At 40.4% G+C, this 70,293-nt stretch overlaps 6 protein-coding genes and 1 non-coding gene across 11 annotated transcripts; 4 read left to right on the top strand and 3 right to left on the bottom strand.

Annotated features, from left to right (window-relative positions):
• The first annotated feature begins 6,769 nt into the window (after positions 1-6,769).
• zgc:66313 (AmyAc_bac_euk_AmyA and Aamy_C domain-containing protein) lies at positions 6,770-12,357 on the top strand. 3 transcript variants are annotated; one of them, XM_037541770.1, is made up of 10 exons: positions 6,770-6,983; positions 8,032-8,178; positions 8,387-8,491; positions 8,626-8,856; positions 8,944-9,077; positions 9,183-9,305; positions 9,707-9,806; positions 11,244-11,365; positions 11,450-11,572; positions 11,942-12,357. In XM_037541770.1, exons 1-10 carry the CDS (start codon positions 6,810-6,812, stop codon positions 12,129-12,131), a joined length of 1,449 nt encoding a protein of 482 aa, XP_037397667.1. In that variant the 5' UTR covers positions 6,770-6,809; the 3' UTR covers positions 12,132-12,357. The 3 variants fall into 3 exon arrangements, with proteins under 3 accessions (XP_037397667.1, XP_017550029.1, XP_017550028.1); XM_017694540.1 differs by having other exon boundaries at positions 8,341-8,538; XM_017694539.1 differs by lacking the exon at positions 8,387-8,491.
• Positions 12,358-12,537: 180 nt separating this feature from the next.
• Positions 12,538-19,480, top strand: gpr132a (G protein-coupled receptor 132a). The gene is made up of 2 exons (XM_017694538.1): positions 12,538-12,589; positions 17,815-19,480. The coding sequence occupies exon 2, from the start codon at positions 17,820-17,822 to the stop codon at positions 18,828-18,830; it is 1,011 nt and encodes a 336-aa protein (XP_017550027.1). The 5' UTR covers positions 12,538-12,589; positions 17,815-17,819; the 3' UTR covers positions 18,831-19,480.
• A 12,743-nt stretch (positions 19,481-32,223) lies between these two features.
• On the top strand, positions 32,224-36,296 carry LOC108425673 (SERTA domain-containing protein 2-like). The gene is made up of 2 exons (XM_017694535.2): positions 32,224-32,504; positions 34,147-36,296. Exon 2 carries the CDS (start codon positions 34,151-34,153, stop codon positions 34,898-34,900), a length of 750 nt encoding a protein of 249 aa, XP_017550024.1. The 5' UTR covers positions 32,224-32,504; positions 34,147-34,150; the 3' UTR covers positions 34,901-36,296.
• On the bottom strand, positions 36,294-42,406 carry si:dkey-229e3.2. 2 transcript variants are annotated; one of them, XM_017694536.2, is made up of 6 exons: positions 42,010-42,406; positions 40,910-41,444; positions 40,269-40,426; positions 39,069-39,207; positions 38,710-38,778; positions 36,294-37,843 (listed from the first exon to the last, which is right to left on the bottom strand). In XM_017694536.2, exons 2-6 carry the CDS (start codon positions 41,126-41,128, stop codon positions 37,721-37,723), a joined length of 708 nt encoding a protein of 235 aa, XP_017550025.1. In that variant the 5' UTR covers positions 41,129-41,444; positions 42,010-42,406; the 3' UTR covers positions 36,294-37,720. The 2 variants fall into 2 exon arrangements, with proteins under 2 accessions (XP_017550025.1, XP_017550026.1); XM_017694537.2 differs by lacking the exon at positions 42,010-42,406 and adding an exon at positions 41,709-41,789.
• Positions 42,407-44,249: 1,843 nt separating this feature from the next.
• On the bottom strand, positions 44,250-63,855 carry eprs1 (glutamyl-prolyl-tRNA synthetase 1). 2 transcript variants are annotated; one of them, XM_017694532.2, is made up of 35 exons: positions 63,710-63,752; positions 61,857-61,941; positions 61,601-61,700; positions 61,333-61,489; positions 60,673-60,815; positions 60,382-60,482; positions 60,149-60,275; positions 59,808-60,000; positions 59,447-59,618; positions 58,260-58,493; positions 58,077-58,161; positions 57,930-57,989; positions 54,883-54,903; positions 53,945-54,055; positions 53,590-53,726; positions 53,006-53,213; positions 52,755-52,867; positions 52,156-52,273; positions 51,656-52,039; positions 51,342-51,554; positions 50,715-50,960; positions 50,383-50,613; positions 49,685-49,956; positions 49,260-49,311; positions 48,301-48,510; positions 48,142-48,214; positions 47,952-48,031; positions 47,763-47,864; positions 46,836-46,991; positions 45,949-46,146; positions 45,650-45,823; positions 45,378-45,538; positions 45,164-45,242; positions 44,980-45,044; positions 44,250-44,824 (listed from the first exon to the last, which is right to left on the bottom strand). In XM_017694532.2, exons 1-35 carry the CDS (start codon positions 63,750-63,752, stop codon positions 44,674-44,676), a joined length of 5,055 nt encoding a protein of 1,684 aa, XP_017550021.1. In that variant the 3' UTR covers positions 44,250-44,673. The 2 variants fall into 2 exon arrangements, with proteins under 2 accessions (XP_017550021.1, XP_017550023.1); XM_017694534.2 differs by lacking the exon at positions 54,883-54,903 and having other exon boundaries at positions 44,674-44,824; positions 63,710-63,855.
• On the bottom strand, positions 49,449-49,577 carry LOC119264228. The gene has a single exon (XR_005130889.1). It is a non-coding gene; the product is annotated as a small nucleolar RNA SNORA47 (small nucleolar RNA).
• LOC108425609 (GTPase IMAP family member 9-like) lies at positions 63,834-69,622 on the top strand. The gene is made up of 4 exons (XM_017694373.2): positions 63,834-63,977; positions 64,101-64,201; positions 64,522-64,555; positions 66,474-69,622. Exons 1-4 carry the CDS (start codon positions 63,971-63,973, stop codon positions 67,460-67,462), a joined length of 1,131 nt encoding a protein of 376 aa, XP_017549862.1. The 5' UTR covers positions 63,834-63,970; the 3' UTR covers positions 67,463-69,622.
• Positions 69,623-70,293: the final 671 nt, after the last annotated feature.

Below are 70,293 nucleotides of genomic sequence, written 5' to 3'. Positions count from 1 at the left end.
GTGCTACCCAAGAGCCTCTACACATGGCCAGTACCTATATAACAACTACACAGGAACTATCCACTTATTTTGAAGTGTAACTTTAACACTACACTGCTGGACACTTCCTGTGTAGTTGTTATATAGGTACAGTGTAATTACAGAATGGTATTAATCAATGCTATGTTTTTAGATTACCTTGTTACAACACAGTTATGTACATAAATGTATACTGTTATGTAAAAGAAACCTCCTTTTATTGCTGGAAAAGACTGCTGATGTGTATTGTATCAAAAAGATACATTTGTGTAATTACATGAGGCAAAACTGAAGATAATACACATGGGTAATAACATAGGCTGTACGTCTGTGCTCCATCTTAACATTGACTTTATCTTCAGTAGTTACGGCGTTGTTGCATATGTTATTCTTGTGCAACTACAGTTATTAGATACACTTAATATACATTGGGCACACTGCAGGTTTTCAACAGTATTCTGTACCAAGGTCATAGTTTTAGTTTCAGTAGTGAAGAGACAATGAAGTTATAGTCCAACTGACACACATAAAATAAACAAACTCTCCTTCTTCTTTCGGCTGCTCCCTTTAGGGGTCGCCACAGCGGATCATCTGCCTCCATCTTGCCCTATCCACTCTACTTTTACACCAACCATCTCCATGTCCACCTTCACTACATCCATAAACCTTCTCTGAGGTCTACATCTTCTCCTTCTACCCGGCAGCTCCATCTCCAACATTCTTTGCCCAATATATCGACTATTCCTCCTCAACACATGTCCAAACCATCTCAACCTGGCCTCTCTGGCTTTATCTCCAAACTGCTCCACCTTCACTGTCCCTCTGATTTGCTCATTTCTAATCTTGTCCATCCTTGTCACTCCCAACGAAAATCTCAGCATCTTCATCTCCGCCACCTCCAGCTCAGCCTCCTGTCTTTTAGACAGAGCCACAGTCTCCAAACCATACATCATAGCAGGACGCACAACTGTCTTGTAAACCCTCCCTTTCACTCTTGCTGCTATCCTTCTGTCACACATCAGCCCTGACACCCGTCTCCACCCACTCCATCCTGCCTGCACCCTCTTCTTCACCTCTTTTCTACACTGTCCATTGCTCTGGATGGTTGCCCCAAGATATTTGAAGTCATCCACCTTTACGACCTCTACTCCTTGCATCTTTACGTTTCCACCTGCTTCGCTCTCATTCACATAACAAACAAATACACACAAAAAAAAACTTGAAAACTGTTCATGCATTTGAACATGCACTTATTGCAAGCACCTTGAATTTAACACATTACACTGAAATACATCATCAACATTTGCCTACTTGTCCAACCAAAATAATGACTATAAAAAATAGAAAAGCACTAACCCTCCTAAACACAACGTTTAGTGCTGTTAATAATACAGACCTAAGACTGATAAAATAGCACATCTTCTATCACAACAATTACAGCATATAAAATACATCACTGACATTTTAGCAGTTATGCACTGTCAGTATAAAAAGCACTGTTTATTAATTTGTCTGTTTTTATGTTTGATTCTATTGCGCTCTTTAGGTGTTTTACATGTTGTCATCTGCAAACTATGGTGCATTTTTAAAGGACATTATGAATTACAATAGCATAAAAAGAAAAATATCCATCCATCCATCCATCCATCCATCCATCCATCCATCCATCCATCCATCCATCCATCCATTATCTTCCGCTTCTCCGGGGTTTGGGTCGCGGGGGCAGCATCCTAAGCAATGAGGCCCAGACCTCCCTTTCCCCAGCCACTTCCGCTAACTCTCCAAGGGGGATTCCGAGGCGCTCCCAGGCCAGCTGGGCGATATAGTCACGCCAACGTGTCCTGGGTCTTCCCCGGGGTCTCCTCCCAGGCGGACCCGAGGGAGGCGTCCAGGAGGCATCCTAACTAGATGCCCGAACCACCTCAGCTGACTCCTCTCGATGTGAAGAAGCAGCGGCTCTACTCCGAGTGCCTCCCGGATGGCCAAACTTCTCACCCTATCTCTAAGGGAGAGTCCAGACACCATGCGGAGGAAACTCATTTCGGCCGCTTGTATTCGCGATCTTATTCTTTCGGTCATTACCCAAAGCTCATGACCATAGGTGAGGGTGGGAACGTAGATCGACCAGTAAATCGACAGCCTTGCCTTATGGCTCAGCTCTTTCTTTACCACAACAGACCGGTAAAATCACTGCTGACCCAGCACCAATCCGCCTGTCAATCTCCCGCTCCCTTGTACCATCACTCGTGAACAAGACCCAGAGATACTTGAACTCCTCCACTTGAGGCAAGAGGCTATCGCCGACCCAGAGAGGGCTCTCCACCCTTTTCTGCCTGAGAACCATGGTCTCGGATTTGGAGGTACTGATTCTCATCCCGGCCGCTTCACACTCGGCTGCAAACCGATCCAGCGAAAGCTGAAGTTCGCGGCCTGATGTCCCCAATAGGACCACATCATCTGCAAACACCAGCGATGTGACCCTGAGGTCACCAAACCGGACACCCTCCATCCCCTGACTGTGCCTAGAAATTCTATCCATAAAAATTATGAATAGAATCGGTGACAAAGGGCAGCCCTGACGGAGTCCAACTCTCACTGGGAACGAGTCTGACTTACTGCCGGCCATGCGAACCAAACTCCTGCTTTGTTTGTACAGGGCCTGAATGGCTCGTAGCAAAGAGCCATGTACCCCGTACTCCCAAAGCACCTCCCACAGAATACCCTGGGGAACACAGTCGAATGCCTTCTCCAGATCCACAAAGCACATGTGGACTGGTTGGGCAAACTCCCATGAACCCTCCAGAATCCAGAGGCACCACCACCCCAGTCTGCCAATCCAGTGGCACCACCCCCGATGTCCATGCAATGTTGAAAAGGCGTGTCAGCCAAGACAGCCCCACAACATCCAGAGCCTTGAGGAACTCAGGGCGGATCTCATCCAACCTGGAGCCTTGCCACCAAGGAGCTTCTTAACTGCCGTAGCGACTTCGGCCTCAGTAATGGACAAGCCTATTCCCATGTCCCCAGACTCTGCCTCCTCACTGGAGAACGTGTCGGTGGGATTGAGAAGGTCCTCAAAATATTCCTTCCACCGCCCAATGACGTCTTCAGTCGAAGTCAGCAGCACACCATCTCCACTATATACAGTGCTAGTGGCATATTGCTTTCCCCTTCTGAGTCACCTGACGGTTTGCCAGAATCTTTTCGGAGCCGACTTAAAGTCACTTTCCAAGGTCTCACCAAACTCCTCCCATACACAGGTTTTTGCCTTGGCGACGACTGAAGCCGCAGATCACTTGGCCTGTGGATACCTGCCAGCTGCCTCTGGTGTCCCACAGGCCAACCATGCCCGGTAGGACTCCTTCTTCAGCTTGACGCCATCTCTCACCTGGGGTGTCCACCACCGGGTTCGAGGATTACTGCCCCGACAAGCACCAACTACCTTACGGCCACAGCTACAGTCAGCCGCTTCAACAATGGAGGAACGGAACATGGCCCATTCTGAGTCAATGTCCCCCACCTCCCCGATATCTGGTCAAAGTTCTGACGGAGGTGTGAGTTGAAGATCAATCTGACAGGTTCTTCTGCCAGATGTTCCCAGCAAACGCTCACTATACGTTTGGGCTTGCCTGGTCTGACCGGCATCTTCCCCCACCACCTGATCCAACTCACCACCAGGTGGTGATCAGTTGATAGCTCAGCTCCTCTCTTTACCCGAGTGTCCAAAACACATGGCCACAAGTCCGATGACACGACTACAAAGTCAATCATTGAACTGCGGCCTAGGGTGTCCTGGTGCCATGTGCACTTATGGACATCCTTGTGTTCAAACATGGTGTTCATGATGGACAAACTGTGGTTTGCACAGAAGTCCAAAAACTGAACACCACTCGGGTTCAGATCAGGGAGGCCATTCCTCCCAATCACACCCCTCCAGGTCTCACTGTCATTGCCCACGTGAGCGTTAAAGTCCCCCAGAAGGACAATAGAGTCTCCAGGAGGAGCACTTTCAAGCACCCTTTCCAAGGACTCTAAGAAGGCTGGGTACTCTGAACTGCTGTTCGGTGCATAAGCACAGACTGCAGTCAGGACCCGTTCCCCAACCCGAAGGCATAGGGAAGCTACCCTCTCGTCCACCGGAGAAAACCCCAACATACAGGCACAGAGTCGAGGGGCTATGAGAAAGCCCCCACCTGCCCGCCGCCTCTCACCATGGGCAACTCCAGAAAAGAATAAAGTCCAGCCCCTCTCAAGGAGATTGGACCCAGAGCCCAAGCTGTGTGTTGAGTTGAGCCCAACTATATCTAGCCGGTATCTCTCAACCTCGCGCACCAACTCAGGCTCCTTACCCGCCAGTGAGGTAACGTTTCAAGTTTCAAAAGCCAGTTTCAGTAACCGAGGATCAGAACGCCAAGGCCCACGCCTTCGGACACTGCCCGATCCACAAAGCACCGAACCCCTACTACTGCCCCTCCCATTGGTGGTGGGTCGATGGGAGGGGGGACTCATGTAACTCCTTCGGGCTGGGCCCGGCCGGGCACCATGAGTAAATGCCTGGCCACCAGACGCTCGCTGGCGAGCCCCTCCCCCAGGCCTGGCTCTAGGAAATCCTGTTCTTGTCTTTTCATAGGGGTTATTATGGATCACACTTTGTCTGACCTGTCACCTAGGACCAGTTTGCCATGGGAGACCCTACCAGGAGCTTTTGCTCCAGACAACATAGCTCCAAAGCTCCATAGCTTCAAGCACGCAAACCCCTCCACCATGATAAGGTGGTGATCCATGGAGAGGATAAAGAAAAATATAAAATATATAAATAATTTATAATATAAATAATTGCTCAAATTTAATACAGCCAATTCTCATATTATCATTTACACTGAATCAACTTAAAGGTTGATCTCTAAAAAAATGTAAAAACTAAAATCTGCCCATTGCTTAGATTCCTCTGGATACTTTTGACATGATATAAATGGAAATTGTCATTATTGGTGTGCTCCAACCAGTGATCCTTCACTAGTCTGCTAACATCATTATATAACAAAGGGTAATTTGCACAAATTGTTACTATTAAATACTTTTAAATGATTGTATTTGCACCACCCTGTATGAAAACACCCAGATAAATGTGAGCCATGTGTGGCAAACATATTGCACTGTTGGTCAACTATCTGCGCTGGCAAACTGCACATGAGCCAAACGTGGCCCATAATAAAACATGCTTATTTGGCCCGTTTGTCTGAAAACCGATCTATGCATCTTCTGTCAGAGATATGGCAGTATATTAGCTTTTATTAATGAAAAAAATCTGACACAATCTGCCTTCTTAAAAGGAACACTGCTTATTTGTATCATAGTTTGTAATTTTATTCATATTTAACTTAACATTGTAGAAAGCTATTAGACAACAAGGTGACAGATATACTGCTTGATGTCTGAGTCATTATATTATGATAGTTTGAGAAGGTTTTGGTTTAAAACATATTTTTTATATTCATGGGGCAGAGGTTGAATGGTGCTATGTTGTAAAATAGTCATATAATGATAAAATATATGAATTGCATTTTTTTTTCAAATTTATTGCTATTAAGCTATTAACAACATTAAATATAATAAACGTTACATATCACTGCTGTCGGGACAAAATCTCGTATCTCCATTTTTGGAATTTTTCAGTTTTTGACATAATATGGACGTGCCTGTGGCCCTTTACATTATATATAACTTTAATGATGAATGGACCAAAAGAAATGGCCAGAAATGACTTGGAGAAAATTCTGGTTCCATTTACTTACATTGAAAGTAAAGTAGGTTTTTTCCTTTTCCTGTAAAGTTACTATTTTGGACATACAAGGTTTTGTTCCGATAGCAGTGAAAAAAATGTGGAGACTCACTGGGGGTTTTGGTTAGCGAATAAAATGGCTATATTTGTGTTGTAGACATCACCGTAAAGATATCTGTCTTTCTACAGTGAACCCAGAGGTGGAAAATTCAGGTTCAGAAAGTAAAAATCCTTCCCAGGATTTCGCAACAGCCTGGACAGCTCTGCTGGTGGTTTGATTTAACTAGAGAAGCCAGGCCCTTGGAACAAAATCCTGTGAAGGCTTCTTTACTTTCTGGACCTAAATTTTCCACCTCTGAATGAACCATGTCACATAAAAATATTTGTAATGACTTTGTTTACATTTGATCTAGGCAACAACATTGAAAAAATGATGGATTTCCCCTTAAAAAACATGGCCAAAATATCTGTATGTAACATGTAGATTTTACATTGCATATTTGAACAGCTTTGGACAGTGACAACTTGTTTTTGGATCTTCACACCATCACATTGGATCTGGCATGAAACAGTGACTATAAACTTAAAGTGCAGAGTACTGTGAGAGTACACTTTTAAACAAGGTGCCATAGAAAATACATTTTCGGTACCCTACAACACTTCAAAATGAAATTAGCATATAACCTTTCCATTATGTAAGGGTTCGTTTGACCTTTAAAAGGTTCTTAATGTTCACAATTTTCTTTTTCAAACATGCAATTATGGTTCTTCTGCGGCATCACTCAAAAAGGCTTTGTGGCACCTTTCATCAGTGATTCATGATTTACAGACTGTCCTTTATACTTTGGGATTTTGGGAATTCAGTGGCCCTGAAAGAGTTACCACATCATGCATCTGTGCTGCACTTTGGACTGGAGATAACTATTTATTTTTCAGCATTTACTGTCAGCGGATTGTATTGCAGGTCAATCCGCAGCGCACGTATTAGGAGTGAGACCATTGGGAAGGGATGGAAATGAAGCTCCTGGTCTTGGCAGGACTGTTTGGACTCAGCTTGGGTCAGCATGATCCTCACATGAAACATGGAAGAACCTCCATTGTTCATCTTTTCGAGTGGCGCTGGGCAGATATTGCTACAGAGTGTGAGAGATACCTGGCACCAAAAGGATTTGGAGGAGTTCAGGTAAGTATATGTGCATAAGTTTTACTGTATCCATACATATTAGTGAGGCTTACTCATGTAAACACAAATTCCTACTCAAGTGGAAGTGTGAGTACTTACCTGAAACAATATTCTGGTAAAAAGATGATTTACAATTTCCAAATTCTCTTTTGGAATTAAAATACAGAAATACAAACTCTCAAAACTCCTAAAAGGTCATTTCTAATGTATGTGAAAGAATCTCAAATGAGAAAGAAGTGAGGCCATAGATTATGACATGATACAGTGGCACCTTCAGCATTCAATAACACTGGTTTACTTACTACTGGTTAAATTATTACATATATTTTGGGGTCATTGACAACACAGAAATACAGGGGAATTCCACTGAGTTTGTTTTTTTTTTTTCAAAATTGTAGCAAAATGAAACTGCAAAGAGGTAAAGAAGTCATTCTAAGTGATTTTATGTGAAATGATTATAGAGTAACTTACAGACTTACAGATTTCTTGACAGTGGTGGTGACAGGAACCAGGAGTTGTTTTATATATATATATATATATATATATATATATATATATATATATATATATATATATATATATATATATGAGCAGGTTGTTTTTGTATCTACGTTTCCTGGGGAGTAAATAGTGTGTTTTCATTGAAACTTTTAACAGTAAGCCTCATTCACCAACCATCCTTAAGAAATTTCTTTTTAAAACCCACTTACACAGTTTTCTTACACAAATTCTGACATTCACCAATTTAGGATTTACCGTTAGGAAAGAATAGAATCTACACACACTCAATTTGTTGTGAACAATTCTGCACTTTTAACAACACATCATGACTCTGACATATACTTTTTATTGGGACCTTTCTCAAGAACATTTTTAAGAAACAAATTTGGTTTTCCATGATGTGGGCCCTTTAAACTGTGGAGGAAAGTTGCTGCATGTCTTGCTGAATTGATGGTAAACCAAGACATTATAGCATCATAACATGCAAAGCTATGATAATAGGAAATGATGTTTGCTTAAGCTAATGGTTAGTTTAATTATCTTGTAGATCTCTCCTCCCAGCGAGAGCATTGTGGTAACCAATCCTTGGCATCCATGGTGGCAGAGATACCAACCCATCAGCTACAACCTCTGCTCCAGATCAGGCACTGAGGAGGAGTTGAGGGATATGATCACCCGCTGCAACAATGTTGGAGTAAAGTCACCTAACTGTTATTATATAGCCTCCAAAATGATACCTAAACCCATGAAGACTCTGTTCAGATATTGTTAGGCATTCCCACTTGTGAGTATGCAACTATAAATAATTTCCTTGTGCTTGTTTTCACATGAGACGTACAGGCTTGTGTGCTGTTAGGTGAACATCTACGTGGATGCAATCATCAATCATATGTGTGGAACAGGTGCTGGAGAAGGCCATCACTCTAGCTGTGGCACGTATTTTGATGCCAACAAGAAGAATTTCCCCTCTGTTCCCTTCTCATCATTGGACTTCAATGATGGCAAATGTAAAACAGCTAATGGTGGAATTGAGAACTACCACAATATTTTTCAGGTGTAATTTCTGACTAGGACCACAACTTTTATTGGTTTTTTGTTTAAAATGACAAATTTTAGGCATATTTTCTCTTCAATTCCAAAGGTGAGGGACTGTCAGCTGGTGGGTCTTCTGGACCTTGCCATGGAGAAAGACTCTGTGAGGGGAAAAGTGGCTGAATATATGAACAAACTGATTGACATGGGTGTGGCTGGATTCAGAATGGATGCTTGCAAGCACATGTGGCCTGGTGACCTTAGTGCAGTTTATGATAGACTGCACAACCTCAGCACCAAATGGTTCTCATCTGGTCTCAAGCCCTTCATTTACCAAGAGGTATGCTTTATTGAATTAAGCTTAATTCCTTAAGCTTAAGCTTGAATTAAGGTCTCAATAGGTCTGAGCTGAAAGATTTTCTTTTAGGTTATTGACTTGGGTGGGGAACCCATCAAAGCCAGTGAGTACTTTGGTCTTGGAAGAGTGACAGAGTTCAAATACAGCGCCAAACTGGGCACCGTTGTACGAAAATGGGAGAACGAGAAGCTGTGCTATCTTAAGTATGTTGTGACCACGCTTAAAAGGTCTACTGAAATTTTTATTTATTTTCATTGTTACAAACGAATAGTCATGTTTTAAATATTATCAGTGATATTTGCTTTCAGAAGCTGGGGAGAGGGCTGGGCTTTCATGCCTTCTGATAAGGCTGTGGTCTTTGTTGACAACCATGACAACCAAAGAGGCCATGGAGCTGGAGGAGCTTCCATCCTCACATTCTGGGATGCCAGGTGCAATTTCTCTGTCATTAGTTCAGTCTTCAAACAGAGATCCTCTTAGCTTTTATTTGGTATTTAGCTTATTAAATTGTAAATACTGTTTGACCAGAGGAGGATGGGTCTCCCCCTTCTGAGTCTTGGTTCCTCCCAAGGTTTCTTCCTCCAGACCAAGGGAGTTTTTCCTTGCCACCGTCTCCTCTGGCTTGCTCACTGGGGGATATGTTATAAATGTATGTTTTCAAACTTCTGTAAAGCTGCTTTGTGATAACATTGTTGTAAAAAGCGCTATACAAATAAACTTGAATTTGAATTCTTTTAATCCAGACAGTTTCAAATGTCTTTGTGGGTTTACGCACTTTTCTATAGCTAACAGCTCCAGCTTTTGTTATTGGGATGCTATTTGTTCTCCACAGGCTTTATAAAATGGCTATGGGTATCATGCTGGCTCATCCTTATGGTGTGACCAGAGTGATGTCCAGCTACCGCTGGGACCGCAATTTTGAGAATGGAAAGGTAAGTACACTTACAACAGCACACAAAAAACACAGTGCCCCACACTTAAATGATTTAGTCATTTTTATTTCACTTTTACTTTATTTTACTTTCAGTTTTATTTCATTTTACTAGTTTAGTAGTTAATTTTGTTCATTAAAGATTATTTTTTCAATCGTCATAAATGCAAGACGACAAAGCAATTCAAGCTCTGGCCAGTAGGAGGCGCAGTGCGTTTCCTTGTCGACCCCAAACTTTGCCTTTCAGGACAATCACTAGTTAAGGTTTCTGTGAGGTAGATCAAGAGGCATTAAAGGCTTTGGAATTCACATCAAAACTTTTTGAACGACTTTGTTTCCATCTTAACGGTTGAATTTCGCAGAAATGTTAAATGGTGGAATTAACCTTTAAATAGTAATGAGACAAAAAAGGACATTTTATTATTTTCACATCATTTGATAATTCTTATGTTTATGCCCTGTTTCCCACTATACTCCATTGGCTCACAAGCCTTCTGAATGCTGTCTCTTTATTGGCTTACTTTGGCAATATTTGCATGGATTAGGACAGGGATGTCAAACTCAATTAAAATGAGAAAAATCTCAACAAATCCGAGGGCCAGCTGTGTTTTTATGTCATTTTTACATGGGATTTTGTCAGGTTTTGCCAAAATACATCAGAATACACATTAAATACTAATTCAGGAATATTTCTAAATAAAAATAAATTGACTTAGGTAGTTAAAAAACACTGTCTATTAAAGATCTTCACCTCTTTTTGTTCACTGTATTTTATTACAAACTTTTTTTCAGCAGGTTTAGTGTTGTGTAGACTCTGTGTTGAGTTGTAGGTATTTTTCTACTTGTTGTATTTGTTTTAGGTCTCAATGCATAGATAACTTCCGGTAGCAATTTAGAGCAAAGCTCTTTAAAATTATGTCAACCTTTATTAACATGAGATATTCTGAAGTAATGACAAGCACTTTTGTAAGTCGCTCTGGATAAGAGCGTCTGCTAAATGCCATAAATGTAAATGTAAAAAAAAGCTTTACTTGAACTCCACATCAGGCATCTTTTTTCTGTGTAACCACGGCCCCATATTGTTGGGGAAGGGGTCAGAACGCACATTATGTTGCAGTGCATGCTGGGGGCTGTAGTGCATCAAAGGGTGAAGCGGGCCAATAGAATAGAAAATGAATATTTCGCCAGAACTGGAACTGTCACATATCGATTAGGGCATGTAGTTGAGGGCATATGTGTATGTATATGTAGTGTGGGACATGTCGTCAGCAAACGACATGTTAATGAGGAACTAGTCGCAGGCTGTTTCCACGCAAATGAAGGCCTACATGATCAAAGCTAGACTATATCAACTTATAACGTTTAATATTGTTTATTGCAGTTTGTGTCAGTTCAAACAAGTTAAAGCTTTGGCTAATTTTAGTATTTTACGTTACAGGACAAGAATGACTGGATGGGCCCACCAAGCCACGGCAATGGATCCACCAAGGCAGTGCCCATCAACCCAGACACCACATGCGGGGATGGGTGGGTGTGTGAACACAGATGGCGCCAGATCAGGTTGGTGTATTGTGTGGTTCCTCTGGTAGCCTGCGCTCCAGTGTAAGCTCCAGTATAGGTTGACGTTCTCCTGTCGCTGTGCAGGAATATGGTGAACTTCCGAAATGTTGTCGACGGACAGCCTATTTCCAACTGGTGGGACAACGGACATCAGATCGCCTTTGGCCGCGGCAGCCGGGGCTTCATCGTTATCAACAACGACGACTGGTGCGTTGAACAAAAACCTTTGTAGTAGATAACAAAAAGTCCGCAAAAGTCTGAGCACCCTTCTCAGATGACATGTCTTGCTGATTTTCTGCGTGACTATAGGTTAACACATCCTCCACCTGGAACAAACTTTTTGAGTTTTCAGAAAAAAAACATAACAATATAAATAACATAATATAAAATGTGCCAAAACTTTTTTTTCACGTCACATTTTATGCCCCCTCCCCCAGTATGCTAAATTCAGCAAAAAAAAAAAATCATGCATTAAAATGGGCTGAAATCTGTTCTCTGTAGAAAGTCAATAAAAGAGAAATCAGTGTAAGCCGATTGCGTATCTACTGAGCTTTTCCTAACTGTGCGCTTTAACAGGAACCTGCGCGAGACGCTGAGTACTGGCCTGCCCGGCGGCATCTACTGTGATATAATCTCCGGAGATAAACTCGGCGGTGGGTGCACAGGCAAGCAGATACGGGTGGACAAAGATGGACGAGCCCACTTTAGCATCAGCAACTGGGAAGATGACCCGTTCATCGCCATTCATGTAGAGGCTAAACTGTAGATTTACTTCAACATCTAATAAAGTCCTGAAGCTCAAAGACAGAGGACTGTATCTTTATTCCCAAGAGTGCACCTGACTGAAGAAATCAGAGCCTGTGAACCTGCATTGTTTTTTTTTGGTTTTTTTTCAGAAGCATATGAGGAGGCAACGAAAAGTTCACAGGATCCGATCTGAGCTCCGTTACACCAATGAAGGTTTTCCGTACAAATAAAACTCATTGATTTGCGTTGTTGTTAACCCGTGTGCTTCTTACTGGATATGTTCTGTATGTGCTAGTTTGAGGCGAGAGGGGGTGTTCGTGCTCCGTGCAGCGTGTCTGAGGCAGTGTTTCAGGGTTAGTTAGGGGAAGCCTTGTTTAAACTGACTCATAAACGCGCTCATTTTCCTGTTTTGTCAAATATGAAAAGTCAGCCTCCACTGAGCAACACGCGGCAGGCGAAGGCCACACATCCATCAGGGTGAGTGTTAGCACTTTATTCAACAGGTAGACGATGCTAACTTTTTGTCATTTTCACTCACTCTAGACAACACATAAGGGTTCTGCAAGAATAGCCTAGAGAAAAGAATCCAATCATTAAAATACACCGCTGAGGGTTCTTTAGTCAAGAAAATGGTGCTATATAGAACCATGAGCACTCAAAGGACCCTCTGCATGATTGAAGGTTTTTTGCATCTTAAAACGGTTCTTCAGATTGATGGAAAATGTGCTGTAGGTGGTTCTATATAGAACCTTTAAAAAAAGGCTTCTATACAGCACCCAAGTGGGTTCCTGTAACCATAGAACACTTCTAGGTGCAATATAGAACCCTTTTCAAAAAGGTTCTGTATAGAACGGTCTGTAGCACATTAATGTACATTTTCTGTCAGAACTGAAGAAGCATTTTATGATGCCAAGAACACTTTAATCATGCAAAGGGTTCTTTGAGTGTTCTTGGTTCTATATAGAATCATTTTCTTTACTAAAATCTTGAAGCACCATCTTTTAATTAGTATACTTATGTTGTCATGTTTATTTTAGAATGTGGGTCAATATACAGAACTACTGTTTCTGTTTCCTCAGATATCTTCCTTTTTTTTACAAGTATACATAATGGGCTGAAAGAAGAGCTTTATTTCTGATAAGACTGGCCAAAAAAAAAACAAATAAATAAATGTTAAAATAACTGATATAGGACAAAATACAACACACATTAACCACTAATGAAGAGAAAAACAAAAATGAAATAAATAGATGGTGATGCATCAAAGCATTTAAAGTATTTTTTGCATTGTTATTGAGTTTAAATATTTTAGCTTGAAGTTCAGTCCAACTTGCAACATGTCAAATCTGAAAGTAGATTTGTTCATTTTATGCTTATGTCGGAGGCGTTCTGCTGACCTGATGCTGGAAAATTTGTAGTTAACTTAAGTCATCACATAACCAACATTATGATGAAGTCATGGTTTTCTTAACCTACTTTTATGAGCACTCATAGTGTTACAAGAACCGTTTATTTATATGAATGCGCATTTTCAATATATTTTATATGTGTACCAAACGTAGCTTATGCTGCCTGTTATATGCTGCCAAGGGATGTAACAGAGCATGGAATTCATGGTTGGATTTAAACTCTGTTATTAAGGCCCTTAAAAGATAGCTTATCAACTTTACTCGTTTTGTAAAGGGAATGGTTCTATTTAGAACCATGAGTTCATGCTTACGTGTTACTTTGCACAGTGAAAACGATCTTCAGGTTGATGGGCAGTGTGATGTATAAACACTATATTGCCAAAAGTATTCAGACATTTGCCTTAACACACACATGAACCTAAGTGACATCCCATTCTTAATCTATAGGGTTTAATATGATGTCGGCCCACCCTTTGCAGCTATAACAGCTTCAACTCTTCTGCAAAGGCTTTCCACAAGGTTTAGGAGTGTGTTTATGGGCATGTTTGACCATTCTTCCAGAAGCGCAGAAAGCAGAACTTTAAGATCCATCCATCCATCCATCCATCATCGTTGACCGCTAGTCCAGACCGGGTCATGGTAGCAGTTGGGAGAGCAGAGAATCCCAGATGACCCTGTCCCTGCAACTTCCTCTAGCTCATTCCCGGGAACCCCAAACCGCTCCCATAATCCCTCCAACGGGTCCTAGGACGACCCCGGGGTCTTGTCCCGGGTAGGCCGTGCCTGGAACACCCCCACCGGGAGGCGTCCAGGGGGCATCCGGATCAGATGCCCAAACCACCTCAGCTGGCTCCTCTCAATGCGGAGGAGTAGTGGCTCTACGCTGAGCAGATGACCAAGCTCCTCACTCTATCGCACAGCATGTAGCCTGCCACCCGACGAAAAAAACTCATTTCTGCCACTTGTATTCGTGATCTCGTTCTTTCGGTCATTACCCACAGCTCATGACCATAGGTGAGGGTTGGGATGTAGATCGACCGGTAAACAGAGAGCTTTGCCTTTTGGCTCAACTCCCTCTTCACCACTACAGTCCGGTACAGTGACCGCATTACTGCTGCTGCCTGTCCCAGCCTACGGCCAATCTCACGATCCCTCTTCCCATCACTCAACAAGAGCAAGAACAAGACCCCAAGATACTTAAACTCCTCCACCTGGGGCAGGTCCTTTCCCCTTACCTGGAGTGGGCATGTCATCCTTTTCCGGGCCAAGACCATGGACTCAGACTTGGAGGTGCTGATCCACATACCAACCGCTTCACACTGAGCTGCAAACTGCTCCAGCGAGCGCTGGAGGCATCCATGTGATTCTGCCAAAAGAACAACATCATCTGCAAATAGCAGAGACGTTACCCTCCGGCCTCCACACATAATGCCCTCCTGACCCCGGCTACGCCCGGACTCTCTGTCCATGAATATCATGAACAAGAGTGGAGACAGGGCACAACCCTGGCGGAGTCCAATGCTAACACTGAAAGAGTCTGACTTAATGCAGAGTATACGGACACAGCTCTCACTCTGGGAGTACAGAGACTGGATAGCCCGGAGTAGTAGCCCCAGCACGCCATACTCCCAGAGGGCCTCCCATAAGATACAGCTGTGATCAAATTTATTCAACCCCCACTGAAATAAAGTGTTTTGGCCAGTTTGACATTGATTTTGATCATTTCAGTCATCTTATTTACAATTATATCAAAGAGGCACTTATAAATTAGACAAATATAACATAACATTTATGATGAAATAACCACAAATGTCTTTTCTGTGCTCACATCATTATCAGTTTTATTCAACCCCCTAGTGACATTACTTTTTAGTACTTAGTACAACATCCTTTTCCACTTATGACATCTTTCAAGCGTGAAACATAGCTTGACACAAGTGTCTTGCAGCGACCTATGGGTATCTTAGCCCATTCTTCATGGGCAAAAGCCTCCAGTTCAGTCACATTCTTAAGCTTGCGCGCTGCAACTGCCTTCTTTAGGTCCCACCAGAGGTTCTCAATTGGATTTAAGTCTGGTGACTGCAATGGCCACTCTAGAATGTTCCAGCCTTTCATCTTCAACCATGCTCTAGTGGACTTGGATGTGTGCTTCGGATCATTGTCCTGTTGGAAGGTCCAACGTCTCCCAAGCCGCAGGTTTGTGACTGACTCCATCACATTTTCCTCCAAGATCTCCTGGTACTGAAGGGAATTCATGGTACCCTGCACACGTTGAAGCTTTCCTGGACCATTAGAAGCAAAACAGCCCCAAAGCATAATTGACCCCCCGCCATGCTTCACAGTAGGCAAGGTGTTCTTTTGTTCATAAGCCTGGTTCTTCCTCCTCCAAACATAGCGCTGGTCCATTGGCCCAAACAGTTCTAATTTAGTTTCATCTGACCACAGTACACTATCCCAAAACTTTTGTGGCTTGTCCACATGACTTTTGGCATGCTGCAGTCGACTTATCTTGTTCTTTGGAGTCAGCAAGGGGGTGCGCCTGGGTGTTCTGGCATGGAGGTCTTCGTTATGCAGTGCGCGCCTTATTGTCTGAGCTGAAACTTTGGTGCCCACATCTGACAGGTCTTTTTTCAGTTCCTTAGCAGTCACGCGGGGATTTTTCTCCACATTACGCTTCAGGTAGCACACAGCAGTCGCGGTCAGGATCTTCTTTCTGCCACGACCAGGTGGCGTTTCCACTGTGCCCTTTAACTTGAACTTGCAAATGATACTTCCGATAGTGTCTCTTGGAATATTTAACAACTTTGCAATCTTCTTATATCCATTGCCATTCTTGTGAAGAGAAATAACCTCTTCTCGTGTCTTCTGGGACCATTCTCTTGCCTTCACCATGCTTGTAAACACACCAGTAGATGTCTAGAAGGAGCTGAGTATCACAGTCCTTTTAAATCTGCCTAATTGGTGCTTATTATGCTTGATTGCTGCTCGTTGACATCTACAGGTGGTTTTAATACCTGATTGAAAACACTGGAATGAACCTCTGTTCTTAGGAGTGGTAGTCGTAAAAGGGGTTGAATAATTGTGTCAATGAAGAAATCACAAAAAGGCCATTTAATACTTCATGAAAAAAACAATTGATGCTATTTTAGTTGCATTTATTTCTTTAACAAGTCCTTGTAAGATTTAATTATGAACGCAATTACAAATGTGCACTGAATTCCATAAAACCCTTCACAGCATTCGGGGTTGAATAAATTTGATCACAACTGTATGAAGATATGAAGTTCAGATATGAAGTTGAAGAAATCAACCATGTCATCTGCATCTCATGTAATGTAAACACCAACTTACCACAGGTTCCCACAAGGGACAGCTGTGCTCAGATAATTGTCTCATAGAACAATGACATTCATATCATGAAATCTGATCGTTTGATCACAAAACTTGTCAATGGAAAGGTATCATAACTACAAGCTTAATACAGGTCAAATTCTGGAAGTTTCTTAGAAACAGAAGTCCTTCATGATTTGTGCACTTCTGAATCTATGAGGTGAATCAGTTGAAATGAACATTTCAGGAAGTTTAACATTAAAACCAGTGTGTTTTAAAGGTCGGAATGTGCCGATGAGTTCCTTGCTCCTTACATTTCCTACATTTCTTACACTTCATTGCTACCACAACTACAGCTAACAATGTTGTTGCAACTGTCATGTCATTAAAGCAATGGTTTGCCAAAAATCACAATTTTACTCCCAAATGTTGATCAGCAAAGTTGAATGTTGAATGCACTGAAGCTTTAAAAACAACAGCATCAAAGCATTAGGCTAAATCTCACTGGGCCTTAAGAAAGAGTTGTTTTCTCAAATCTACCAATAGCCTGAAGCCAGAATTGTATCCATACACTGTACAGCTTCATAAAAAGAAGTATATTATAGTGTTAGAAAAAAATAAACAAGTTTATTTGAGACTGTTTAACAACTTAATGCAATTTGAGGCAAATATGCTAAGATTTAGGCATGCAGTTTGAACTATGCTAACCTGGTGTCAACATGCTTCCATTACTTCATAGCTAGATTAGCTTCAAAGGAAGAAATGTTTGTGTAAATCAAATTTTTTTTGCCAGTCAATCACTATGATATTATGTATCTCAGTTGATTCAGATCCTGCAGTTAAATGTTTTTTGGCATGGTACATTAGATATGTTCCTGTTTCTACAGTCATTACCAATAAACACTGTAATTAATTTGCTTGATTTATGACTATATCACAGATTAATTTGTGTTTCGCGTCTAGTGACCATGGCCATGACTAATGGAACCACATCACCAAACTCAACAGATAACTGCATGCTTCCTTACGAAAATGACAGACTTCCTCTCCTGGTTGTGTACAGCATTGTCTTCATTGTGGGTCTACCTGCCAACATGGTCACAGTCTACCTCACGTTCCTTCAGGTCTGTCGGAAGAACGTGTTGGGAATATACTTGTTGAGCTTGTCTGTGTGTGACTTGATGTACCTAGGAACACTACCCTTGTGGACTATTTATATAAGCTGGAATCACACCTGGGAGCTGGGCTCCCTGGCTTGTAAAGTCACAGGCTACATCTTCTTCAACAATATGTACATCAGCATCTTCCTACTGTGCTGTGTCTCCGTGGACCGTTACGTGGCAGTGGTGTATCCGATGGAGTCTCGGGTTCTGAGGAAAATGAAACGGGCTGTAATAGTCACTGCAGTGATTGTGGCAGTGGTGGCTCTGGGCCACATGCCAGTGTTTACCATGACAGAAGGTGACACAGAGGCCAGGCAGGAGAAGCGTTGCTTTGAGCCTGGGCAAAACACACTCACTGTAACAGGTTTCAACTACGCCCGCTTTGTCATTGGATTCTTCATTCCTCTGTGTATTCTACTTGTCACTAACCATGCTGTCCTTATCAAAGTGGAGGAAAGCGAAGGCCTAAGGTCAGAACAGAAGATCAAAGTCCGTTACCTTGCTGTAGCAGTCATCCTGTTCTTCCTGGTCTGCTTCACCCCCTACCATGTCATCCTTTTACTACGGGCCATTAGTTACCACTTCCCAAGCTGGGGTTGTGAATTTGACAGTACAGTCTATACGCCTTACACCATATCTCTTGGCCTCTCCACCATTAATAGTGCCATGAACCCAGTACTGTATGTGCTGGCTAGTGACAATGTCCGGAAAGACATCCGGAGAAGTTTGACCAGCCTACTCAGTGGCAGCTTGTTCCGCACTCATTTGTCAGACAGAAACCACAGCCTCCGAAACTCCTCAGGTGCACGCAGTTAAAAGGTACATGCCTGTACCTAGACAGATGGCAAGCCACAGTGCTAATAGGAAGTGATGAAAACTAACATTTGTTCTCTTTAATGAACAAAGTTGACACCAGAATTAGGGCATTATTTAATTTAATTTAATTATCCTTTTCTTTATTAATTTCATCATCCCATTACCTTTTATGATGGCATCAAACAGGACACAAACAGTACAAAAGATAACTGCCTCCAAAACTCTTTAGTACAAAGAGTTCAAAAACGAGAGCAAATCTCACATGGCTTCAATGATTTGTAATGTATGACAGTTACCTAGCCTTAGTAAAATACTTTTTTAAAAATGTTTTGGCCAGATTCCTATTTGATTTCCCTATTTCCTTACTCAGATACACCTGGTTCAACTCTGTTAATTGGCACGTTTAGTGGGCCTGTTTGAGCAAGGAAATCACCAAACTCTGCTGAAAACCACCCCTCCAGTGCCAGAATTAAAGAAGCTTGTCAGCAAAAGCAACAGAATGCATAGATATGTTGCATGTGACTTGTGCTGCTTGGAAAAAGTGATGTGGTGAACTGGACCTTTGGTTTTCACCACTGTAAAGTGCAGACATTTTGAAGTACTGAATAAAACTATAACTTTGTTCAGATTTTTTTTTAAATAAACATGAAAAAAAATGCCTGTGAAACTGTTTTTCATTTCAAATGCAATAACTGTGATCACTTGAACTAGAACTAGAACTCCAGAATAACTTTAGAAAGCTATATGATTCTTAAGCAATTTTAAAAGCAAGTATTTTTGTCCTTTAACTCAATTAGAAAAACAGGTAGAGAGACTATTTACTGTTATTGGAGTAACATTTTACCAAGGGTACAGAATGTGCGTACTTTGTCCAGAACTGGTTATGTTTGCTTTATTTCAATAACCATACTAAATAATCAACTAATTTTAATAATAGACCTATACAGCCTTCTGTCTGACCAATATAGTGTAAAAGTAAAAAAAAAGACAGCACACACACAAAAACATGTTTTATAGCTTGGTGCAGCATCCCATGGTGAAATCTGGAAAAAATATACAACACCAGTAGGTCATACTGTATCAAACACCTTTTTGTACAGCTAATGTGATATTATTGTAACAATACTGTAATAATACAGAATATATATATATATATATATATATATATATATATATATATATATATATATATAGCAACATCAGCTTTTCTGTAAAACTTTCTGAAGCAGCAACTTCACTAAAATGCATTGACATCTGTGAACCTTAGGTGAAGTTAGGTGACATAAGCCTAGCCAACTAAAACTAGCTATCCATCATGCTAACTTACTTAGCACAAAGAATCTGAATGTTTAAGTGGTCCACTACATGGTTAAATGGTTTTCTATTATGGAAACCGGTTGTATATGGGTTTTGAAAGCCTTTTAAAAATAGTCCCAACTAGCAACCTCAGTATTTTTTCAGTGTATGCTTAGTCTGAAAAAAAAAAAACTGACTTTAGACCACACATTGTCGAAGGAGGAAATGGTTAGAGGTTTTGAAAGGTGCTGATAAGATGAAAAGTAAGAAGTTAGCTTTGCACTTACAGGTGTGCTACACGACACGTACACAGGATGAGCCTGGACTGAGACATGAAAGTACATAGCTTAGGTTGTACACTAAAAATGTCATATGGAATGTTTCTTCTTCTGGATTTTTGACTGGGATTTTTTGCCTGGGATTTACACAGTGGTTATAGCATCTGTGCAACACAATTTTGTAATACCGGTCAAAATGTTAAGTACACCTGCTTAAAAGCAGATTCTTTGCTGATTCTCTATTGTGTGTTTTTTATGCACTACGTGATCCACAAATGTTTTTCAGCACAACAGTCACAAATACAAGTTCTTACATTTTGTCCTAAAGATGTTAGTATTTTTTAAAGTAATTACAGGCTTTAAGAGGCCATGCATATAAAATGGCCTGGAGAAGCTTTGCTACTGATAGAACTGATGATCTTCCTCAAGTCCATAGTTATCTCTTCCACTATGGTTGATATAGCATACTTGCCATTACATCATGTGGTAGTCTCACACATGTCTAAGTTGTAAATGAGAAGGAACATCTCAAATAAATGACTTCTTCTGTTCAGACTCCAGTTCTCAGTCTCATAAAGCATGTACAGCACAAGTCTTTCATGTCTCTGGGTAATGTTACTGAAAAATTAGATAATGCATCATCATCATGATCATTTTAAGCTAAAATGTATTTGTGAAGCTGTTGTGAATGCTGTGGGTGATTATATTAAGGCAATTTTCAACTTCTCATTTCAAATAAAATCTAAAAATGTGCTTTAAAACTGAAAAGTAATCTAACCCAATTAAAGAATTTCAGTCTTTGCAAAGAAAGGTTACTTTGTATTTCAGATTTTCTAAAAAAAATAAAAATAAAAACACACAGGAAACGGTGAAAGCATTGTTGTTCTTTAAGAAATTTCTCACATAATGAAACTGCAAATTAGTCTCTCAGTTCCTCTCTGTCAGTGACATTGTAATCTGTGGTGAGAGTAGAGAGCAGGTGGAAGAGAATCTGGAGAGGTGGAGGTTTGCACTGGAGAGGAGAGGAATGAAGGTCAGAAGAGACAAGACGGAATACATGTGTGTGAATGAGAGGGAGGCTGGTGGAAAGGTGAAGATGCAAGGAGTAGAGGTCATAAAGGTGGATGACTTCAAATATCTTGGGTTAACCATCCAGGGCAATGGACAGTGTAGAAAAGAGGTGAAGAGGAGGGTGCAGGCAGGATGGAGTGGGTGGAGACAGATGTCAGGGCTGATGTGTGACAGAAGGACAGCAGCAAGAGTGAAAGGGAGGTTTACAAGACAGTAGTGCGTCCTGCTATGATGTATGGTTTGGAGACTGTGGCTCTGTCTAAAAGACAGGAGGCTGAGCTGGAGGTGGCGGAGATGAAGATGCTGAGATTGTCGTTGGGAGTGACAAGGCTGGACAAGATTAGAAATGAGCAAATCAGAGGGACAGTGAAGGTGGAGCAGTTTGGAGATAAAGCCAGAGAGGCCAGGTTGAGATGGTTTGGACATGTGTTGAGGAGGAATAGTCGATATATTGGGCAAAGAATGTTGGAGATGGAGCTGCCAGGTAGAAGGAGAAGAGGTAGACCTCAGAGAAGGTTTATGGATGTAGTGAAGGTGGACATGGAGATGGTTGGTGTAAAGTAGAGGAGGCAATGGATAGGGCAAGATGGAGGCAGATGATCCGCTGTGGCGACCCCTAAAGGGAGCAGCCGAAAGAAGAAGAGTTCCTCTGTGTCAGCACAAGACAAAAAGTTCTCACTACAAGCACCCCAGCTCAAAGTTCAAAGTTTACCGCCACTTCCTTTCAGCTTTATACAAGATACAGTCTATCCAAATGACTACAGGCCCAAAAGCCACAAATCTCAACAAAAATATATAGATAAATCTGATAAAATCTGAAGTTTCAGTTACTTATGTCAGTCAGTTTATGCTGATTGGTTGATATCCATGTCAAAGTATGACAGTTACGGCCATTCCAGTAATATGTCTAGCCATTACTAAATATGTGTGTGTGCATGTCTGTGTGAATTACAGTGTATTTGCTGTCTGCTCTCCATCATGCACTTTTGCACTTCCGTTTGCTCACTACCAAAAAAACAGAAAGCACTTCGTTTTCATGTCAGGTGCTGTGGGAACAGGAAGTATGGTTCAGCTATACTGTCTATATTGTCAGTGAGATCTGTGCAATCTTCACAAAAACAATAACATAAAACAATTTTGTCAGACCTGTAGCGCAGCCATTTTCAGCCCTCGGTCTGGTTTTCGGGTAGTAACACGTAAACACTTCTACAGTCATAAAAGTTACAAGTGGTCCATCAAAAAAAGAGGGGTGAATAAGTTTCATGTTTCATTCTGGACAGTTAAATTAAAAAAAAAAAAACTAAGATGTTTTCTTCAGTACAGAAGCATGAAACGGCACCTTGCCAAACCCATGTTTGCCATAACATGTCTCTCTTTCACTGTGTTCTCTTTTCTTTTTCAAGCATTTTCTTGATGATATACAAGCTCTTTGAGATACTGAAAAATGCTAAATACACTACTTTTCTGAATGCAGAAAAAAACAGCTGGTTATGCTTATGTGCATCTGTTCATATCATGAATTTTTAGCTGGCTATATCAATAGGCCTATTTGTTAAGTAGAGAAATAAAATATAGTAAATAATATTGATAGACTATTGTAAGATTGAGAAAATGGAAAAAATGGTGTAAAAAACCCAGCCTGAGTCCAAAAGGAGTTTTGCAAGTTTATTGGATGAAACCGCTGGACAAAAAAATGTTATGATAATGAAGGATATATGAAAAATAGAAATCAAGACAGAAAAATCATGCTAAACATGAAAAGTTTAACAAAAGTGAAATAAAATGAAAAAACAAAGACTTGAGAGCCTTTAGAGCGCCCATCACCCCAGAATCGAGAGAGAACTATCGATCTGTTAATCCTTTCCGTGGCCTTTTCCTCCCAAAAAGCACTGAGTCCTGAGTCTTCTCCAAAGCCACACACACCATCCCCCTCTCCCTCTCTCTCTCTGTAATTTTATAACTCCCACCAGACAGACTCTCATCGTCAATGAGCATTGAAATGTCAATTGAAATGACAGTCGCCACTCTAATCTATTTGTGCGTAGGTTTTGTGCGTCTTATATGAGCATTGAATTAAGTATTGTTTGCAATATATTGTGCTGCACTTATATACAGGGTGGGCCATTTATATGGATACACCCAAATAAAATGGGAATGGTTGGTGATATTAACTTCCTGTTTGTGGCACGGTAGTATATGGGAGGGGTGGTGACCATGGTGGCCATTTTGAAGTCGGCCATTTTGGATCCAACTAAAGTATAGTTTTTTCAATGGGAAGAGGGTCGTGTGACACATCAAACTTATTGAGATTTTCACATGAAAAACAGTGGTGTGCTTGGTTTTAATGTAACTTTATTCTTTCATAAGTTTTTGACCACTTATAAAATGTGTTCTGCCCATTGTGTTGGATTGTCAATGCAACCCTCTTCTCCCGCTCTTCACACACTGATGGCAGCACCGCAGAAGAAATGCTAACACAGGCTTCCAGTATCCATAGTTTCAGGTGCTGCACATCTCTTATCTTCACAGCATTGAACTTCACAGGAAGTTAATATCACCAACCATTCCCATTTTATTTAGGTGTATCCATATAAATGGCCCACCCTGTATTTTATTGTATTGCACTGTGTATTGTAGTTTACTTTACTGTATTGCATTGTATTGTATTGTATTGTACAGCACTCTGTGTTCAACTCTGTTCCTTTTTTCTGGGCATCTACAGTGACTTTTGTTTCTAGCAGTATCTGAGCTCAGGACTGTCTTTCTCTCTAACCTGTTGGTAACTAGCAAAGATACTTTCTCTAGATAGACAAAGCACTTCTTGTAAGTTACTCGGGACAAGAGTGTCTGCTAAATGCTGTAAATGTAAATGTTATATGTGTTTATGTGTGTGTGTATGTGTGTGTGTCCTGATATCTTCTCCTTGAGCCCAACAGCCTTGAACATTGCACAGATAAGCTCTAGGCACAAAAGAACTACTCTAAATCCACACAATGGCACAACCATTTCTGATTCTTTTTAATACTATTAAATAACATATAGCTGGAAAGTCAAGATCCCAGATAGCTTATAATATTAATTAAATATTAATAGACTTGTGCATTGTATCAGTAGTAGTTGATATAGTAAATGTTTCAGTAGAATGGTATTAATAAGAGTAAGGCCTTCTCAGTAAGATCTGATTTACCATAACATTTCTTAGGGCAACATCTCGTACATAGGAACTTACTGCATGTTGCACATGTGGTTTCTGCATCTGCTGTAAAAAAGGCTTTAGAATCTATTGGAGCCTGCTTAACTGAGCACCACTGGAAAGTGAAGGTGTGAAATGCTTAGCCATCATGTAGAACCCAGGTAGGCTAAAGAGCTTAAAACAAAAACTATGCAAGAGAATAGTTATTCATACCAAATGTACAATCTCTGACAATCTAAGGACAAGGCCAGGCTTGAGTGAGCATATTTCACAAACATGGCTGAAAGATCTCGACCCTAGCAGAGAAGATACGGTCTGAATAATAAAATGGCAGGACATGAAAATGATAGGAAAAGCATTTTTACCTCAGAGGTGTGCACGGAAAAGTTGTTGAATGACATACCACCCCACACACCAGCAGTGCACATAATGCCGCCCTCTGTAGAATTATTATTATTACTATTAAGTGATATGAAGTAAATAGCGACTCCTAGCGACCATATAAATAGTGTTTATTCAGAATAGCCTGTCTTCTGTTTAGATCTTTAGGCTTCTTTCTTAATGGCTTATTTATGATTTCTCTTACTGTAACTATCCATCTTTTAGCTGTCTGTCTATTTTGCCTTCAATTGTTATCGACATAACCGTCTTGTCCAATTAATTGGATCTGTGTGTGTGATGTTTTTGTAATATATTTTCCCTCTAAGGCTTCAGTCTAACTGGCAGCTGGCAGCAGGAAACGGCAGCCAATTGGTCAGTGGAGGCTGCTAGTTGATCAATGGCAGTTGCCAATTGGCCAATCACATGTATTCTTCTCGTATGTGAAGAGCACACCAGCAGGAATTAATAACAGCTTATCATTCTAACCACAAATGTTGCCATATGAAACTCAAGTGGCTAGCCAGCTCGCAGTAAGGGCTAACTGCATTGATCTACCTGGTGATAGTTAACAATGGCTGGCTACCATCACCATTTGTTCCTCATGTTCTTCATAATTTAAGGGAAACTGCTTCAGTGTTCTGTTAAAATAATCTAAAAATGCAAAGATATAAATGTAACATATATCAACAATTTAATTTAACTCAACAGGCAAGAATAAGGTTTGCATTTTTAGGTAAAACGTTTAGAGACTACATACCTCTTAATTACCATAAACAAGGATTAGACAAAAAAATCTGGAAGTATTATAGATTTTCTTCATTAACGAAGTTACACAATATGCAAAAAACACAAAAAATGTCCTTGTTCGAATAGTGTAAATATATGAGGTCAGAGACATGTCACTCAGAGAACTTATTTTTATTTCACATTTCAAGGCAAATCAAGTCAAGTCAAGAGGCTTTTATTGTCATTCCATCTATGTACAAGTACACAGTTGTTAGGAAGGGTCTCCCCCCCCTTTCAACAGTGGAGTGAAATTACGTTCCTCCAGGAACAACACGGTGCAACAAGGAACAAAAAGTCTAAAAAAAAAAGTCTAACATAAAGTCTAAGTAAACATCTTATGATCCTTTATTCCCATAGATCTCTACATTTTACTAAATTTATACAGTACTATGAAACAAGGCACCTCAGCACCTTATTTAAAGCTATTTACCTTGGCAGTGTTTTCACTTGTAAAAACGTATCACAGTGACCTCTTCCACTTCTCAGGTCATCACTTTTAGACTTTCACACTCTCCCTCCCTGCTCTTTCTGTCTACCTCACCCCTTTATGTTCTTCCTTCACTCACTGCAACTTGCATTCCATCCCTCCCTTAACCCTTGTTTCAACCATCCTAACTACCTTTCTGCACCCTGTCTCATTTTCTTCTCTCTGCATGGATACAGCTACAGATACTGTCCTTTCTTCACCCTTCACTTCAATTAACTTTCTGTGTCCTCTGTGGCCAGCAAAATCTTCCCAGGAGTACCAGGAGTGACTGAGAGAATGTGAGGAAATTCCACTTGACTCTCATCACTGCTCTTACCAATCTCTCCTTTCAAAGTTCTCATTCAAAGTAGCTGCTGTAAAATAATTTTTCTACAAAGGGAAGCTGGAAGCCTCAGCACCTGACGCCTGCAAGCTCTTCAACATTTTCTCTTCCTTTCTCAGCCATCCCTCTCCTGCACAGCCTACGTCTCTTGCCACAGTGGATTCAATCGCTTTCTTTAAGAAGTTTAATAGAATCCACTAGTCTTTTTCTTATGTCTCCATTCCTCCAATCAATCCTCATCCTCTTGCTCTTAGTTTGCTAATGTTTTTCTTCTCTTTACACAGATGACATTGTATAGCCACTGACATCCAGCAATGCAACCCCCAGCCAAGTCTAACCTCAGATACCTGGCTTGCTCATAGAGGTTCGGACCTGGATTTTTCTGTAAAGCTGTTTTGTGATAACACCTGTTGTAAAAAGCACTATATAAATAAACTTTGACTTGCCCACTGGATTCCATCCACACTGCTCCAGTCAATCTCCCTGGACCTACTTCCCTTCATCACTTCTGTCATAAACAGCTCCTTGTCATCATGTCATGTTCCATCTGTGTTCAAGACTGCCAGGGTGGTACCCATCCTGAAGCAGCCTACGCGTGACAGCTCCCATATCAGCAGCTACCGACTACTACCACTTTCTTCTTGCAGTCTATAAATCGTCTCTTTTTCAAAGGCTTGCCCACAATGTCAAAAATTGACCAGCATCTGCCTTCCGGATGGCATTGGCCAAAAACTGGTCTGTAACCTTGAGCTCTTTGAAATTCAAAAAGGCTTGGCTTGACCTGATATACTTTAAGATGTGTGGAAGACAAACATTAATTCTCTTCACTGTCCTGGTAAAAAAAAGTGGTGCAGAAAACTTGATCAAAAATCTGAACAGCGGAGTCCCTTACTGTCTTCAGACACTGACTGAAGACCCATCTCTTTGTGAAACACTTATCACAAGTATCACCTACCTAGCGCTTATTGAATTGTACTGTTTTGCCTTTATGCTATGTCTTAATTCTGTATTTTCTATCCTTTCTAGGTGTCAGAACTAGCTTTTGTTTCTTAGCACAAAGGCACTCTGAAGTGTAACTTATTTGTAGTTAGCTGAATATATTCCGAGTGGTCAACAAAGCACTTGTGTAAGTCGCTCGGAACAAGAGCATCTGCTAAATGCCTTAAATGTAAATGTAAAAACATCATTAGAACACACAACCATAAATAACGTAAAAATTTTAAAGGAGACATTTTGTGAGCTAGTTTGAAGAATCTTAACTCCAGATTTCTCCTGGATGCCCCAGCCATTGCATAGATTTGTTCAATTTTATCACCAGCACACTTGATTTAACATAATGAAGCACTGATTACCCACCGATTAGATGAACAAAGTACCACCAATTAGATGGAATCGAAAAAGCAGACTTCACAGATTCAGGAAATGCCTGAACCGTATTTCTGCACTGTATTGGACACAAAAACTGAAAATCAAATATAAAAACACTGAATCTAAAGTTCTTGGACCCCAAAGGATTAAATTAAATTTGATCAGGTGCCTAAAACTTTGACCTACTGTATGTTTCAAATACATATAAGTGAAAATTGCACAATTCCTTTGAGTAGTGCGACTTTCCTACATGCACGATTGACTGAAAATCAGCAGAACAAAGATAAAAGTGAAGAAACACTAGAATTCTGTGGGACAATCAGGGTAAATGTTAACGCTAATATTATTCACAAAAAAAGCATTGAATCATCATATAAAAACGATTTCTATGTTTTATTTTAAATATTGTATAAATGAGTGTTACCTTTTTTGGGAATTTTTCTGTGATAAAGTGAGGGTGAAATTTCTGTGCAGTGATTTTTAAACTGCTTACAGCGGTAACATTGGGGCTAAGGGCTGCCTAACAGGACTGTGCAACTCAGCCACCAGTAACGCCAAAAGTAGCTAGCTATGTATGTATGTATGTATATATAAACTAAACTTAGCTACTGCAGCTGTGAGCACTTGCAATTAGTTGTGGACAACTTACAGAAATAACGTTATCATTAAGGGCTAGCGCTAATGTTAACCTAGCTTTTTTATACATAACGTTAGATGTTGCTAAATGTTCTAACAGGACTGTACAATGTAGCCACCAGTAACGCCAAAAGTAATGTTAGTATACATGTAAGCTACTCCACTGTAAGGCTAGCCTTATCTCCCTCAATAACATTCAAACAAGCTACCTAGCAAGCAACCTGTCTAGCTAATAAGACACTTAACGTAACTTGAATGATGTAACGTTAGGTTAGCTAGCGGCTGCACCGTTATAACTCCAGCTAGGTGCTCTCCGCCTGGATAACAGTCACCAAAGGACAGGGCACAACTTGACTCCTATGCGCTGAGAGGGAGAGGGGACACCGGACTCGAAAGCTTGCATAGCACGTAAAAGATCCGCGTTGGGATCATGAGAGACAGAGCGCTGCGAATCCCGACAGGTGACAGGAAACAACTGAGGCTCAGCTGCGATCACACTGCAGTTTTAGAAAGAGTGTGTCTCAGTCCAGACACAGTAAACCGGGAACTTTTAACACTAGAAGTCCCAGAGAGGGGTCATTTAACATTTCTACCTCTGGAACCCAGAGACGGGTCGAGTGACCTGAAGGATTTTAGCTTTTTTAGATTACTGGCGCACCACAGGAGGTTGTTGTTTGCCATTGAGAACAGAAAGCTGTTCATCAATAGTGATGTGTCGACCAGGGTTGTAGGATGCGATGCAGTTGGTGACAAATGATCTCCACACATCAGAGATTGCAGCAAACTTATCGGTCTCCACTCGCTCACTGCGTGTGAACACTCACTGCGTGTGAACATGTCATCAAAGCGTAGGTGTTGCATGATGTCTTGGAAGCGGTTTCGGGCCATAGTTGCAATGATCCTTGGGTTTGCACGGTTTGCTGACCAGCTGTGAGGTAGTGATGGAACCTTGATCACCCCCCTCAAGATAATGACTGAAATAAATGCCATTAGTTCTGGGAGATCCATGAACCAGTCCACCTGCTCCGTGTGACGTGCATGTTGTGTCGTCCATTCTTGAATGCTACGAAGCATGTCAAGAGTGATTAAACAGAGGAAGCTCTGAAGGCGACTCCGGACACTAGCTCTTGGCTCTCCATCTGTAGGGTACGGTTCTATTGGGGTGAAATGGAGACGTTTCCCCACTTGTTCTTCATGCCACACTGTACCATCTTTTGCGGTCTCTGTCGGCTCACTCGCCAACCGAGCTCTCTTTTTTGGTAGAGGAGGAGTCTCCTCATCTGCAAGATAAATAATTAAAAATTAACATTTTGTTTTGGAAATAGAAATAGGTAATGGAAATGGAAATAGGTAATTTGAGAAATCTAACCTGAAGACAGCTCAGAGTCCGAATCCGGTTGAAGGACTATGTCTTCTCCATCTGAGTCACAAGGGTTGGTGTTACTCAGGATCCGTTCCAATGCCTGTTGAGTGGTAAACCTTCTCTGCATTTTGTTTCTTGTGAACAAAATAGGTGAAGCAGTCACCTATTTATCCCCCACAGCACAAAAGGCTGCATGCAAATTTGCTAAGGTGTTAGCAACCTTATGCATGTCCCCTGCATAACAATGCAGCTGGGGGGTGGACAGACACTCAGGAGCAACTTACATTCTTTTGCTTACACCCTTTTGCAAGAGGTTGAGGTGGATCAACACAATTAATTTGTTTTCTTTTTCTAGACTGTCATTTTGAACCCACTTCTTCCACATCTTTTTTAAAAACTTTTGCATATTTCTTGAAACAGATTGTATGTTTTGCAAACTATATGTACATTTGGCAAAATGACCTGTATAATGCAGCACAACATCACAGATCAACAGCGAAAGGTCACATCTCCCCCATACACTTTATGTATGCTTCAAAAGAAAATATGTGTTTTATACAAATTGTCAGTTCCCTCAAAATGCCCAAAAAAGTCTCTTGAGCTGTGTTTCACATGGTGTTTTACATTTACATTTATGGCATTTAGCAGACGCTCTTATCCAGAGCGACTTACAAAAGTGCTTGTCATTACATCAGAATATCTCATGTTAATAAAGGTCGACATAATTTTAAAGAGCTTTGCTCTAAATTGCTACCTGAAGTTATCTCTCTGTTTTGAGAATGTCACCTCGGTTTCAAGAAATGAGCCAAACCAATTGAAAAAAAAAGATCAACTTTAATTTAAATCAACTTTTATTTGTTCAAAATGTGCACCACCATGCCACCATGCTCAGGACATGCCCCCTCCTTCTACCTAACCATTAGAGCACTATCAGTCCTCTTTTGGCATGCATAGGCTTGCAGGTAACACACTATTCAACCTACCCCCAGTTAATCTATGTTTCTGTATTTTGGTCAAACAGTTTTCATCCTTATCCTTCTTTTCTTAAAAAAATAAATAAAAGGTTTTGTCTATTTATTCTTTTAAATTTTTATTTTTAACTTTTTCTTCACCTGCTTTTTTTATTAGCCAGCATATATTATTATTGGCCAGCTTATTTTGCTAGCCAGCATGGTCAAACAGTTTTCAAATAATATTCATATATACATACATGTAACAATGTAGAGAAAAGAAAGAAGGAAATGGAAGGGAAGAAGGAGAAGAAAAAGGTAAAATAAAAAAATTAAAAGAATGAATAGACAAAACCTTGTATTTTTTGTGAAGAAAAGAAAAAGAAAAGAAAAGAACAAAAGGGGAAAGAATATGTGAGCATAAAATATGTTGAGTAATAAAAAACGTATTGGACGACAAAAAGAAAATAAAAAGAAAGGAATGAGAAATATTTTTCATGTTTTGACTAAGGACTAAGATATGAAGTAAATAGAATTCAAGTATATAAAGTAAGTTATGCATATATGTAAATTGCAATGTGTCTATTGATTTTGTAAGATTTTTTTTCCTGTGAATAATCTTGCTGCCAATTCTTGTATGTTTCTTGAAACAAGCTCACTCAGGCCTGTCTGTAGAATTTGGGCAGAGGGGGATGAGAGGTGTTTGTGTGTAGGCAGGCTGTGGGTCCCCCTGCAGATTCCTCAGGTAATGGCCACATTTACAAATGAAAGGATGCTAATTGGAGCCATCAGAGTCATCAGTTTGGACTAAGGGTCTTTTGACCCACTTTCAGGACTTCAGGGGGTAGGTTGAAATCTCTGGGACTTCTAGTGTTAAATGCAAACATGTTTCCTTTGATTCAGAACACCGTATTAGCGTGGTCTCCATGGCGACAGGAACGGAACCAGGTACATTAACAATGTAATAGTGGGATTGCTTTCCAAGATTAAAGTCAAGTATTGAAAAAACGGCACATTTCACACGTGACCACGTTATAAAGCTGTTATTTATTTCACAGATTGGTGGCACTGAAAACTTCCCTTCAGCAGCTGAAGTAACTGCCTTCGCAGAGGGAGGCTCTTCACTGAGGGCACATTTAGAGCCTCGTGAGTCTTGTTTACCACTTACTTTCTGAGCTCTGGGGCGGAAACCACTCGCGCCCGGACGGACCAACCAATAAGTGACCTCTTGGCAAATGACGTAACGAAACCACGCCCGTTCTGCTTCCAACACTCGTACACGGTCCCGCTCCGTCTGCGAGTTCAGGGTGCTGCGCGGTCGGTCATGGCTTTGTGAGCTTCGCTGCGGTAGCAGTGACTGGAGATAAAGTGGAAGAACGAGAACCATTTCAGTTAATTACTTCATTCGCTCTTTAGCTCAGCAGGCTTAGCGCGAGGTATTGCTGGAGCCTCTCAGGACCTACTGATGATCGAAACAGACTGAACATGAGCTGGAAATTGGAGAGTGAACGTCCTCGTCAGCGGGAGTCTCTCAGTGCTAAAGGTAAGCTCGAAGTGTCAGAGTTAAAGCTCTGTCCTGTCTGTAGGCTTTGGGGGTTTGGTTGCAGGCGACGTGTTTGGACCACGGTGTAGGTTCACCGTGCTGCATCAACAACCGCTCGACAGCAGTAGTTTTACAAAGAGAAACTGACCGTGCTGGTCAGCGCTGTAACATTCCTCTTCCGCACGCTGCGCAGAGCTTTAAAGGTCAGCGGTCATTTTGAAACGTAGATAAGAAAAGACGCTTACTGGCCCTGTGAAAGAGTGATTTAGGCGTTTTAAAAAACTGCACAGTGAATGAAATCGTTGAGATGTAATCAAAATCATTCAGAGTGATTTGGTGTGAAATTGTGCCTTGTAGAGTAACGACTGAGATTTCACAGTGGTGAGGACTGGGGTCGCGATATCTGCAGCCAGGCAGGGGCGTAGCACCACATATTGAGCTACGGGGACAGTACAGTGCTTCTTTATCAGCTTGTGCTTGTTACATATGGCAAATGTAGCTAATGGCTGGTTAGCTCGCAAACTTACCTTGCTACACACTTACTGTTCAGAGAGACAATCAGTGAAACAACAACAGGCATGACCTAAAAGGAAAATGCAGTGTCACTGTTTATTTCTGTAATAACAGACTCTGTCAAAACTGGGAACCAAAATAAATTTATTTCAGCTTTTGGAGGGCCCATCATCCAGGAAGGGCCCTACTTAGTCAGATCCATCATTAAACAACCAGTGTCTTCTGGGTTGTTATATTCATAATGGCAAAATAGTAGTAATCAGAAAATCTGAAAGGAGTTTTCTTTAGGTACTGTTTTTTTTTTCTTACAGTGCCCGGTATGTACCTCTCTGCCATGAAAGTATTTAAAGATATATTTTAGGCCAAAACCTTCTTCAATACTATCGTAAAACAACATTCCAGGCATTAGGCAGTGGTATTCATAACCTTTTTGAGTAATAACATTATGTAAGATAGCTTTTAGAGGTATGTCTAGTTAGTATCACCACCATGGTGAACTGTTCTAACTCAGTTTCTCCAGAAAGGCACGTTTCACAGCAGAATGCACCGAGTGAGTGTTTACATTAATGATGAAATTTGCAAAGAATGGTGGCATTGCCCTTAAACACTCTTTGGGTCTCCCAGCCATTTCATTTTGTAAAGATCTTCTCCACACTTCTGTTAAACTATATGTTTGAGTTCTTAGAAAGCTAGTCTTCTGCCCCAGAGGAACACAGTGGGCTTCCATACACTGATCAGCCATAATGTTAAAACCACCTGTTTTCCTGCACTCAATGTCCATTTTATCAGCTTCGCCTGCCATATAGGTGCATTTTGTAGTTCTACAGTCACAGACTTTAGTTCATCTGATATTCTGCATACTTTGCTAACCACCTTTCACTCTGTTCTTCAATGGTCAGGACCCCATATAACCATCACAGAGCAGGTGTTATCGGGTAGTGGATCATTCTCATTACTGCAGTGACACTGGTGTAATGGTGGGGTGTTGGTGTGTTGCACTGGTATGAGTGCATCAGACCCAGCAGTGCTGCTTTTAATATTGTGGTTGATTAGTGTAGATTATACTAACTGACAATACTGACAATGAGCCACTGAATTCAGCCCTAAAATGCATCTGATTTGCTTTCAGATTTATGTGCAACAGTGTCAGGTGTAACACCAGTTTCTTGGAGGAGGTGATGGTGGAAAACAAAGATGGCCAGAGCTGGAGCTCAGTTGACTGTTATGTGCATGAGAGGGAGCTGGTGCTCAGCCTGTGCCTGGATAAGCTGCAGGGCAGCCAGGTGCCCAGCCTCCATCGCTCTGTTCTCCTAGCCAACACCATGAGACACATCCAGAGGGAGATGACCCAGGAAGGCCCACCAGAAAATCTCTGCAGCAGACAAATATCCCAGTCTCAGATGGCCATGCCCCTTCGTACATCTGAATCTCAGCTCCAGCCTCCTGATTGCATCCCCACCTTGAGTGACATGGACCGAGGGGGTGTAGATCTGACCTGTTCCAGGTGTGCAGAGGAGGTAGAAATTGAGATGGATGTGTCCTTCTTTCCCTCTGGTTTTATCACTTCTTCAACTTCCACTCCTTTCACGGACAAAGTCTTTACAGACAGTTTGATTGGTCTGATGTCCCTTCCTGAAGCAGGGAACACTCAGGGCTATCTGACTGACCTGGCCTTAGATGATATCTTTGATGACATTGACACATCCATGTATGATTCTTCAGAAATGTCCTCTTTCATGACCTGTGTGTTCTGCAGTGTGAGCCACTTGTTTGGTGGAGATGAGGAAACCAAAGATCTCCCAGATTGTCCCTCAGCAAGCTCTATGCAGTGCAGCCCCACAGACCTAAATGACATAATGGAAGTATTAGTGGGCTTGGTTTAAAGAAATAACTTGACCACTTTACTGACCACCAAAGTGAAATCCAAAGGATCCGGCCATGGTGCAGATGAATCAGAAACTCATGCAGATTATTATTCCACACCAATTTAATGGGAGGAGTACTTAGAGGACTAGAGTACTTCAGGTCATTTAGAATGACTTTGTTCACATTACAACAATTGAATTATGCAGAAATAAAACAAAACTTTGGAAGTCACCCTCAAGAATGTAAAATCAAAATATATTATTGATTCATAATTTTGGATATACAATGAAGAGATATTTTCACATAGATTTTATATAATGTGTGATTTTAGATGCAATATTTTTTTCTTTAATACACAGCTTTTCTTATAGGTAGCATGTGTAGGCTTTTAATAATATGGGATAATATATAGCATTATAACTTATAGGTTCTTCTAACTGTGCACACTACCTCTTTGCGTAACGTTAACATATAGACTCTTGTTAACGGTAAATAGCAAGTTATCGTAAGTGATTAACCCGTGTAGAAAAAATATGGACCTATCTTTTTATATATTTAAAATATTTTTAAACTCATTGCAAATGCATTCCAACACTAAAATGTCTTTCAGAATTGCTGTATTAGTCAAATACATTTAAAAAATACATTTGAAAAATCGACTTCGAATTCACTCTGACTGCTAGCTGTGCTGCTAAGGAATGACAGGAGGCGAGGGAAAAGAAAAATGGAGAGAGAGAGACATGGGGGCAGTGGTGTTGTTGGGAATAAGAGTGTGTAGTGAGCTCTGCACTGATTAACTGTTTTATAGTTTTATGAATCTTGTATATGCCAGGTATACACATTTGCATATACACTATGTAAATTGTGATTTTTGTTGGGTTACTGCATTTTATTTTTCATATAAATCACAGAGAATAGATAAAGAATGATTATGTATTTTAACATCAATCAAGAACTGTTTACCTTTTCTACATATGGGGAAACTGCAATGTGCATCATGCTTGAGCAAACAAATGATTTTGCTTTACATTATTATCTCTATAGGTTTAGAACAGTTTAGTGCGGTTTTTGTACAATACATTGCCACAAAGCAATTAAACTGCAAGCTGTGGAACAAAGACTCATACCATGTACCACGCTTATGATGTAGGCTGAGCAAGTAGTAAGTGTTTCATTTACTATTTACAATGGCACCAAATGTAATATCGTTACATTTCTGAGTTTACCTAACAATAAACATCCAAACAAACTACCAGTTGTGGTCATTGTAATTGAATTTGAGTTAAAATGGTTAAGTGATTACCTTTTACATTTTTGTCCAGCAGGTGTTGCAAGTGACAAACTGCAGCTTACAAACATGTGCTTTTCATTTTCTGACTTTTATGTTCAATAAATGTTTACACACACAAGTAACAAGCCTTTGAATTCTTTTTATTTTGCAATTATTCTGCTTTTTGAAGAAATACCATCCACCTTAAGAGTTGTCCACAGTGTATACAGAATGTTTCAAAGTCATTATTCACATCTTGCAAGCTGACTTAAGCAAAACTGCAAAATTGTAACATTCAGGTAAGCTTATTAATACAAACCATAGCCTTAATATATTGACCTACAATGTTAAGACTTAGTATAACTTATATAAATACATATCTTTGTTCCACAAATATTACATAAAGCCCAAGTAATTTTCAAGTAAGCAAATGTTTTTGCTTCTTCAGTTCTCTGTGAGTCCAGGCAGCATTGTAGAAAAAAATGATAGATATATTTGTATATATAAATGTGTTCTGTGTCTCTGGTTCATATCTTTGATCCTAGCTCTCATTTTTTCTAGCAAATAACAGTAACAAATGGTATGATCTAAACAAACAGTGACTCATGCGATAACATAATAGATTCTATTATGTGATAATAGATCTAATCGAGTCTAATATCTAATGACAGATGTTAGAGTAGATTAGTTTGAGATTAGCTAGCTAGCTAACACACTCACTGCAGGGACTTATCTGATTGATTGACCATGTAGGCCACTGTTTCCCTACCCTGGTCTAGGAGACACACTTACACATTTAAGTTTTTTGCCTGTTCCTTACACACTTAATCCAACTGAACAGCTCATTAACAACCTCTTCCTGTGTTGAAGAGAGTGTGTTAAAGCAGGAAAAACACTAAAATGTGCAGGACAGCGTACCTCCAGGAATAGGATTCGAAAACACTGATCTAGGTGGAGGGTTGGTGGGAGTTGGTGGTGACAGGCACATGATGGGAGCCATGCAATCATACCCCACTATATTCAATTCCAAAGACAGCATTTCTAGTAAGCAGACATATCTTTGAGGAGTTGAGGGCTTCTGATAGTGAAACTAAAAAGAGGATAACTAGACTAGACCTGAACTTACTAAAGCATATTACCTGCCGGACTACAGACAGTCAGATCGCACTCCATTCCATTCCAAACTGAGGCTGCTTAATTTCCACACATTTGGGAATTTGTCATGGCTCAATCGGACCCTTGTGTTTCACTCATTCTGTTCTGTTTATTGTCGAAGAACTTTTTGTGGATACACACAAGCCTGGGCCACATTTCTCTGTTAATAGTGATTCTTTCATATAAATGTATAAAGTGGATGAATACGCTTAGAAAATTCTCAGGTCAGTGTAACAGCTTATTCCTTAAGTAGCTTGTAACAATATAATCGCAGTTCAACAAATAAATCCATTATTGTGCAAGTAGTACTGTATGTAACTGTTTTTCTATCTTTTTGTTTTGTCAGAAAATCTTCCCTGAGCGGATATACTGTGAGTATTTTGCAGTAGGTGCATAGTGTGGTGTATTAAGTTCATTGTAGCAGGTCTTGCTTGTTCTGATGGGGCAGAAGTCTCAAACTGTACTGGCTGAACCACTGGGGTGAGATCTGGTAGAGATATCCTGGTTTATTCTGACACCGAATTGGTGCCATTAGCTACAGACACAGAAACAGGCCAGAGGTTAGTGAAAAAGTTACACTTTGATTAACTTACTTGAATTGATTTACTGCTTTGTGTCATGCCTTTAGCCCCTTTATCCCCATCATGATGAAGTTATTATTGAATAAACCCTGACAAAATGCAATATGATAAAATGCACTAATGATTGATAAATAATCATGTGTTAATAATAAACAAAATTTTCACCAAGCAATGCAGTTTGTTACTTTTTTTCTCTGCAAAGGTTAATCATTAAGATGCAGACAGTCATTCAGAGACGATTGATGTGAAATGTGCCATTCTATATTCGAGTCAGAATTGCTCACAGTGGTGGTGATAGGAACCAGACATCTGAAGAGTTTGTCACTAAACATTACGTCACAGAAATCATTACATTAAATGGTTACAAATATTCTGCATGATGCCTTAGATATAGTTTTATTGTGGTTTTTCAATAAGATTTTGGTTTAGTTTTTAAAAATACAGGGCGAGTCAGGTTTTATTTTATTATTGACTTTTGTCTCTGTTGTCATCTCAAACAAATTGTGTATGCTGAGAGAATCCGCAACAAACACCACCTTCAACACTGCACCGTGGAGGCTTGTGACAGCATAAAAAATAAAATAAAACGGTGTCCTGTGACTTTGGACTCACCCTGCACTTTCAATGCGTAGAGACACATGCAGGGCTTTGAATGAAAAATGATTTATATTACAATGTTTATTATCAACATTACACATAAAAAACCCTGAATACAAGCATCGGTTCACTGGTCATTTTGGAACCACAATCCCAGGTACCTATCACCACTACCACTCTGAACATCTGACTCTGTAACATGTAAATATCTCTGTAAACCTACCTTAGTCTGGATGAGAGCAGCAGGAGAACTTTCAGGTTCCTCAAAACCCAGGTCAGGCAAATTAGCATTCTGAAAACATATGATAGCAGATTATGTATTTTCATGCCTCTGAGCATTTGTCTTTCATTAAAGCTCTTGTGCCCTCCAGTGGACACATATGGAACAAAATCATATTAATCAAAATAACTTTTGTCCCTTTAAAAACCTTAAATAACCAAAGTTTAAGCATCCCGTTTACACAGTCTGCCATGTTAATCAGCATCTCAAACATCAGATGCAATTGTCAAGATCAGTGAACTGCTGAACAAACAAGTACATTTGTCTGGACTTTATTATTGTGTTAGGCGCTCTCCACTCACTTGTGAGGTGTTCATGTCTGAATGTTTGAGTTGGAGTGTGTTGATCAGCTGCTTGTGGGAGTGTAAGCTGGGTTTAGGACTAAAGAGGCTCAGATACTCCATCTTATACAACAGACGATGGCACAGGCTGGCAGCCTCTCTAGAAAGAGAGAGACAAAGAAAGAGTGAGAAATCAGGGATGCATTAATACGGGAATTGTGGGCCAATGCCAATATTTGTCATGCACATATCTGCAGATGCTGATATATAAACATTTATAAAATGTAGAAATTGGGACTAGATCCACCTGGATTAGCATTACAGAGAAAAGTAAGATATTTTTTTCAGGGTTAGAAATATGAATAAACGCAGAGATTTAAGCACAGTAGTACAACATCATCGAAATGCATTGCTCTTCCTGACTACCATAAATACATCATCAAATCAATCCAATTTAAACATCTAACGCAGATATTTTTTAAAGCAAATATCTGTCAATACTGATATGATTCTGATACAAAACGATTCTGATATAAAGTGCTGCATATGTGTAGAGTGCAAAATAATTAGCAATAATAAAGAAAATCAAGCAGCTCTAATAAAGAAAAAAAAACAGGTTTCCTTAACATATGTCCGTGTTAATCTGTTCAAAACTACATGCTGAACTCAAACCCAGAGGTCTGAGAGAAACAGGAACGGAGCCAACAATGCTTTGTCTGTGTGCAGCACACACGCGCGCACACACACACACACAGCCTCCACAAATCAACTTTAACATGTGCTTGAACATATGGCGGTGTGCGCTGGCAGTGCCACCAGGCAGGTAAATGTCGGAGAGAATTAAGCATGAAAGAACACCAAAGGAAGCACCACCAGACGCTGGCACAACATGCATTTCATTTGTTGATAATGTGCCCTCACCGTCATAACAAAACTCATTTTATACAGCTTTATACATGAAACTTCATATATAAATAGCTACTTATTTTAAAGTAATGGGCCCAATCATGACGTGATCACACAGTGTAAAGCAGTGGTCATCAGTTATGGTCCAAGAGGACCACAGTCCAGTGCGGTTTGGTGATTTTCCTGGTCACATCATCTAAAACTTGTAATTAACTTGTTTTTCCACTGAACTGTACTTTAGTGTAAATAAAAGCATGAGTTATGAGGCTTTGACATGACAGCTACAATATATTTGAGATTTCCCTGCAGTAATACCTTGATAGTGCTGGTGGATCATAGGGTATGTGTGTCAAGTTGTGCAGTAGCTGGGACAGTGGTGGAATCTCCATTACAGCAGTATCTTTCACTGTCTCCTCAACATGGAAACAATTGTGAAACACAATCCAGGGGCTGACCCCGTCATCATTCTCCACCTGCACACACAACAACTGAGATTAGATATAAGATAATCTACTGCAAAAGCAAGGGGGGATGCCAAAGGAAAGTGAGAAGACAACACTGTGGATCTGAAAGGATGTGTAGCTGTCAATAAGCCATTACAGACTAAAGTAAACGGACAAAAAAGAAGCTGCTGGTGTTCTCCCAACAGATATTTGAAAATAGACACAATTTTATTTTGGCCAAAAAATGAATTATAATTGATTATGTTCAATTATAACATTTGAAAGTTGATGTGGCTGAATCATCACTCTCAGATCACGCATTGATGTCTTTTCACACCCCTAGCATTCAATATCCACAGAATGTTCTGTGTGAAATAGTGGCAAAATCATAACAGTGAAAGGGGCTGTTGTCTATATCTACAAAACCAGCCCGTGGTATGACTGGCCAGACTTGTTTGCATGTTGTTGCCAAACAGGTTTCCCATCATGGTGGTACACACTGAAAAAGCTCACCTTTTGTTTATGGTCAGAACTTCTTTCCTGAGGTGACAGAGCTGAAGGTTCCACCTTTTTGCTGAGGCTGCCATGAAAACTATTCCAGTCTCCAAAACTGCTGCCATCCCCCTGATACTCATTCCAGTGTATAGGGCTGTAGGTGGACCAGTCCTCAAAGCCCTCACAGCTGTGAAAGCCATCTTCACTGAGGCTGTCCAGCACAGCACACTCAGTCATCACAGATAAGTTCCAACCCACCGTTCCAAACAGGTGAAAAATGCTGTTTTCCAGGTTCACGGTTGACCTCAAGCTTTTATTGCTTCAAATCAAAGCTCCTCGTGGTGGACAGTTGGCTTGACATAAATGCTGCTCTTCTCTGTTCACAGGCTAAAAGTGAGTTTGATGCTCTCCTCACTGAGAAAAAGCAGGAAGTTCCCATTGTGTTTCAGCTGGGAGTCTGACGAAACACACTTCCTTCCACTGGCTGTGTGAACTTCTGCATTGCCTCTTTTGCTGTTAAGGTTGGATTTCCAGGAATACAAAACTGAAGAATCTGGAAAGTGTGAAGGACATGATAGATTGGGTGACTGCTAATGTGTAATTTGATAACACTTTGAATATTTTTGTGACACACTCATCACACAGTGTCAGAACACATAGTATGTGCCATGGTATAAACATTCAAATTTAAAGAGCGATTAAACGTTAAGTCAACCAAAAAAGCTATAAATCAATAACTTGCTGAACAACTTTCACGGTGACTAGCAGATGAAAGTGTGTTAAAGCCGACAAGCTACGTTCAAACAAAGCCACGAACCTGTTCGTACAAGGGGAATTTCTAATCAGCTAAAATTTAAACTAAGCGACAACTGCTTCCGAGCTGAGATTGACTCTTATTCGCCAGCGTCTTCTTTGAACACTCCGTTCCACCTTAAATGCCACAGTAGTTACATTCTTGCGCCTCAGGAACCGTAAAGTAACTACCGCGCCATTTAAGGTAGACCGGAAAATCAGAAGAATAAGCCGACGAACAGGAAGCCAACTTCAGTACCGCGGTTTCAGCCGTAATCTTTAATAGACGTTCATGTGAATGTTTACGAGAGAAGAGTTAGACTCACTTTTTGCGGTAGAGGACAGTCACAGGTGTTCGGTTTGGTTGAAAAGTGAACATTGCGCCGCTTCCGCACTACCGCTGCTCTGACGCACTGAGGGAGGAGGACACCGACCCTCTACACACCCAGCACAGGCATGAGGAGGACTCAGAGAGCTTAGAGGAATCTGGAGCCCAAACAGACTTCGTATGCAGACGGTTTGTGGCTGACGTATGTCTGGGGTCCAGCGTGGATTAAACAGTGTCAGGTCTAATCTAGGCCTACAGTTCACGCAGGAGGAGCTGGTAACCTCACTGGAGAATGTTCGGGAAGCACGATGGATTCACATCGGCGGATGTTTGGATTGGATTTATCGCACTCTGGAAAAGCACGACATTTACGTGATGCTAAAAATTGCGTTTTATTCATTACTGAATATTCATTAATCAATCATTTATTTCTCTGTGAAACTAATACAGATGGATCCAATTTGAGCATTTTATGAATGTTTCTATATCAGCATTGCTAGGACATGTCCATGAATAATGTCGGATAACAGCATCGACCCACAGCTCCATATCAACCCTAGATAATGTCGTAAGCATTAGAGAGGGTTCGGGTGAGGAAGGTGTAGTTGAAAAAGGGTAAAAGGGGCAGTTTTATTATTCTGATGTATTCTGTCTATTACTCTTAAATATAATGAAATAGTAAATTCAGTTATTAAATAATAATAAATGTAGTTATTTTACTCGACAATTGAACTCAATGGCATAGAATGGCAAAATACTAGAAAAATCTTGAGGTGGGGATTTGACAGTGGGCGTGTCTTGTTGGATACTTTTGCAGGCATAAATGTGGGTGACATGGAGCCCCGCTGATGACATCCTGTATAAATAAAAATAATGCGTGGCCACGCCTTATTAACGCGTGGGAACGAGATCCTAATGCGTGGCCATGACCTAGACGGCAACTTTAAACACGAAGAAAGAGTGCGTTTAAAAGTCGGTACTGATCATTGTGCATTAAGACCCCTGTTTACAGGACACTTTCCACCACAGTGACGTGCAGGATGAACTGCGGGCCAGAGGGACCGACAGACAGCGCGTTACTGTGCGTACGGTACTACCGGGCGTTCAGAGCTGGTCTGGAAACTAGAGGACATGCTAGCCTAACTGAGAGTACAAGGTCCTCGGATGCCTTTGTGTACGTCACCAACCACTACTATCAGGAGTTTGCAGACCTGCTTAACAGGTCCCCTTAGGAAACGCTGACAAAGACGGACAGCAGCTGTCAAGCAACTCGCCTGCCACGTGACGCTGTACGTCCGCACTGTTGGGAGTAGAGCTACAACGTCCACGTAGACCAAACAGGTGTGACCCCTGTACGCGATACTCAACACTGGAGAATGGGCGATGCTGATGAAGAAGCGCCAGCATGTGGACACGCTGCTGATGTTTATGACCCCATGCCCGCAGGCTGAACGACCCCAGCCACTGGGAAGAGAACGTACAACTTCCTAATCAGTAAAACCCCCCAAAACACTCTGTGGGGTAAATCTCTTTTCTCCGGTGGAATACAAATCGGAAGTGTGTCAACCTGATAGATATTACTTACGTTTACACTTAAGTATCAAACTCTCTCATTTGAAAAAGTAGGACAGTTGTCTACGATATGAGCCCTTTAAATGTTAATGTAGATCACTGATACTTTGTTATACATTAGGGTGAATCTAAGTAATGAGGGTCATTAGTTCATATTGGAGAACAGTGTTGGGTAGTGAAACACTTATTTAATTTGTCTACTTACAGTATTTCCTTTTGCTCATTTACAAAAAATATACTACTGGCATCATCTGAACTGGAGTAAACAAGTTCCTAATTAGCTACTTGAGGTCCAATAATGCCTGAATCACTGCATTTTGGTTGAACAGGGTCCAAACAAGCCAGTTGCTCCAAACAAAGTGCATGTTAAGTGTTAAGTGCAAAAATCCTGTAATATATTTCATAATCACACTGCATTAAACCGATTTCCTCACAGGCAAAGAAATAATCCCAAGCTTGCTGCCTGTGTTGCGAGAGCATTAGTCTTACACAGAGAAAAATCTTTGCCATGAACAGAGAGAAGTATGAAGTCACATTACTAGCAGTAAGCCACTAAACTGTTGACATCTCAGTTATTAAGAAAGAACAAAACTAACAAAGATTTGTGGACATTTACTAAAACCTAATGTCATGGGATTAATGACAAAAAAAGTAAACAAAGCAGAGTAGAAATTAAGAATCCCTTTATTACAGATGATGCTCAGGTAGGGTTTAGAATTACCTGAATGTTATAGATTACAGGTACCAGACTAGTACTAAGAACAGATGTACAGGGTTTTACATTTTAGCATAATTTAAATCACCATAACAGAAGCCAAGTCTATTTCCTTCTATACCCGACAGCGTAACTGTAAACATGTACCTGTCTATACGCAACACCTACATGTCCTGAGAGTAGCCAGAGAGAAGTAAGAGGGGAGCTTTCCTTAGAGCAGCAAAGGACTCCAGTGTGGTCCTGACTGGAGGTTAGAAATGGCAGGTGAGAATACAGGTTACAGCAATTAGTTTTAGTGCTTTTGTCATTCTAAGATGGATCAGATGTTAATTCGAAATGGGCACGGGTGAGGAGCTCTATCTAGGTCTTTCCCTCTTAGTAACTGCGTCCGAATAAGGTGTAGAACTGAGCTGGTTCTTTGCCACTGATGCACATCTGGCCGGGCTGGAGGGTTTTCAGGGGCTGGAAGGGAATGCACAGGCTCTTAGCACCCATTGAGGGTGCGCCTGGCTCCAGGTCCTGATCCCTGTGATCAGGCAATAGAAAAAGAAGTGTTGGTGTTAACAGGACCATGCACAATACTTTCTCTCTCTCTGATAGGGTAGTATTATATAATGTACACATGGTTGTGAGTAAGCACAAGTTGGCTTTATATGAAAGAAAGCTGAAACAGTCTCTTACTTGGCCGTGGTCTTTTTGATCCAGTCCTCACACTCAATTCCTCCACAGAAGGGAATCTGCACAATCTGATAAATCAAAAATCGAAAATACAGTTAGTTGTTATAATGCACATTGCTCTGTTTTGCCCACTGTTTCTTTTGAATCAACAGGGAAGATCATAGACACTGTATTAGTACTAATATACCTTTCCCTGGTCCAGCTCTTTCTGGAATTGCTCCATAGTATCTGCTGCTAACATGTGTTCTTTGAGATCAGCAGAAGCCCTGAAACAAGACAGAGCTTTTAGGATGAAGTCCTGAAAAATGTCAATGAATAAAAACCTCAGACTTGAAGGACCCTCTGCTTTTTTAGACTGCATGTTCTAATGATTCATAACATGTATTTGTATGCATGTGTACCGTTTGAACATATTATTCTGAATCTCTTCAAGCAGGAACTTAATTCTGTTCTCTGCATCAGCGTCAGGTAAAATGATCTTTTCTCCTGTGTCTCTTCTCACTGCCACACATTGGCCCTGCTTCAGATCCTTAGGTCCAACCTCCAAGCGAATTGGCACTCCCTGAATTTAAGAGCATTTAAAGCATTGCAGAATGAATTAGAGAAAAAAAAAAAGTGTAAAAAGAACGTCTAGACAGCATAACTGTGGATCATCTAAGCAGAAAATGTGCACCTTCAGCTCCCAGTGGTTGAACTTCCAGCCAGGTGAGTAGTTGTCTCGAAGGTCAGCCTTCACCCTGATGTCAACCTTTTGCAGCCTGGAGAGATACTTTGAGCACTGAGCCAACAGCAGCTCCTTCTCAGCCTCGGGTAGAGTGGCCGTGATTCCGCAGGGAATGATTATCACCTGAGAAAACAAAGATGAATAATTGAGAAGCTCATGGTAGTTCAAGGCCATGATGTTCAATTACTGATTATTACTGAAGTTCAATAATACTGAGAAGAGGTATTGTTTGTGACTTTAGATTGTACCTGAAGACAGGCTACCCTGGGTGGCAGCACCAGGCCTGTGTCATCTCCGTGCACCATGGTCAGGACACCAATGGTGCGAGTGGTGAGGCCCCATGAGTTCTGATACGCAAACTGCTTCTCACCAGGCTTTTTAGGATCTTCAAAGACTATTTCAAACATTTTGGAGAAGTTCTGGCCAAGGTGGTGTGATGTTGCACCCTGAGAGAACAACCGAAAAAGTATATTTAATACATCCCTATTGAAGTGCAGGAACCTAAAAATCATCTTATCAGATTACATCATATCTACATGTACACTACAGGGGAAAAGGATGGAAAATACCCCCCCCCAAAAAAAAAAGACTACAGAGTATTATTTTTATGAACATAAAACTAATACTTACTTTGTACCACTATCTGATTTATTGATTTCTAAAGTGTTTTGCCCCTGGTGGTTATTCTGCAGTTTTTATTGCAGCTCTAAATCACATATGCCTGATTTATGTCCAGATACGTCTAATGGCATGATTTACCAAATCAGGCATGTTAAATAAGATAAATAATCGTCTAAATAATTAAAAACTGGCCATCATGAGGCAGTGTAAAACTGATGTTTTTACCCCATATCCTATACTTCCCCCCATAATAGTACAGTACTGCAAATCAATGGAATATTTAGGAAAATCTTAAATAATCTGGTTAACTTCAGAATAGCCATCAGCCATCAGAATATTTCTTGTGCTGATTGTTGGCAAATTTACTTTATTGTAATGCATTTTTAAAGCTATTAATCACTGCTTACTTCCACTTTTTCAGCCTGTAGTGTACATGGAGGTATTTATCTATATATGTGGATGTCTAGTAGGCAAATGACTCATATTCCAGGCAGTACAGTTTGTGGGTACAGACCTGAATGGCTCTGCCGCTAGCTGAGATGAAGACTTCTACTGTCGTGGTGTAATCTCCTCCTGCAAACTTCTCCTTCTCTGTCTTCCTGCCTTTGACCACAGGGATAGCCATTAGCTCCTCATACACCCGTGCATAGAGGTCCAGGATTTGCAGTACCTGTTCCCACACAAATGTACAAATAGTGTGAGGGAGTTTAAGGAAAACTCTGGCCAAAATGAAAAATGTAACCATGACTGCATTTACTGTAAGCATGGTTACACACCTCCTACAGAGGTGCCTCTGTTGTCTCTAGAGTGAAAGTTTGTGGTTTAAAGAGTTAAGATTTAAAAGTAGAAGGACATTCTTCATTGGAATGGAATATTTTTTTTAACAGCAGGCTGTTTCAATAAAGTTAAATGGGGAATGCAAAAGGCAGAAAGCCAACAAGCTAGGAAGCCAAACATTTTTTTACACACACACACTATATATATATATATATATATATATATATATATATATATATATAAAAAACTCAATAACTCGTTACACATTACAAGGAAGAGAACAGACTACTCATGTCAGAACTCTTGTCTGCTTAATAAAAACAAAAATCACAGTTTTCTTTATGATGTTTTGTTATTTGACAGCCAAGTTAAGAGTTACACTAATCTGTTGATTGTATTCATTAACCTATAGGTCAGTGGTCAGACTAGCAATCATGATTCACTGATGCTACAGATTCTCCATGACAATATGATGCACAATGATGCTTAATGCGTGCTGTGTATTGTCATGAGGAATGAAAACAACATAAAATCATGAATTCTGATGAGACTGAGTGATATGATGCTAGGCTGGAGGATGCATAACAAACAATATTAAACTGTAATTTTAGTTCACATTGCCTAATAAAAAAGTAACTGTTGAAGCATATTAGACTTGTCGAACCTCCTCTACTGCCTCCTCCTTGGTGGCAAAGGCTGTGTGTCCTTCTTGCCAAAGAAACTCTCTAGTCCTCAGGAAGGGCTGGGGGTGTTTGAACTCCCACCGCTGAAAGAAAGAATGAAGAAGGGTATTAGCATATGCAAGGGCTAGGTTCAGTATATTAGTGGAGCAAAATTATAGGCTGAGACTGACCACAATGTTGCACCACTGGTTGAGTTTGATTGGCAGATCTCTGTGGGACTGGACCCACTTGGCATAGGCAGGGTACATCACTGCGCAAAAAAAAAAAAATACTTATGAGATATGCAAACACACCATTTTTGCATTGAGTTATTTGGTTTGCAGATATACAAAGTCATAAGACGGCTGCAAGGGGTCTCACCAGTCTCACTAGTGGGACGCACAGCAATGGGCTCAGCCAGCTCGGTCTTTCCTGATCTCGTCACCCACGCAACCTAGAAAACCCATGCAAGTAGATAAAGATGTGAGACCTCCCTCTGAGACTGCTCTCCAGAATTCACTTTTACTTGAATTTTTATACCTCAGGAGCAAAGTCAGCGATATGAGATTTCTCCTTCTCCAGAGCAGCCTGAGAGACAAACATGGGGAAGTAGCAGTTCTCTACTCCCAGTTTCTTAATCTCCTTGTCAAAGAATTCTTTGATGGACTCCCAAATAGCATACGCCCAGGGCCTCAGCACATAACAGCCACTAACGTCATAGTACTCAATCATCTCAGATTTGGTGATAACCTGATAAAAAAAAGCAGAATCCAGACAGATATGAAGGGACAGCAAAAATACCAACTTCTGCATGGTTGACTATACATACAACATGAATGAAATGGAAAAGGCCTGGTAGCATATAAAGAAGTTGTCATAGTGTTGGGCAATATTTTGTTTATACTGGTACATCATGACATTGACATACTGGAATACTGCTTTTCGGTTTTGGTGATATATTTGCCCATCTTGCTTAGGAACCCCCAGCACAGAAGAGCACACAGACGGGTAGATAACTAAGCAAAAATTAACAGACAAAATCCTGATATTTGTAGCAAGCATCTGTGACAGACTAAATGCCACTGCACACCAGATGTACCATGGACAGAGGTCAAATTTCATGTAATCTACTGTCACTTTCTGTAGTCTCTATATGGCTTTAATTTAAATGTAGTAAAGGCAAAACTTGGAGTGCTGTGACGCAGAGGAAATGAACGGAGTTGGCAAATGCTGCTGTGCATCGACACCAAATGTCAGCACCAGCGTGTGTACCTTCATTAAAACAATGGCTCTGAATATTTGGATGACAGTCTGTGCGCTATTTCCTCAGTATTGGTGACTTGAGGCCATATAGGTTTATTACTACATTATTGGTTTTACCCAGCATATCCCAAAATACCCTGATGTCATATTACATTTGGAAAATATCATGATACTGAATTTTATCAGTATTGCCCAGAACAACCATAATTTCCAAAAGACGACATATGTCACAGTACCTGTGAGTACCAGTCAGCCAGATTTTCCTCTTTCTTTGCTTCAAGTCCTAACCTAAAGCAAAGACATTAGAAAATGTTAGATTGTTAATGCTGGCTGGTTATGTTCTTCTGAAGTTGACAACCAAGCAAAACACATTTCTGCTGAAATAAGGATGAGTCAGAATTTAAATCGTGTACTTTAATCCTGCTAAAATGTACACAAACACAGCACATAGTCTTAATGATATCAGACATGAATGCAGTGATCGTGATTTAGTTTTGGAGGTCAAAACCAGTTATGGCTGTACTAAACAACAGCAAAACTTTCTCAAGCCTCCATTCATATAATCATTCCCAAACTCTAAAAGATTTTGTTTTAATTTATTTGGACAAGACATAAGTTATCAATGTCTACAAAATTTAACATTTTCCTCTTTCTCTCATACCGTGTTTGTTTCTTGGGCCCCTGGCCATCTCCAGATCCTGCTGCCCCGCTGTCCAGGCTCTGCTGAGACTTCTCTCCTTTCTGCTGCTTGCGGCCACCTCCTCCACCTTGTTGTTTCTCGGATGCGTTCTCCCGCTCCTTGCGGCTTTTGTCTTCTGATCTTGTGTGTCCTGGGGCTCCTGGAGTGCTCACTGGCTTGTACTCCTCTCCAGTGAGCGCTTTGTACTGACCTTTCAGCTCCAGTAGGGTCTTCACTGCTGTGTCCACCTGCTCCTATACAATGAAATGGAGAAAGTTTTTTCAAAGGATGCTCTGCCTAGACCATTGCTGCCTAAGACTATCAGCAAACAGTTTAGTCATTTAAACTTCTAGCTCTACTCCATCAATACAGTAATCATTCATACTGGATCAGGGGAAAAATATCTTGAGCCTGAATCCTGAGTAGAGCACCTTTGATGCATTTCTATAATAATTGTATTCTTCCAGTGTAAATTGAAAGGGTGAATTAATAGGAACTACACTACAAACATTACAAAAATATTAGTGTTTCTTATATTTAAAGTAGTAGATATAGTGGGCAAATTCAACACTAAGACCATTCAGCACCTTTTTAGGACATATTGAAAGCTTTTCAAATAATATGTAAATTGTCAAATTGTCAAAGAGAACATGTCAAAGCGAAAAGTACAATGTACCTACCTTAGGGGCCATTTCTGCTTTGAGCTGTGTAACTCGCTCCCCCTGCTGGGCTACCTGAGCATTCAGTGCCTGGGCCTGAGGAGAAGAGCTTGACTGAGGCGGAGATGGGTTGGCCTGTGCAGGAGCTGTTGCAGCACTGGGAGCCACTCCCGGTTTGTACTCTTGTCCAGTCTGCTGCTTATATTCAGCCTTTAAAGCTAAAAGCTGTTTCACAGCAGCATCCACCTGATCCTAGAAAAGTAAGGGGAAAAAATATATATTTATATTGAAAATTACCCAGGTGCGATATTTTCTTAGAATTGAGGTAATGCTAACAAAACCTAGAGAAAAACCTTGGGAGCCTTCTCCGTTTTCAATTTCCTCACGAGGTCACCTTGCTGAGCTACACGCTGGTAAATGTCCAATGCAGCATTGTCAAGGGAGCTGGTCTTTGTGGGCTTAGTGGCAGACTGTACTTGGGCTGCTAGAGCTGGCGCAGCATTGGCTGGAGGAGCTCCTGGCTTGTACTCTTGACCAGTTACTTGCTTATATTCTGCCTTTAAAGCCAGCAGCTGCTTCACAGCAGCATCAATCTGGTCCTGTGGAAAAGATTGGCAATAGAAAACATTATCTTAAAAAAAAGAACACAATGTAACTAAGCATTTGCCATATAAGTGATGTGAATCTGAGAACCAATAAACAGATATCACCAGCCAAAAGTCAAAATTACAGTACTCCATTTAGGGAGTATAGTGTTGAGAGGTAATTTTACAGAGGCATAGCTGTGGGCTGTGTTCTCCTGGCATCTGCCAAATCCAGATTTGTTAATCAGACTGCCAAATAGCAAAGCACAATTTATGGCTCCAAATAACATGTTTACATTGCTCCACTGCTTTGTGGCTGAGCTGTTGTTGCTCCTACACAATAATAACATTTATACTTGACCAAGGCAGACCTAGCTTGGCAGAAATTTCTCTCACCTTTGGTGCCTTCTCTGATTTGAGCTTCCTGACCACCTCACCCTGTTCTGCAACTTGTCCATGTATGTCAGCAGAGGACAAGCTGGATGAGGAAGTGGGCTGTGTTGGAGCTCCAGAGGCAGCAGCCATGCCTGGTTTGTAGTCCTGACCTGTGAGTTGTTTAAATTCAGCTTTTAGAGCCAAGAGGACTTTCACAGCTTCATCTATTTTGTCCTGTAAAACAAAGTGGAAAACAAAACAAACAAAAAAAATGTTGGCTAATTTGTTATTCAGACACTGAGATCCAGAGATACTGTAACAATAAAGACAGAAACCTTGGGTGCTTTCTCAGCCTTCAGTTTCCGGACAACCTCTCCTTGCTCAGCAACGCGTGTATAAGGACAGGATGAAGAGGATGGGCTTGGGCTAGTGGTTGCAGGGGCAGGGCTTGTTTGCACTGGAGATGAAGCAGGAGGGGCCATGCCAGGCTTGTACTCCTGGCCTGTTAACTTCTTAAACTCCACCTTCAAGGCCAAGAGCTGTTGCACAGCTGGGTCCACCTGTTCTTTCGGGGCCTTATCAGTCTTCAGTTGCCGCACCAAGTCTCCTTGGGCCACAATGCTGGAGAACAGAGAAAAGGCATCTCCTGAGGCAGCTTGCGTTGGGCTGGTAGATGCAGCAGGTGAGGATTTGCTTGGAGAGGCAGGCTCAGCTTTCACCTGAGAACAAAAGAGGAGGAGCATGAAAAAGACAAGTTATTTTTCACTACATAACTGAATGGAAGAGATCAGACATCAGCAACATGGGGTGGCTTCTGATGGATGGATGCACTCACAGGTTTAGCAGTTGGCTGGTTCTTGCTCTTATCCTTGGAGCCAGCAGTGGGCATCTCTTTGGTGTGGCCATCTGGGATGTACAGTAGGACACAGGGACTCTCTTTACAGCTATGAGGACTGGACAAATGGGTCAACATCTACAGGTTAACTAAGTTCAGGGGTAAGCAATGTAGCAAAACGAACATCACAATACCTAGACATTTTCAAAAGATGTAAAAAAAAAAAAAAAAAAAAAAATTAATAATAATAATAATAATAGTGTGTCACTTTTTAAAAACAATGAATACACTTAAATTTTCTTTCACTTAATGCACTGCACTTAATCCAAATAAATAAAGTTATGCTACCATAGCAATGACCGAATGCAGACCAGCAGCATGTTTTAATACACATGATATGCTCAGAAAAGCACATTGTAATTTACATGTTCTTCAATAACAAGTTTAGAGTTTAGCACTGTTAACAAGTTTAGTGCTGATTACAGTTTAACAGCAAAAGAAAAAAAAAAATACTTCCAAGTGCCAAGTGAAGCCAAGTGCACTGTTATAATGCCCACACAGAACTACTGGGGTTTATATGAGGTTGGGAAAGTATTAACCTGACTGGCTCATAGGGCTGGTCACAGATGTAGAAGCCCCTCCTCTGCAGCTGGATGATATCACCCTTCTTCACGTCTTTCAGACATGGATCTCCCAGCATCATCTCCTCTGTCTGAGAATACACAAAACACCACATTTCTCACCAACACAATTAGTGCCTTTTATCAACATATATTTGTCCCACATACTAATTCTCAGTACGAAGAAGTAAATATGAAGGGAGCCACCAAGCAGCAAGCCCAAAACCTACCTTACTGTTCTTGTTGATGTAGTCTTTAAAGTCATCATCCTTGCCCAACACAGGTTTGCTTATGAGGTGCTGGTAGGTAACACATATGGTGGGGATGAGGGGGGCTTTCAGGGTGTCTGCTAGCCAGGTGATCTTGGTAGTCTTTTTATAATCAGTATTCTCCAGGTTCAGACGGCCTTCCAGAGATGTGATGGTTCCATTGCTGTCTCTGCAGATAATAAAGCAAAAGAGCGATGTCCAAGCTTCAGTGCTAGGTAGCGAACTACTTTGGTCATTTTTGTTTCAATTTTTTGGGTGTTTCCTTATATATATATATATATATATATATATATATATATATATATATATATATATATATATATATAAAATCATAGCATGTACAGAACACACGACACAGTAAAGGAATAATTTATCTATCACTGCTAAAAGAAAAACAAAAGGAGCCAGTAAGCCTAATGCATGAAAATGAAAAAAATGGTCCTCCACAGTATTTATCACTTGCAAGTTATTCTACTGCTGTATGTCCTGTAGTAGGCACTGTGGATACACAACTGTGCCAATTAGTTTACACTCAAGAGTTTTACTTGTGGATTTTGGTGATGATGATGTTTCCCCAATTGATGAAGGTAACAGTCTCTCCCTCAGAAAAGGTCTCTGCATCAGCCCCCTCCACAAACACTTTTGGGCCATACCACACTTGCTTCATCCCCACATTTGCATTCTACAAAAGAGGAGAAAACTAAACTTAAAACATTGCTCAACATGGCCACATAATTCTGAAAAGCCTATCGTTTAAATCTATGATCATTCATGAACACAGCTCTCCACATTATTTACGTATATTGGTTATGCTGACACTAAATGCTAAGGAATATACTGTCACAGAACGGATAAAGTACAGAACTGGGTACCATCATTACTTGGGCTGCCAATAGTTACCTTGGGGTGTTTAGCAGCTTCCTTCAGCTCCTCCTTGGCTCCGGGAATGGAAATGGGAACCACCTGTGAGCTTTGCAGGGCAGTGTACCTGGGAGCTATTGGATCAATGACCTACAGCAGAGAGAGCAAAAGAAAGAGGATAGATAGAAGGGAAAAAACAAGATTAAGTTCAGTTCACCACTTCAAAACTTCACCAAAACAAAACAAAATGAAAAAAAGAGGAAAAGAAAAAAACTAAGGCTCTAGAACACAGAAAAGAAATGCGACATAAAAAGTGAAGGGATGACATGGAGGAGGAAGAGAGAAGGACATGAAGCGCAAGGAAGGCTGAACTATTTTGTATTTACCCCAAATGAAAGCTATTGACAAAAGTCAGAGGATCAAGAGGTGTAAGTTTCACAAAGTTACATCAGCAGCTCAACATCAGTATTCACACAGAAACTTAATCACCAGCTCAGATTTAAATTCAAGGCTACAAGAATATTGCATAAGACAGAATCTTTTGTATGTGCAATAAGTCACAAAAGTAACTAAATGAGTATGACTGAACACAATTTAGCATTATGAAGTGGAATACTGTGGTGTACAAAATCTGCCAGAAGCTGTATTAAAGGAGGGAACCACACAAATTGGCAAATACATTAGGGGAAGCCAAAAGGAGCAGCAAAAACAGGTCTCATCACAGAAACTGTGCAAAATTTTCATAATATAGAATAAGGTAGTTATGACTCATTGATCAAAGGCACAGTCACACATCTAGACACGGCTTGTAGGTATAGTTTTGGCTTCTGTGACAGAGATAAATTGGGGGGGGGGGGTTTCGGGGGTGTTAAGGTTCAGAAATATAGAATGAGACGAACAATGAAAATGGACAGAGAAGAGAAAGTTAGAGAAGTGAGGAGGACGAACAAGAGGAGAACGAGGACAAGGAGGAGTACCTTTTTACAGCTAACTGGCAGCTTGGAAACAGAAGAGTGAGATGCACTTTAATGTAAAACACTCATGTGGAGCTCAAAAGGTCAGAGACAGGTCAGGTTAGACAGAATGGGAAATGTTTCAAGATGCATTCTTCATACGGAGCTCCTACTACTGTAACACAGTTTGTATTGTCCACTGGTACTATTAACTAGGGCTGCACGATATGGACATAACTGCAATTCTTTATAAAGCCAGAGCGGATACATTTGCTTATAATACAGCAATTATTTTCCCCTCTCTTTAGATTACAGCTAAGTAAGCCTAACATAACTGAAGCCTATATATTTAATTACTTAAGAAGCTCTTTAAGGTGATGCAGGTTTGTTGTAACAGGCCCCTCAATGCTTTGCATATTTTACACACACACACACACACACACACACACACACACACACACACACACACACACACAACAGGAGTGAGAATAATTAATTAAATTGCAAGTATTTTTACAAGAATAGTAGTTTTTGTACTTAAGAATAGATCCGTTTTTGAGCTATGTATGCATGTGTACTAGGACTCAACTTGATGGCAGTTTCTGAATTGTGTCCATGAAAGCGCAACAGCTCAACTTGTTCTGGTAGCCCTACAACTCAGGGCTTTCAGGGCTGGACTCCGACCACTGGCACTGGATGCAACTCCTTGACTCCATTTAATTTTAAAACGGTAGTGCAAGAGCCATTAATAAATACATAAAGTATATATATAAAAAAAATAACCATTCTACATGTAGTTCACAGCAGCATTACTGCAGCTATGATATTTAGCCTCAAGTGCAAAGGTGGGCCACAAGTGAACTTTTTATAATAATAATTAAAAAAAAAAAAAAAAAAAAAAAAAAAAAAAAAAAAAAAAAAAAAAACACATGCTGCTTGTGTTGGCTGTAGTCTTAAGCCATAGCCTACAAATGTGTTTGTTTGCTAACAGCCAGTGTAAGCGACTTACTATGATGCACATAGGCTTAAACTATGCATATGAATTTCAAGCTAGCCCGTGGTAGGGCATATGTATTTATCTTGGGCCAATATGTGGTAATTGTAAGTAACAGCCCATATTAAATTAATGTCATATCTGTTCAGCTGCATTTTTCATTCAATAAAACCTAAAGCCTTATTTACATCAAACACAGAGCTGGGTTTAATGTTTTCATGGGCTTTATCTGAGATTTTAGGTTTGTCAGTTGACGATTAATCACCGACTAAACACTCATCATTCAAAACAATTAGCAAAATTTGCATCCCTAGTATGTACTATGTAACTGACTTTGCAGCATAGTGGCCAAGCGACTCACTCTCCACATATGTTAGACACGACTCCCAAAGATACATTCTCACTAATCACTGAATGAACTCACATTGAGAAAACATTTTTTTTTTTTTTTTTTTTTTTTTTTTAAAGTGACTAATCGTGCAGCCCTATTACTAAACAATTCCAATCTTTGCCAGAACAATGTGTGCCTAGTTAACTCAGTTGTGTGTAAGGTCAAAGTGCTGTCTGAAAGGGACAGTTACAGGCACAGCACAACGTCCAAAATATCTCCCATTCAGAACCATCATACCTGATGATCTTCCAGACAAACACTTTGTTATAAGCACCAAAATACTGCTTTTAAACTAAAGTGGGTGGCAAAAGAGTAAGACAACAGCAATGATGGAACTGAAAGAGCTGAAAAACGACTGTCTAACTGCAACCAAGAAGAGGTGCTTAACTGAGGAGGACGGATTTGAAGCCAGTGAGCAGAGCGTTTGAGTCTGAGGCATGCTTAGTGTGAGAAATGAGATGCAGAAAATGCAAAACACTTCTTAGAGAGTGCTGATTCCTTACTGCCTAAATGACAGGTAATGATTCTGAAAGGGTAAGAATCAAACAGGGCAAACAGCTATTGTACTATTTAGTAAATGTGAGAGGTTAAGCTGTTTCAAACAGCAGCTGCATATGTATTAACGTACAACAATGCAGGGGAACACGTCTGGCTTAAGGAGTTGCAAATCAAAGAGCGGATGATTAAGGACAATGAGAGACAGAGGATGATGATGAAAGAAAGACAGCACAGACAGCACACAAAGAGGCACAGCCATGCATGCTGAAGGGGATTGAGGAGAGTTCTGGGCACAAACACCACACTTCAGGAATATGAGCCCTCTTGTAGCGCACAAAGTGCAGAACCTTGGGCAACTTTAAAGAGGAATTTGACCTATTTTTTTTAAAATTCTGCCTAATTCAACAGTTAAGATGTTAACAAAGTCATTCAGAATGGTTTGATGCAAAATCATCTAATTTTGTAGTAATTTACTGAATTGTAATTGTTCATTGGCAGTGATGGTAACCAAAGCTACCTCACATGAATGTATCACATGAATTCTACCTGACACTTAAGACACTGTCTCATTGTAGTTTTAAGATAAAGTTACAGACTGAAATACATTTTTAAAAATCATGGTTCATGGTGGAGAGGTACATGCAGGTTGCTGTAAGCAAATTACCTCTATTTTTCACATAACCAAAATTACAAATTTGCATAGCACATGAAATGGCTATTTCTGTGTTGCAGAAATCAGAACACCCGTATCTCATCACCACCATTGTTATAATAATGGCTTTTAAAAAAAACTATACCAAGTTGTAAAGAAACTTGCAGACAAGTCACTTGACATCACACCACTCAGAGAGACCACACCACCTGTGTGATGAATGATTCAATTTCCAGATTTTTTCTTTTCAAATCTGTGGAATTCCCTCTTAAACAAGTAAAATTCATTTATAGAATAAATATTGATGGCAAGAAGCCAAGGTACACCAAGTCTCAATGAGATATATCTTTTCTGACACTCCAGCTGGGATGGTCTGGTATATGTGCCTCTGTATAAAAGGTTCTATGCGTGCTGATCTATGGGTGCAAAACCCTTGGATCTAGGCGGTAGGCGTACAAACTGACAGTTGAGCACACATACGGAAAAGTCTGACACAGATGCAGATCTGATCAGTTAGGAATGCCATGGGTCTTTACCTTTTTGTTGAATGCCCAAATCTTATCCCACTCCATGTTGACCACAGATCTGGATCCACCCTGCGCAAAGAAATTTAAAATTTAAGAAAAAAATTTAATTCACAACAAAACGAAACTAATTAAAAACATTGCAAAAACTGCACATACCTGAGCAGCAATGAACTGTTTGAGCCCCTCAACAGTCATTCCTCTACGCAGGACACCTCTGACCGTGGGGAATCGTGGGTCATCCCTTAGGGAGAAACAGAACACAACTTCTAGTACACACTTAAAGCCTTTATCTCAAGGTTGTTATGTCTAACAATGGGAAACAGATCTGGGATAACTCACCAGCCATCCACATAGCCCTGGTCCACAAACCACGTAAGCTTCCTCTTGGAGAGCACAGTATTATTGAGATTGAGGCGAGCGTACTCCCAGATGTAAGGCTTACGTAGCCGCAGGGCATCAATTACCCAGTAGAACTGCTCGTCTCGATCATGGTACTCAGTGGTACGAAGAGCATGGGTCACACCCTCTATGCTGTCCACAATGGGACAGGCAAAGTCATATGTGGGGTAAACTCTGGAGGAAAAGAGGGATTGAGAGATTGGTCAGCAAACAGTTTGCAGACAAGGAGGAAACACGGACTGTTTGAACAAAGCAGTGTGTGTGGCCAACGCTCATCGGGCAACAAAACACACAAAGGCCATGTAGATTTGTGCAGACTGTGAAAATAATAAATTTTTACGATTATTTTTGCACAATGTCTGACTGATTCCCACACTATATGGGATAAATAAACATGAATCATACCAGCACATTTCCAGCACTTTCATTTGCCAAACTTACATACACAACACTACATGCTCCTTAATAGGCCAAACAGGCCTTTCACATTTTTAAATCAGTTGTCTATAAAAAAATAACCCAAATCACATAAAGTACTACACTACAATTAAAAGGCAACCAGCATTTTAACACAATGAGTTATGCATAATTATCATATAACAGTACATATAATTGGCTGATTGCCAATTTCATGTTTGAACAAAACCTGATTCTCGATTCGCTCTGTGCAATATGGCTAGTGTACAATACGGTTATGGAAGACTGCACTTCATTACAGGCCATACACACACACATACTTTGAACAGCAGCAGGAAAGATTATAAAATGTTTTCAATCAGGTAAACAACAAAGAAACTCATGACATCTACTTTCCAGTAGAAAGCAAAAGGGGCAAACTTTTGTAGAAGAACAGTGACAACATGGCAGCTGGCAATATTTTATTTATTTTAATAAACATCTGTAGAGAACCACATGGTATTAGCCAGACAATAACAGTTTGTCTAAATGTGTGTGTCTGTATAAAAAAAAAAAAAAAAATTCTCACATATCACACATATACACACACACACACACACAAAATATCGCAAAAAAGTATACATCATTGACAGTCAAAACCGCGCACATTTAAACTACATGAATTTACAGCTTATATTGGCGAGCCAAGGTGTATGTGAATGTAAACTCACTTGTAAGTACTTCTGGTGCGAGGGTGGGGGGCGTTCTTGCAACGGTAAAGGGTAGGGTCACGCATACAGCCATTGTTGGAGCTCATGTCAATCTTAGCTCTCATACAGCAGGTTTGACCATAATCTGTACCTGCCTTCATCTCTTTCCACATTTGCATGTTCTTCTCCACAGCTAGAGATATAGAGAAAGAGAAAAAAGGAATAGAAGGTGGGGGGATGGTACAACTAATAGTGCTGCTCTGGACAGAAACCCGTTAAGTGCCTCACTGACGTTATGTACTAAGGGTAGGACCAACACAAAGTCAAAATTTCTACACAGTGCGAGTTCCATAACATTTTTGTTTCAACAGCAGGCACTTACAGTTGTTGCGGTGGCGAGACTCGATCCTCTGCTCCCTCTCCTGCTTCATGACATCAGGAGGCGTGTCATCAATATAAGCCTTTGCCTCCTGCAGAAGCTGCTCAGCCAGACGCAGAATGGTGGGAAAGTGGTCGCTTGTGTAGGTAAACTGGTCTGGCTTAATCTGCAGCATGGCCACATCCTCCAATATTACCTGCAGCACAACATAGCACCTTCTTACTTTATGGGCTATATGAGAACTTCTGAAAGTTCTAATGTGTTATACTTAAAAATACTTTAGAAAACAGTTAGGGAACTGGAGAGGCAACAGCCAATAGATAACATTGGCAGAAGCTTCACACCTTCTCAAAGTCCTCCTTTTCCTTCTCAGGGTTTGTGTCATCAAAGCGCATAATCAGTTTGCCCTTAAAGTTGATTTGGTAGTGCTGGTTGAGCAGGGCAGCCTTGGCATGGCCAATGTGCAGGTACCTGCACACATAAGCACAAAACAGGACATTTTAATGTAACCACCTATTATTTCACATAACTGAAAACAGTATTAAACCACTTCTCACGTGTAGTGTTGGTCACTCACCCACTGGCCTCAGGCGGGAATCGCACCACCACCTTGCCCATCTCAGCTCCAGGTAGTTCCACAAACTTGCCAACATCTTGTTTCTTCTCCTTTTCCACAGCCTTAAATACAAACCATGGCAGTGAGATTTTATATATATATATATATATATATATATATATATATATATATATATATATATATATATATATATAAATAATCTTATCATTGGCAATACATTAAATATGGTTGGTGAGGTTATTTTAAAAGTAAGAAGTAAACAATGATCGGCGGAGATGGCATAAGACTTACAGCAGTCTGGCTGGCAGTGAGCTTACTAGCCCACTTGCTGCCCACATCACTGAAGGGCACCTGAGAGCTCAGGAAAGAGAACCAGCGGCTTACATGAGGGAAAGAGCCAGACTTATCCTGTGTGGCCTGCCATTCCCCACTTCCTGTAGACCAAGCAGAACACAAACTTTGACATTAAGCACAATTTTACACTACCAAGAGCAGTACTGAAACGACATAAAGCAATAGTCTGGCCCATAATCTAATTTACCCAAATTTCCTCTTAATCGTGTAGGCAGTCAATCAGCAAAACATGTTTGGTAGACGAAGTCTGCTTCTTTGTTTTTGCACTAGAGCAGAGTCTCACGTAGCTAGCAAGTAATGGGAACTTTAACCCAACCAATTAGCATTGTGCAAACTGCATATCTACATCACCACACACTTGCCCAAGACTACAGTAATTTTCACATTTTTCAGTACAGTAATACTGTGAACTATAGCTTGCTTATGTGGTTTCTGACACTGTATAACATACTGTTCTCTATCAAAAAGATGAAAATACAGACAACGGTCTTGCATCAAGGCACTGGCTACTATGTAGTTTTTAGATAACAGTATATTATTCAGAATCAGAAGACACATAAAGTCTACATACTGGACCACTCAGGCACAATCTCTTACCTTTAAGGGAAGCCCAGACACAGAGGTCAGCCAGGGTGATGCCATGGCCCACCAAGAAGGTACGCAAGGCCAATGCTGCGTTCAGCTCCCCCAGTGCAGAAGCCAAGTCTGATTGCCCACTGAGACGCCGTGCACTGAACTCAAGCCAGTGGTCCACCTAGAGGGGACAAAAGAGAAAATCCAACATAGAAAGGCTATGAAACACTCACTTACAAAACACTTTAGACTCCATTTTATGGAGGGGCATATGAGATGACTATTCCCTGACCTCTGTTTGTTCCATCATGTTGGACCCATACAGACCCAGACTAGGAGCCACACGTGCAAGGTAACGTGAAATGGAGTTCACATCATTAAACTGAACGTGACTGAAAAGAAGACAGAATAAAGAAAAAAATGTTAATTGAGAATACTATATGAATGTCTTTGATAAGCCTCTCCAATAACACTTATTATTAGAGCTTTGTATTCTCTAGAATATGCACTTACATGCCTATATTTGGCTTAAAAATAAGGATACTCACTCAGAGACATGGAGCTTGGTGTCCTTGCCTTCCTGCACAGAGAGACTGACGCTGTCCTTCACATGCTCTGCTGCCAACAGTGCCCCTGCAGGCAGACAGAGGGACTTCAGTTACTAAAAAACACTAATCAGCCACATGGTCACAGTATCACATCTTTACAAGTTATTCAGCAGTTTTAGTAGAAGCATTTAAAGAGACATCCTCATGAGATTACAGATCCATACTACTTTGTTTCACGGGTGTCTGTTTTTCTTGTAGTACCATTTTGACAATCACATACTTCTATATATCATCCAAAAGCACTGCATGGCTGAACAGTTCTAAACAAAAAGAGCAAACAATCCAATGGCCTTTCTGTACGGGCATGGTGTTTCAACACATAACACTCACAGACCATGCTCAGCAGAGCTTTGACAACACAGTTAACCATCCACATTCAAGAGCCATAGAACTCTTTAGGAGGCATGGTTTACTGACATAATTATTCACTGATTGGCTCCACGTTTATGCCACATTTGTGCAACTCCACCCTACGTTATTTTAGAACACATTTGGAGGATACTCATATCTGAGTACTGACTGGTATTTCAATGAGTGGTATGTAAAGTACTAAGAAGAATAACGTGTTCCACTTAATTCCAAGCGCATATTCCAGCAGAGAATTCAAAGAACAGTAAACATTGATTAGAGGGGGTAAAAGAAGGGCATGGAACATTTTGATACATTTTGCCAAAAGACATTTTATCTGAAAATGACACAGCAGCAGCTGCACTGCAGCTGAGGGAGGCAGCTGGGGAGTGACTTCTCAATCAAATACAACCACAGCTCTACAGTTCAGTCCAGTAAAGGCCTCTCTTTCTGTACTTCAGTGTGCGGGTACATCAAAATGACAAATGGCAAATGACACCACAGCATGCAATCATCTACATGAATCAAACCAAAAGCAACCTAAGAGGTTGTTTTTCAAGTGATTGCAGAAAGAGCCTTCAGAGCACACAACTGCCAGCACTCATAGCAAGATAATTTGACTAGCCTGGACTAAAGCAGCCTCATTCTCAGAGAGTTCAAGAGCCATTTATTGCAGACTGCAAAGGGCTTCTTCTCATTAGGTTGATGATTGATATGATGTATGACAGGAAAAAAAATTGCACTTGAACCCTATGAGCTTTGAGGGGTTAATGTCTTTATTTCAGTCAATGTGCGATGTAAGGAGTGTCACAGGACTGCCTCAGGACTGCCTATACAATACAAAAACATTAAACTACACTCACATAACCAGTTTTTCAACTCGCTTGCATCAGCCAGTAATACCGTTTCTTAACGAACGGTGGCACTATTTGAAGCTAAGGTGTCTAGATCATTCAGCCAGACAGACAATCCACTATTTTTAGTATTATCTATGCAGCTAATTAGCTAAGGTAACCGAAGTCTGTTTGAAAAGTTATTTTTGAAACCCCACAACTTTTCCCAGCGTACTTGTAGCCGGCCAACAGAGATAGCCAGTCAATCTGAAACGTAGTTATGAAACAATGTCAAGTTTACAGATGAATGGAAAGCTTTAGGAACGTTTATCTGATCGTTTTTACCCTACATACAATTTCATCAAGACGCAAACAATTTACTGAACACTCTCCTGTTCGTCAAGTGCTTGGAGCGCTGGGACAGAGACATTTTCAAGCTAAATGTAGCTTACTAGCAAACCAGCTATGCCACGACGGCATGAGGATAACGCGTAGCTTTAGCTATATGCGCCACCTGTCACTCAACTCGAGCTGCTCTTACAGCTCACGCCACGTTTTCGCATTTAACTTCAAGCAGCTACGCCACTGAAAGACAAACATGTGGTGTTTTACCTAGAGGAGGATTGCTGGTGTTGATGGTGAGGTTTAAAGCCATGCTCGCTCCGTCCTGCTGCCTTCAGCTCTCCCTCTTCTGCACTGAGCGCTGCTCGCCACGAAGCCCTGCCTGCCCGAGACCAGAGCCTCGAGAATATCTTTCCCTGGCGGTACGAATTCAAAAGACAATGGTTCCGGGCGAGCGACGCACCGCCTGAATGGGGCTGAGCAGAAACGAAACTTCATGTGTGAAAACGAAAATAGACATCCTCCATCGCAATGGCTGGTAAGAGTCTAACAGTTTATACGATCGTTAAAATGATGCGGAGTAGGCTATACTCATATCCAGGTTACAACCTAAATAGGTGAATGTATTCTTCATAAACCTTTCTGTGTGGTCCTTTGCTAGATTTCATACGACAGGTTAGGTCAGGGCTGTCAACGCCGTGCAGGACCCGGCTCATTTTACTGCTGACATGTTTAGTCATCGTGGCAGCTGCTGGGTTGGAGGTAAGTGCCACGACATGGCACACCTGGAGTAATACAGTAATGAACAGGCCAGTGGTCTTTTGTTTGTTTATTTTAGATTGCATATAATTTTCATACTTTTCAAATGTGGAATTTATATATATATATATATATATATATATATATATTTTTTTTTTTTTTTCACTTTTTTTAGTACTCGTGAAATGATAAAGAAAGAGATAAAAAGAGAACACATGAACAGAATGAAATCAAAAGTTCAGATATCCATGAATAAGTTATTATATGAAAAAATATTTTCTAAATTCTCTATTAGATAAGACTGACTTGAATTTTCTCCATAGGCTTCCAAGATGCAGAGCCCTAAGAGTGGCAAAGGTATGTAGTTTTAAAAAAACTTTCACAGAATGTTTAATGAGATAGGAGAATACACAGCAAAGAATCTGAGACCACTTCTTAATACAGAATCTCTCCAGATCCTCCAGGGTCCTGGGCTCTCTCTTTCAGACTCTATGCTTCAGCCCACCTCTCAGGTTTTCTCTGGGGTTTAGGTCAGGGGACTAGGCTGACCATGTCAAAAGCTTGAGTCTGTAGTCACTGATCCATTTTTGTTCCATTGTTTTGGGTTATTGTCCTGCAGGAAGATTCAGCCACAGCACAGCCTTAGCCATTGAGTCCAAGATTTTAAGGTTTGAGGTTGAGCCCCAAAACATCACAAATCTTTCACCATACTTAGCGGCAAGAATTTGGTTCTTTTCTGCTTAACCATCCTTCTTTTTACACCAAAAAGTCTTTGTGGCAAAAAGGCTTTATTTTTGCCTCATATGACCACAGAACCTGAGTCCAGTCAAAGTTTTAATAGTGTCTAGCAAACACCTGGCACTTACGTTTGTGGTTGGGTGAAAAAAAGTAGTTTCAAAAGTAGCATTTCAAGTAGTTTATGGGCATGGGGATGGTGTCTAATTGTAGTTTTGGTGACTCCAAAATGCTACAATCGTCTGCAAATCTCTATTCATCCCCCTTACTGTGTGCGGAAAAAATACTTTTCAAGGCAGGTTCACTACAGCTCAGGCTGTTTTAAACTTCTCACTTATTGCCCTAATAAAGTATATGGATATTTTGGGTTGTGTTGCTATTGTATTTTATAGCCATTGCCATTTCTGAATATTGTGTATTGCCTAATGTTCCTCTTGTTGATAAATCAGTGAGAGAATTCAGCTGTGTGTCGGTTATATATTTACACCCCAGTGAAAAGGTAAGTCATGGGTTACTTAAGAGTTCCTGATCACTCAGGTGACTGAAACTGAAACATAAATAGGAATATTCTTCAGTCATTGTGTACATAAGAATTTCTAGTAATGCCAGGAACTTTGCCATGTGGTTGTGTTAAAAACTCACAAGGGTTTTTGTTTTCTTGGATTAATTAGATCAACAGACTAAATCAATAAAAAGATTAGTATTTTTTGGTCACATTTTCAGTGAGATAATGAGCTAATTAACCGCAAAGACATTTTTAATTACCTTTTTGTTCCATCCTTACCAAGGGTGCCAATAATTACAAAGCTGAATGTACATTTAAAGGGTTCCATTTCAAAATGTGAGAACATTCATTTTGGAGTTTTTAATGAAAAAAATGTTTAAGAAAACCCATTTCTATTTATTTAATAAATGTGACATAAGCATAAAGTATATCATAAAAAATTAATGTGTCATTTTGGAACAAACCCATATATATAAGTGTTGAGATATCCATCCATCCATCCATCCATCCATCCATTCCTAAGTCACTCCTCCCTCAGGGTCGCAAGGGGGTGCTGGAGCCTATCCCAGCAGTCATCGGGTGGAAGGCACGATACAGTTTTATATATATCAACACTTGTCCAGTTTTACATCTTGAGTCTTTTTGGTTGGTTGAGCTGTAATTGATTGTCCTTTACATCCAGACCTTCACTGTGCGATTTTGTATGTTTGAGTAAATCTTTGTCAACTGACCAAAACCTCCGATTTATATGCTCAAACTGTACAAAAACGCTCAGACTAAATGACATGCTACATAAAATGCTTCCCTTACAGACAATTATCAATAAAGCTGCTTTATTCTGAATAACCTACGGCTCACTGAAGTGCAGGGCAAACATGCTGAGAAACTAAGCTGCAGCAGCTTTGCTAACTTGTACCACAGCATAGTGTCAGGCTGATATATAAGACAAGTATTGGTATAAATGCATCCTTATTTATGTAATATAAAACATATTTAACAGCAACAAGAGGTGTAACTAATTTACTGGTCCACCAGGGCAAGAAGTAAATGAGGAGCTTCGGATTCTGCTGGTTGGGAAGACTGGTGCAGGCAAGAGTGCAACAGGAAACACCATCTTGGGGGAAAAGGCATTTGCATCTGATTTCTCCTCAGTCTCTGTAACCACAGAGTGCAAAAAGGTCCATGGAAATGTGAATGGAAGAAAAGTAGCGGTTATCGACTCTCCAGGTCTGTTTGACACTAACTTAAGTTCAGATGAGGTGGTCAGTCAGATGAAGCTGTGCCTTCCACTGTGTGCACCAGGTCCACATGCATTTTTAGTTGTAATCAGGTTAGGTAGATTCACAGAGGAAGAGGAAGAAACAGTAAATCTATTTCAGATGATTTTTGGTGAAGAAACCTCCAAGTACACCATGGTACTGTTCACACACGGTGATGAACTGAAAAGGAAAAATGTTCATCAGTTTGTACGTGACAGCCCGAAGCTTTTGAATGTCATCAAGAAATACAGTGGGCGATACCATGTGTTCAATAACAAAGATCAGGATCCAGAGCAGGTCATCCAGCTTCTGGACCAGATTGATAAGATGGTCACTGGAAACGGTGGAGGACACTACACCACAGAGATGCTGCAGGAGATTGAGAAAGCTATAGAAGAAGAGAAACAGCGCATCCTGAAAGAGAATGAAGTTAAGAGACTGGAAGAGATAAGGAAACTGAGGTCACTGCTAAAAGGAGAAGAGATGGAAATGGCAATCCAGGTTCTGAAAGTGAAACACGAGAGAGAGGCAAGATGGAAAGCTGAAAGAAGCAGTACACTGTTTGAAAAAATCAAACAATTTCTTTATGACATCTTCAATAAGATTTATGAATATGTCAAAAGTTTTTTTTATCCTACACACCAGTTTCCTACATTTATTTTTGGGGCAGCATACAGCAGCCAATGGAATGCATATTCAGCCAAAGCAAAGCCAGTAGGAGACCTCAGTGCTCATAACAAAAACAAAAAGGTCCTCATTTCATAAAAATACCAGGTGACTAGGTGGGCGCTCAGTTAGGCACAGACCATACCTCTAAATATCTGTCATTTATTAAGCCATTACACCAGGTGATCTCTGTAGGCCTGTGTAAATCCATAATGGTAACAATTATCTGTGAATACACCTGAAAATTAAAGGCAAATGTATCTACACTGAAACATTATGAATTTAAATATTTTAAAAAATGTGAAAAAACAGATTTGAGTCTCATTTTAAACAGTTTATCCAAACACTTTGTAAAGTTCTCCCTTTAAAAGGGAATTCTGTGGAAGTTTGCAGAGGCCTGTTGCTATATTTTTTTGATTGTTATCTTTAGATAATGAGTTACTTATCTTGTGATCTCAAGATAACAACTTTGTTAACTCATTATCTCAAGATAACAATCCAGAAAATTACATGTACCTCATGGCCTCTCCAGACTTCTGTAGAATTCCACCAACTCTTCTTGGTTTCCTTTTATAATTAAATGGTTAAAATGTAAACGGTCATTTAGAGTAGTTTAGGGTGGCTGAAAAGATCCAACAAACTGCAAATAAAAACAAACTGCAAAATGTTGAAAACACTTCCATCAAAATGACAACACAGGTGCTGCATTTTACAAATGGGCTGCAGATTTGTAGACATTCTGCGAACTCAGAAAGCACTTTTGTCAAAATGACATCAACGCTACCTTTCATAAACATGCTGCAACGAGTTCATAAAATGCAAAATGTGTCATCACATTCTCCATAGTAGTTTAGTGTGAAATGCTCCGTTCAGTCAGAAATGTTCACAAATCTCCACAGAAAATGTTTATGAATACACTGCCTGAAGTCTGAGACTTTGTTTTCTGGTAGATCTGAAAGAAGACATGCAGAGGTTCACTGGTGGTTTGGGGTAGTAAATAAAATGGATATATTTGTGGTGTAGAAATTGTGACCCCTGGTTCAATTTCAAAACAAACTTCTCTGAATTACATTGTTTATGCAAGTTATAGTGAGTATGCAAAGTTATAAGGAATTAGTTTAGGTTTCATTTTAAAACTTTCTTTTAGGATTCTTTTGAACCTAAATATCCACCTGTAGTCTTAAATGACAAAATCATTTTAAATTTTATATAAAATCTATGATTTTCTTTTTATATCTTATATTTATATCCTATATTTATGTTATTCAGCAATTATATTGAGCACAATGCAGACTGACTGAGCTATTGTTAAATGGCCCATCCTCCATATTTTCCTTGTATTTTATTTTTTCCCTGATGGCCACTTATAACAGATCACAATAAAGTAAAATGGGTTTATTAATAAAGGGATTCAAAATCATGGTCAGCCAGTCCAAGTTCAAAAGCCATTACATGAAAACAGTAACCATGAGGGGAGTCCAAAATGCTATGTCAAACAATGCTATATCACCAGAAAGCCCAACACTGAAAGGGCAAGGCAAAATGCAAAGTCAAAAAACAAACAAGGCAATGGTCATACAAGAAAAGGCAAACCAACAGATGGAAAGCTTGGTATGGCTCTGAAAACAAAGGAAATACTTCACAAAGAAGCTAAGCTAAAGGCCCTGCCTAAATACTAAACTAACAAGCATAAGAACAAGGAACAGGTGTGTGTGTGTGTGTAATCAGTAGTCAGGTTAGGCAGACCATGCAGAATCATGTGAGGGAGATCGTGGTTATGTGATCCAGAGTGGGGTTCTGGTAATATTCAGAGGCCAAGAAGCAGAGACAGCAGTAATAGAGGGAAGTGTTACAATAGCCCTTTATTATGCGTCATTTAATTGGATGAATTAATGTAAATGAGTTGCTTTTTGTGTCATCACAGCAACACTGAATATAAACTGGGCTGTTGCAGCAAAATTTCCATAAATGCATTGTGTGTAGTTTGAAATTTTAATAATGTTCACGAATGACTCCAAACTAAATAACTGAAAGAGTAGGGAAAGCCTAGGCTTGCATGTACATCCTCTGCATTTAGAAGTTTCATCATGCTGTCCTCTAAGTATCTTTGTGTTGATGTATATTGCTGCTTAGAACATTGTGAGCAATTTGATTTCTGGACAACACATTCATTTTAAAATAACCGAAAGGCCGACTGTTTGCACTGAAGTCCCTGTAGTTGTAACGGGGAGCGAGGAGGCGGACGCATGTGCTGAGGTAAGCGAGATTTATTAAGGGCAAATCCAGGGTCATAGTCAAGACGGTTTAGGGTCATAGAGCCAACACGGATTGATCGAGGGGCAGACATGACAAACAAACAGTACAACCAGAACAGTACAAACACCACAGCAGATAACAGTTCAGACAAAGACCAGCAAACACAAAGGGCAAACACAAGGTTTAAATACACAGGGAAAACGAGGGACAGGTGGAAAACAGGTGGAGACAATCAGGAGTCATGAAACAAGGGGCTAAACCAAAAAAAAAAACGCACATGGAAGACCAAAACAAAAAGCACATGGAGTGGGAGGAGCCAATCGTGACAGTAGTTACCAAATAATAAGCCTTAGTATTTAATAAGCCTGGGATTTTAAGGGGTTAATTTAGCTTTTAATAAAATGAATTACATTAGCTAGCCAGTTAGACTGCTGGAGAAAAACTTCACCTAGATAATCAGAAAATGTCATTGTTTATTACTATTCCTTCTTTTTTAAAGGGACTATGGAAATACGAATAAAAAACACTACTGTAATAAACACTACTGCATCTTTTTAAAATCTGTTTTGCGTTTCTAAATGTGTTGCTATATTGCAATGTTGTATACATTAAGTTTATTGTGGTGATGTGTTTTGGTCTATAGATTATAAAAAGTATGATTCCAGGTTCAAGGG

The sequence above is a fragment of the Pygocentrus nattereri genome, chromosome 10, assembly GCF_015220715.1.
Source record: "Pygocentrus nattereri isolate fPygNat1 chromosome 10, fPygNat1.pri, whole genome shotgun sequence".
Taxonomy (NCBI): Eukaryota; Metazoa; Chordata; class Actinopteri; order Characiformes; family Serrasalmidae; genus Pygocentrus; species Pygocentrus nattereri.
The sequence above is the reverse complement of the archived record's forward strand: the minus strand, read 5'-3'. Positions and strand labels throughout refer to the sequence as shown.

Bases quoted from the DNA above. Each gene is read 5' to 3' on its own strand.
- LOC108425673 (XM_017694535.2), top strand. From the start codon at position 34,151: ATGTGCAACAGTGTCAGGTGTAACACCAGTTTCTTGGAGGAGGTGATG.
- zgc:66313 (XM_017694540.1), top strand. From the start codon at position 6,810: ATGGAAATGAAGCTCCTGGTCTTGGCAGGACTGTTTGGACTCAGCTTG. The intron at 9,078-9,182 runs GTATGTTGTGAC...ATTTGCTTTCAG, and splicing joins GAGAAGCTGTGCTATCTTAA to AAGCTGGGGAGAGGGCTGGG. The intron at 9,306-9,706 runs GTGCAATTTCTC...TGTTCTCCACAG, and splicing joins CTCACATTCTGGGATGCCAG to GCTTTATAAAATGGCTATGG.
- eprs1 (XM_017694532.2), bottom strand. From the start codon at position 63,752: ATGGCTTTAAACCTCACCATCAACACCAGCAATCCTCCTCTAG. The intron at 58,162-58,259 runs GTGAGTTATCCC...TTTCTCCCTAAG, and splicing joins CAGGGCTATGTGGATGGCTG to GGATGACCCACGATTCCCCA. The intron at 44,825-44,979 runs GTAAGAGACTGT...GCCTGATCACAG, and splicing joins ATCAAAAAGACCACGGCCAA to GGATCAGGACCTGGAGCCAG.
- gpr132a (XM_017694538.1), top strand. From the start codon at position 17,820: ATGGCCATGACTAATGGAACCACATCACCAAACTCAACAGATAACTGC.
- si:dkey-229e3.2 (XM_017694536.2), bottom strand. From the start codon at position 41,128: ATGACTGAGTGTGCTGTGCTGGACAGCCTCAGTGAAGATGGCTTTCAC. The intron at 40,427-40,909 runs GTGAGCTTTTTC...TTGTGTGTGCAG, and splicing joins GTTCTGACCATAAACAAAAG to GTGGAGAATGATGACGGGGT. The intron at 37,844-38,709 runs GTAGGTTTACAG...CTGTGTCTGTAG, and splicing joins CTGCTCTCATCCAGACTAAG to CTAATGGCACCAATTCGGTG.
- LOC108425609 (XM_017694373.2), top strand. The intron at 64,202-64,521 runs GTAAGTGCCACG...TTTTCTCCATAG, and splicing joins TGGCAGCTGCTGGGTTGGAG to GCTTCCAAGATGCAGAGCCC. The intron at 64,556-66,473 runs GTATGTAGTTTT...CTGGTCCACCAG, and splicing joins GAGCCCTAAGAGTGGCAAAG to GGCAAGAAGTAAATGAGGAG.